Source organism: Salmo salar, chromosome ssa03, assembly GCF_905237065.1.
Source record: "Salmo salar chromosome ssa03, Ssal_v3.1, whole genome shotgun sequence".
Taxonomy (NCBI): Eukaryota; Metazoa; Chordata; class Actinopteri; order Salmoniformes; family Salmonidae; genus Salmo; species Salmo salar.
Genome location: NC_059444.1, coordinates 65979011 through 66029804, shown reverse-complemented (window position 1 = coordinate 66029804; position 50794 = coordinate 65979011). Strand labels below are relative to the sequence as shown.

Here is a 50794-nt window from a genome sequence, read left to right as displayed (position 1 = left end):
TAGCGGGATATACGCTGCACCGGCAGGACAGAACAGCACACTCCGGTAAGACGAGGGGGGCGGTCTGTGCATATTTGTAAACAACAGCTGGTGCACGAAATCTAAGGAAGTCTCTAGATTTTGCTCGCCTGAAGTAGAGTATATTGTGATAAATTGCAGGCCACACTACTTGCCTAGAGAGTTCTCAGCTATACTTTTCGTGGCTGTTTATTTACCACCACAAACAGATGCTGGCACTAAGACCGCACTCAGTCAGCTGTATAAGGAAATAAGCAAACAGGAAACCACTCACCCAGAGGCGGCGTTCCTAGTGGCCGGAGACTTTAATGCTGGGAAACTTAAATCAGTTCTACCAAATCTCTATCAACATGTTAAATGTCCAACCAGAGGGAAAAAAATTCTAGATCACCTGTACTCCACACACAGAGATGCATACAAAGCTCTCCCTCGCTCTCCATTTGGTAAATCCAACCACAACTCTATCCTCCTGATTCCTGCTTACAAGCAAAAATTAAAGCAGGAAGCACCAGTGATTCGATCTATAAAAAAGTGGTCAGATGAAGCAGATGCTAAACTACAGGACTGTTTTGCTATCACAGACTGGAACATGTTCCGGGATTCTTCCGATGACATTGAGGAATACACCACATCAGTCACTGGCTTTATCAATAAGTGCATTGAGGACGTCGTCCCCACAGTAACTGTACGTGGGGACGACGTACAACCAGAAGCCATGGATTACAAGCAACATTCGCACTGAGCTAAAGGGTAGAGCTGCCGCTTTCAAGGTGCGGGACTCTAACCCGGAAGCTTACAAGAAATCCCGCTATGCCCTGCGACGAACCATCAAACAGGCAAAGCGTCAATACAGGGCTAAGATTGAATCATACTACACCAGCTCCGACGCTTGTCGGATGTGGCAGGGCTTGCAAACTATTACAGGCTACAAAGGGAAGCACAGCTGCGAGCTGCACAGTGACACGAGCCTACCAGATGAGCTAAATCACTTCTATGCTCGCTTCGAGGCAAGCAACACTGAGGCATGCATGAGAGCATCAGCTGTTCCGGATGACTGTGTGATCACGCTCTCCGTAGCCGACGTGAGTAAGACCTTTAAACAGGTCAACATACACAAGGCTGCCGGGCCAGACGGATTACCAGGACGTGTGCTCCGGGTATGTGCTGACTAACTGGCAGGTGTCTTCACGGACATTTTCAACATGTCCCTGATTGAGTCTGTAATACCAACATGTTTTAAGCAAACCACCATAGTCCCTGTGCCCAAGAACACAAAGACAACCTGCCTAAAGGACTACAGACCCGTAGCACTCACGTCCGTAGCCATGAAGTGCTTTAAAAGGCTGGTAATGGCTCACATCAACACCATTATCCCAGAAACCCTAGACCCACTCCAATTTGCATACCGGCCAAACAGATCCACAGATGATGCAATCTCTATTGCACTCCACACTGCCCTTTCCCACCTGGACAAAAGGAACACCTATGTGAGAATGCTATTCATTGACTACAGCTCAGCGTTCAACAACATAGTACCCTCAAAGCTCATCCCTAAGCTAAGGAACCTGGGACTAAACACCTCCCTCTGCAACTGGATCCTGGACTTCCTGACAGGCCGCCCCCAGGTGGTGAGGGTAGGTAGCAACACATATACCATGCTGATCCTCAACACTGGAGCTCCCCAGGGGTGCGTGCTCAGTCCCCTCCTGTACTCCCTGTTCACCTACGACTGCATGGCCAGGTACGACTCCAACACCATTAAGTTTGTAGACGACACAACAGTGGTAGGCCTGATCACCGACAACGACGAGACAGCCTATAGGGAGGAGGTCAGAGACCTGGCCGGGTGGTGCCAGAATAACAACCTATCCCTCAACGTAACCAAGACTAAGGAGATGATTGTGTACTACAGGAAAAGGAGGAACGAGCACGCCCCCATTCTCATCGACGAGGCTGTAGTGGAGCAGGTTGAGTGCTTCAAGTTCCTTGGTGTCCACATCAACAACAAACTAGAATGGTCCAAAAACACCAAGACAGTCGTGAAGAGGGCACGACAAAGCCTATTCCCCCTCAGGAAACTAACAAGATTTGGTATGGGTCCTGAGATCCTCAAAAGGTTCTACAGCTGCAACATCGAGAGCATCCTGACTGGTTGCATCACTGCCTGGTATGGCAATTGCTCGGCCTCCGACCGCAAGGTACTTCAGAGAGTAGTGCGTACAGCCCAGTACATCACTGGGGCAAAGCTGCCTGCCATCGAGGAACTCTACACCAGGCGGTGTCAGAGGAAGGCCCTAAAAATTGTCAAAGACCCCAGCCACCCCAGTCATAGACTGTTCTCTCTACTACAGCGGTACCGGAGTGCCAAGTCTAAGACAAAAAGGCTTCTCAACAGTTTTTACCCCCAAGCCATAAGACTCCTGAACAGGTAACCAAATGGTTACCCAGACTATTTGCATTGTGTGTGTGTGTGTGTGTGTGTGTGTGTGTGTGTGTGTGTGTGTGTGTGTGTGTGTGTGTGTGTGTGCCAACTCCTCTTTTACACTGCTGCTACTCTCTGTTTATCTTATATGCATAGTCACTTTAACTATACATTCATGTACATACTACCTCAATTGGCCCGACCAACCAGTGCTCCCGCACATTGGCTAACCGGGCTATCTGCATTGTGTCCCTCCACCCGCCAACTCCTCTTTTTACGCTACTGCTACTCTCTGTTCATCATATATGCATAGACACTTTAACCATACCTACCTGTACATACTACCTCAATAAGCCTGACTAACCGGTGTCTGTATATAGCCTTGCTACTCTTATTTTCAAATGTCTTTTTACTGTTGTTTTATTTCTTTACTTACACACACACACACACACACACACACACACACACACACCTTTTTTCACACTATTGGTTAGAGCCTGTAAGTAAGCATTTCACTGTAAGGTCTACTACACCTGTTGTATTCGGCGCACGTGACAAATAAACTTTGATTTGATGCCAGATACTCAACTAGTCTAAAGACCAGTTTTATTGCTTCTTTAAATCAGGACAACAATTTTCAGCTGTGCTAATATAATTGCAAAATGGTTTTCTAATGATCAATTAGCCTTTTAAAATGATAAACTTGGATTAACTAACACAACATGCCATTGGAACACAGGAGTGATGGTTGCTGATAATGGGCCTCTGTACGCCTATGTAGATATTCCATAAAAAATCCAGCTACAATAGTCATTTACAACATTAACAATGTCTACACTGTATTTCTGATCAATTTGATGTTATTTTAATGGACAAAAAATGTGCTTTTCTTTCAAAAACACAGACATTACTAAGTGACCCCTAAATGAGGCTGGATGAACTGTTTCGCTGCCAGACAAGGCTCTGCTGATAGCCAGGTGTAGCAGTGGTAAGGTGTTGGGACTGCTGTTGGTACAGCTTTATGTAGGCCCTAACAGTTTGTGGGCACTGTTTGTCACCATTATAGTCCAATTAATGTATTGTTTAGTGTTGTGTTGTTTAGTGGCTTTGCTGGCATGCATCTAAAAAATTGTTTGGTTTGTTTATCCCACCAAGATGTATATGTTAAAATCGCCACTGATAACACAGATAACATACACAGTAGTACTATTGGGTATAGAAGCCAATATCCACAAGCTGCCAATCCACAAGGCCCCAGTTCAGCTATAATAGACCAACGCAAATGCAATGAACAGTAAACAAATGCATACACACATGCACGGATGCAGTGTTTACCTTTGGTTGACATGGCTTAAATGCCAGAGTTACGATGATTGGCTGATTGACTGTGAAGTCTGTAATTTGTATGTGGGCCTCTGGGAGACGTCACTCACCTCTAGTAGATGTCCTCACAGCTCCCATCCTGCCCTGAAAAGTGTTATGTCCACTGACAAGGAGTAGTGACGCTGCTCAGTGACCCAAGCCTACCAGACAAGCTCACGTTGAGGCAAGCAACACTGAACCATGCATGAGAGTACCAGCTATTCCGGACGACTGTGTAATCTCGCTCTCCGTAGCCGATGTGAGTAAAAACAGATGAACAGATTAACATTCAAAAGGCTGCGTGGCCAGACGAAATACCAGGACTCGTACTCAGAGCATGCGCTGACCAGCTGGCAAGTGTCTTCAGTGACATTTTCAACCTATCCCTGACCCAGTCTGTAATACCAACTTGTTTCAAGCAGACCACCATATTCATGTGCCTAAGAATGTTAATGTAACCGGCCTAAGTCACTATCGCCCCCGTAGCAATCACATCTATAGCTATGAAATTCTTTGAAATGCTAGTCATGGCTCACATCAACACCATCATCCCAGCCACCCTGGACCAACTCCAATTCGCATTCTGCCGCAATAGATCCACAGATGACGCAATCTCTATTGCACTCCACACTGCCCTCACCCACCTATGCAAAAGGAATACCTATCTAAGAATGTTGTTCCTTGACTACAGCTCAGCATTCAACACCATAGTCCCCTCCAAGCTCATCACCAAGCTCAGGACCCTGGGACTGAACACCTTCCTCTGCAACTGGATCCTGGACTTCCTGACGGGCCAGCCCCAGGCGGTGAGGGTAGGCAACAACACATCCGCCACGCTGACCATCAAATCAAATTTGCACCGAATACAACTCTTATAGACTTTACAGTGAAATGCTTGCTTACAAACATTTCCCAATGATGCAGAGTAAACTAAATAAATAATATTAACCAACACAAGACAAATAAAATAAAATACACAAGAATGGAGCTATATACAGGGAGTACCAGTACCAGATCAATGTGGAGCTATATACAGGGAGTACCAGTACCAGATCAATGTGGAGCTATATACAGAGAGTACCAGTACCAGATCAATGTGGAGCTATATACAGGGAGTACCAGTACCAGATCAATGTGGAGCTATATACAGGGAGTACCAGTACCAGATCAATGTGGAGCTATATACAGAGAGTACCAGTACCAGATCAATGTGGAGCTATATACAGAGAGTACCAGTACCAGATCAATGTGGAGCTATATACAGGGAGTACCAGTAGCAGATCAATGTGGAGCTATATACAGGGAGTACCAGTTCCAGATCAATGTGGAGCTATATACAGGGAGTACCAGTACCAGATCAATGTGGAGCTATATACAGGGAGTACCAGTAGCAGATCAATGTGGAGCTATATACAGGGAGTACCAGTACCAGATCAATGTGGAGCTATATACAGGGATAAGTTCAATCAATGTGGAGCTATATACAGGGAGTACCAGTACCAGATCAATGTGGAGCTATATACAGGGAGTACCAGTTCCAGATCAATGTGCAGAGATACGAGGTACTTGCGGTAGATATGTATATGAAGGCAGGGTAAAGTGACTAGGCAACCGAATAGATAATAATACGAGTAAAATAAAGAACCTAGTAGCAGCAGCAAATGATGAGTGCAAAAGTGTGTGTACGTATGTATGTTTGTTTGTGTTGTGTCGTCATGCGTGTGTGTTATTTCTATTTGAGTGTGTGCGTATGTAGTGTTTGAATGTGTGAGCATAGCCACGGGAAGTAGGGGTGCTGCACCTTTTTTGTTGTTGTACAAAAGTAGGGCACTGGGCCTTTACTAGTTCTGTATTAGCGGACCAATATAACCATCTGTAGCGCAGGCAATTCACAGCACCCTCCACCACCAAACATCTTCCTGCGGCTATGCATATGGGAGATTTGTGTGGGAGTGACAGTGTAGTGTGTGTGAGTGTGTATATGATGTGTATATAAAGTCCAGTGAATGTGCGTAGGGTCAGTGCAAGATAGTCAGCCAACAACACAGGGGCCCCTCAGGGTTGCGTACCTAGTCCCCTCCTGTACTCCCTTTTCACCCATGACTGTGAGGCCCCACACAACTCCAACACCCTCATCAAGTTTGCTGACAACAGGATGGTGGTAGGACTGATAGAAGATGACGATGAGGCAGCCTATAGGGAGGAGGTCAGAGACCTGGCAGTGTGGTGCCAGGACAACAACCTCTACCTCATTGTCAGCAAGACAAATGAGCTGATCGTAGACTACAGGAAACGGAAGGGCGAGCACGTCCCCATCCACATTGATGGGTCTGAAGTGGAGCGGGTCGAGAGCTTCAACTTCCTCTGTGTCCACATCACTAAGGAATTAACATGGTCCACACACACCCACACAGTTGTGAAGTGGTCACGACATTGCCTCTTCCCCTTCAGGAGGCTGAAAAGATTTGGCATGGGCCCTGAAATCCTCAAAAAGCTCAACAGCTGCACCTTTGAAAGCATCTTGACTGGCTGCATCACCGCTTGTTACGGCAACTGCAAGGCAGCCGACCGCAAGGCGCTACAGAGGGTGGTGAGTAAGGCCCAGTACATCACTGGAGCCAAGCTCCCTGCAATCTAGGACTTCTATACCAGGCGGTGTCAGAGGAAGGCCCAAAAAATTGTAAATAACTCCCAAGCAATAGACTGTTGTCTCAGCTACCGCATGGCAAGCGGTACCAGTGCACCAAGTCTGGAACCAGCAGGATCCTAAACAGCTTCTACCCCAAGCCATAAGAATGCTCAACAAGACTGATAAATAGCTAATCAAATGGATAACCAGAGTACTGCATTGACCATTTTTTACACTAACTCTCTTGCACTGACTATGCATACACACGGGACTCTACCCACACATTCACATATACTTACACTGACACCCCAACATACACACACTACATATGCCCAGACATGCTTCCACATGCATACTGACTCCACACACACACACACACACACACACACACACACACACACACACACACACACACACACACACACACACACACACACACACACACACACACACACACACACACACTACTGTCCTATCTATCCTGTTGCCTAGTCACTTTACCCCTACCTATATCTACATTACATAGCTACCTCAATTACCTTGTTCCCCTGCACATCAACTCGGTAGCGGTACTTATTTTTTTAAACTGCATTGTTGGAAAAGGACCAGTATGTAAGCATTTCACTGTTAGTCTAAACCTGTTGTTTATGAAGCATGTGACAAATACAATTAGATGTTAGATTTGAATCTCTATTGGGGAAGCCCCAAGCTGTATTTCACTTTTGTCCCAGGCTTTGCCCCATTGTTGAAACGCCTACATACCCCTTCCACAGCCTCCTCTCTGCACCTGGGTCTCTTGCATAATCGACAATCTCCAGATGTCATGGTAACTGTTTCCAAGGTGACCAATAAAAAGCAAAAGGAGGTGTTGGTAGATCAACCTCTCTACTTTAACCGTTGACCTTTGCTAGAGCATAACAAAACTACTGTTTTTATCGTTCCAAAATTGATAATACATGATACATTAATTGTTGCGTTGATTGCTCTACTGGACTGAACATGTAAATGAAAACAGGCAGGACACACATACGCATGACTCATGCAAGCAAAAGCAAATGTGTGCACACACACAAACACAGAGCTGTATTGGCACTCCTATTAAAATCTATAAGTATCTTGTAAATCAAAATATTCATTTTGTGATATAGTATAAAACTGATATACAGCATTGTTCAATCACAGGTTCCAATATGACTTATGGGCTGGCTGTGGTCTCTTTTCAAGAGTGAGTAAATTTACATTGCAAATCTTTAAGTGGTCTAAACAGTCCACGTAAACAGAGCCGACGGAGTCCTTTTGTGTCACTCTCTACGTAGTCTGTGTACATTTATGTGTCTGCATTTTTGGAACGCGATGCAAGCGGACCTTGGTCGGATCCGTTTGCGTAGACTGTGTAGAGCCCTTTACAGTGGGTATCATAAGTATTCACTTAAGAGACTGTCCCTAGTCTATCTGGTTGTGCTGCTGCTCCAGTTTCAACTGTTCTGCCTGCGGCTATGGAACCCTGACCTGTTCAGCGGACGTGCTACCTTGTCCCGGACCTGCTGTTTTTGACTTTCTCTCTCTCTACCGCACCTGCTGTCTCTAACTCTGAATGATCGGCTATGAAAAGCCAACTGACATTTACTCCTGAGGTGCTGACCTGTGGCACCCTCTACAACCACTGTGATTATTATTATTTGACCCTGCTGGTCATCTATGAACGTTTGAACATCTTAGCCATGTACAGTCGTGGCCAAAAGTTTTGAGAATGACACAAATATTAATTTCCACAAAGTTTGCTGCTTCAGTGTCTTGAAATATTTTTGTCAGATGTTACTATGGAATACTGAAGTATAATTACAAGCATTTCATAAGTGTCAAAGGCTTTTATTGACAATTACATGAAGTTGATATTTGCAGTGTTGACCCTTCTTTTTCAAGACCTCTGCAATCCGCCCTGGCATGCTGTCAATTAACTTCTGGGCCACATCCTGACTGATGGCAGCCCATTCTTGCATAATCAATGCTTGGAGTTTGTCAGAATTTGTGGGTTTTTGTTTGTCTACCCATCTCTTGAGGATTGACCACAAGTTCTCAATGGGGTTAAGGTCTGGGGAGTTTCCTGGCCATGGACCCAAAATATCAAAGTTTTGTTCCCCGAGCCACTTAGTTATCATTTTTGCCTTATGGCAAGGTGCTCCATCATGCTGGAAAAGGCATGGTTTGTCAAGAAAACTGTTCCTGGGTGGTTGGGAGAAGTTGCTCTCGGAGGATGTGTTGGTACCATTCTTTATTCATGGCTGTGTTCTTAGGCAAAATTGTGAGTGAGCCCACTCCCTTGGCTGAGAAGCAACCCCACACATGAATGGTCTCAGGATGCTTTACTGTTGGCATGACAAAGGACTGATGGTAGAGCTCACCTTGTCTTCTCCAGACAAGCTTTTTTTCCGAATGCCCCAAACAATAGGAAAGGGGATTCATCAGAGAAAACGACTTTACCCCAGTCCTCAGCAGTCCAATCCCTGTACCTTTTGCAGAATATCAGTATGTCCCTGATGTTTTTCCTGGAGAGAAGTGGCTTCTTTGCTGCCCTTCTTGACACCAGGCCATCCTCCAAAAGTCTTCGCCTCACTGTGAGTGCAGATGCACTCACACCTGCCTGCTGCCATTCCTGAACAAGCTCTGTACTGGTGGTGCCCCGATCCCGCAGCTGAATCAATTTTAAGAGACGGTCCTGGCGCTTGCTGGACTTTCTTGGGAGCCCTGAAGCCTTCTTCACAACAATTGAACCGCTCTCCTTGAAGTTCTTGATGATCCGATAAATGGTTGATTTAGGTGCAATCTTACTGGCAGCAATATCCTTGCCTGTGAAGCCCTTTTTGAGCAAAGCAATGATGACGGCACGTGTTTCCTTGCAGGTAACCATGGTTGACAGAGGAAGAACAATGATTCCAAGCACCACCCTCCTTTTGAAGCTTCCAGTCTGTTATTCGAACTCAATCAGCATGACAGAGTGATCTCCAGCCTTGTCCTCGTCAACACTCACACCTGTGTTAACAAGAGAATCACTGACATGATGTCAGCTGGTCATTTTGTGGCAGGGCTGAAATGCAGTGGAAATGTTTTTTGGGGATTCAGTTCATTTGCATGGCAAAGAGGGACTTTGCAGTTAATTGCAATTCATCTGATCACTCTTCATAACATTCTGGAGTATATGCAAATTGCCATCAGGCAGCAGACTTTGTGAAAATTAATATTTGTTTCATCCTCAAAACTTTTGGCCACGACTGTACTGTTATAATCTCCACCCGGCACAGCCAGAAGAGGACTGGCCACCCCTCAGAGCCTGGTTCCTCTCTAGGTTTCTTCTTAGTTTCCTGCCTTTCTAGGGAGTTTTTCCTAGCCACCGTGCTTCTACATCTGCATTGCTTGCTGTTTGGGGTTTTAGGCTGGGTTTCTGTATAGCACTTTGTGACATCGGCTGATGTAAAAAGGGCTTTATAAATAAATTTGATTGATTGATTCACCTTCCTTGTTTTTTTTTCAGTTTGTTGCGTTACAAATTTTGATTGAAATATATTTCATTGTGTGATGTTTTTTTTTTTGTCATTGGTCTATACAAAATACTTGATCATTTCAAAGTGAAAAGAAAATTAAAATGTACAACAATTAAATAACTAAAATATAGTCGTTGCATAAGTATTCCCCCCCTTTGTTTAGGCAAGCCTAAATTAGTTCAGGAGTAAAATGTAGATGGACTCATGAAATAATAGGGGTTGACGTGATTTTTTAATGACTAACCCTTTCTCTGTCCCCCATACTGTACATAAAACATCTGTAACTTCCCTCAGTCAAGTATTGAATTTCAAGCACAGACTCAACTACAAAGACCAGGGAGCTTTTCGAAAGCCTCATAAAGAAGGGCAGTGATTGGTAGATGGGTAACAACAACAATAACAACAACAAATCAGACATTGACTCTCTCTTTAACCACGCTGTGGATTATATATTAAACCCCCCAGATACAGTCGTCCTTCTGAACTGAGCTGCAGGACAGCAAGGAAACTGATCAGGGATGTTACCATGAGGCCATTGGTAATTTTAAAACAGCTACAGAGTTCAATGTCTGTGATGGGAGAGAACTGAAGATGGATCAACAACATTGTAGTAACTTCACAAAAATGACCTAAATGACAGAGTGAAAAGAAGAATACAAATATACAGAATATAAATGTTCCAAAACATCCATCCTGTAAGCATTGCTAAAGTACGGCAAAGGAATACCATTTTGGCCTAAATGCAAAGTCTTATGTTTGTGGCAAATCCAACACATCACTGAGTAACTGCCTCCTTATTTCCAAGCATGGTGGTGGCTGCATCATGGTATGGGTATGCTTGACATAGGCAAAGACTGGGTAGTAGCTTCAGTCTGCTTTACACCAGACACTGGGAGAGTAATGTACCTTTCAACAGGACAATAGCCTAAAACACAAGGCCAAATCTACACTAGAGTTGCTTACCAAGAAGACAGTGGCCAAGTTACAGTTTTGACTTAAATCTGTTTGAAAATCTATGGCACAGCTTGAACAATTTAGAAAATAATGGGCAAATGTTGCACAATTCAAGTGTGCAAAGTTCTTAGAGACTTACCCATTAAGACTCACAGCTGTGATCACTGCCAGAGGTGTTTCTATCATGTATGGACTCAGGGGGTGAATACTTATCTAATCAAGATACAGTAAATTAGTGTTTTATTTTTCATTAATAAAAAATTGATTTTTCTTCCACTTTGACATTACAGAGTATTTTGTGTAGATCGTTGACAAACAAATTACAATTAAATCCATTTTTATTCCAATTTGTTAACACAATAAAATGTGAAGAAATCCAAGGGGGTGAATACTTATGATAGGCACTGTATGTGACAACAACCTTCAGACACTTAGTTAGTGAGTAAACCTGTGGGTGAACAAAGTGGGAGTGAACTACAAGCTCCTGATGGATCCATAACTGAATATTTAGAGGGTTTTGTTATGCCAACCAAAAGTATACAAATGTAAAAATAGTTTTATATGAGACACTTGTTAGAACCCTTAACTCACCTGTCAAACCTTGTGAAGTCTCGAAATGCAATCAGTGTTGATTTTGCTGTCCAATTCCATGATTGATGGCCACAAAACTACAATCACTATGCCCTTGGATCTAAAGCTTGAAGACTCAAGTGCAACAATAATACACACAGAAATATTGGTGTATTATATTTCCTTGCTTTAGACTTGGTGGAGGACAATCACATCACCCCCAACTAACTTTTGCACTATGTGGACACATGAAGATGCTGATGCACTTTCACCTCATAATAGCTAGCCCATTACTAAAGGCTGCCTTGATTTTGGTTGGGGTAAGTCTTACATGTTGATGGTGTTTGAAGATAGGGCTAAGTCTTCGTGAACTTTGTCATGAGTGTAGAAAGGAACGATGTTGTTCAAGTAAACAAACAGGCTAAAAGCAGCAAAATTAGATTCAGCACCATGGACAGCCGCGGGAATTGGAAATCCGAAATCTAGCACCTGGACAGTAGAGAGCGACTGTCTCGCGCAATAGTCACTCCCAAGTCCACACTGGGTGAATCCTATTTAATAGGCTAGAAAGACTATTGATAATGTTCAGATGCGAGGAGCTGTAGTTGGGGATTTGATAGAGAATATCATGGCAATGCTTTTTTTTTAATAACAGAGACATTCTACCACAGAACCTCTACAGTGCTATATGGACGCATGGAGGCGCTGATGCACTACCATGCCCATGGGATGCCAATCTGCAATTTTATGGGGGACAACTGTCTCTGGCAGCCAGGGTACTTGTAGATTGTAATCAGACATCTAAATATCTAACGTCATAAGTACAACGTTCAGGTAATTAGCTGATAATATAATCTCGTGACATTTTTCAGTAGACAGCAACCTTGCAAAACCAGCAGTCTGTAGAAAGGCAAGTTAACCGCAAGATAGCTAACGTTACTGATAGCTTAGCTAGCTAACAAACACAAACACATATTTGGGGGTTTAACGTAATGGATAAAAATGACACAACAACATACAGTGTACAACTGTATATATACGACCTGTCAAGAGGAATGGCTCGCAATCTCAGCCCAATCATGTTAGGTAAGTGAAGCTCAGTCTCGACAACTTCCCCAGATAATGAAGCTGTGTAGCTATAGTAGCTAGCTGCCGGTTGAGATTGATTGAGCACGTCGGCAAGCCTTTGATCCAGTTGATGGCTAGCTAGCTACTTTTGCAATGCAGCATTTTTTGTTTGTTATTAACTTGCTAGCTAGTTCGCCACAACCTGCCAATTGAAGTAAGTTTGAGCTTGGTTTATACAGTATAGCCTAGCTATTCAAAGGCTTATTCTTCAGAATTTCAGCTCAACAATATTGCAACGTTTACGTTAGCTAAAATGCTAGCTACACACAAGACAAGAGGTTTGTGCGAGCTTGATTGACATGCACGCTCATCAGCAGCGTCAAGCCTCGTTCACACACACACATATATATATATATATTTTAATGTGTTACAGGAAAACAACTTGATGGCATTTGGTAAGAATTCTCCCACCTATAATTTTGTGACAATACAATTAATCCACACAACTTTGTCTTTACTGTCACTGCAATTCTTCGAAGGATTATTTTCATGTCCATATTGTAACCATCCATTACTGTACACTCAGTCTTGTGTTTCAATTCTCACAGGCACTCAGCCATTGTGGTTTATGGAGACGAGTTCTACTTTGGAGGAGTGGGTATTTCCAGCTGCTCACCGGTAAGCCTAAAATTATGTATTGGCTAATATCCTTCTAATATTTGCTAAGACCTACTTCAGTGTGCCCTCTACTCTTTATCATAGGTTTGCACTAGCTGACAGTAAGACTAGGCCGACATTGGTATGACCTTCAAAGAGGAGGGAAGTTTAACACATCGGATATACAGAGAAGTTTTGGGGGTTGGTGTTTTGTAGGATAATATGGACTTTATGTGTTTTAGGGGGGAACAATGCTTGGTTCCCCAGACACTGTGGTGGAATTGGGAAACACAGAGGTGACAGAGGAGATCTTCATGGACTACCTGTCCTCGCTAGGAGAGAACACATACAGGTGTGTGTCACAAAGAAAGTGTTGTTTTTGGGTAACTCACCTCATACACCACCACCTTGGTGGACACATCAGCCACGAACACAACATAGCAGTGATAGCTGATTTAGATCTGAGATTGCTTTCTGTTCTTATTCTTCTATAGAGGCGACAAGTATAGGTTGTTTGAGCACAACTGTAACACCTTCACTAATGAGGTGGCCCAGTTTTTAACAGGCCGGACGATCCCTTCTTACATCACAGACCTACCCTCCGAAGTGCTCTCCACGTGAGTCTACATACTTAGTAGCTGAGCGACAGATACTAGTAATGCATTACTGACTTGTGTACCTCTCTGACCCTCTGCCCTGTTCCTCTGTCTAACCATTTAGACCCTTTGGTCAGATACTCCGGCCTATACTGGACTCCATCCACATCGCTCCTCCTGGGGGGAACATCATCAACGGTCGCCACAGCTAAACTGCCTGAACTGCACACAGTAATATTTAGATATGTTCTAATTGACATTTTCAAAACGGAGGTGGGTTATTGATGAAACCGTGGAGGGTGAATCTCAGTGAGTCTAGTCAGTCACATTGCTTTTGTACTGCGTATGCTTGGTTTTAGAATGATTGTTTTGTAACTCCCCACCAGCACTGCTCTCGCCTTTTGTATGTTTAAAAAAATGTCGATTCAGTTTCCAGTTTTTGTTTACGGACCTTCCTTATTGCCTCTAATGGTATGATCCTGATCTGAGGGAAAGTTGCGCAACATTAACTTTCTCACAAATCTTCCAATATCATCAATATGATTTATAAGAAGGTTAGCGTGTATCTCAAGTCAGGGTTTCAGCATGACTTCCAATGAACTACTCCACCTTCCACCAGATGGTGTGTGCTATATACACCTCTATGCCTTCACCTCTCTCACCTTAGTGTTAATGTTGCTGATAGTGTGATATGAAGGATGAATGCTGAAGTGTACAAAATCTGCATTAGTTCTCTGGATGAAGAAACAGACCATGCGTATCTTGTATGTGTTTGAAATAATATCAGAAATGTAATTTATTATGAAAAAGTTTCTACAATTTTGGGGTCAAGTTTGGGATCAAATCATACATATTCTTGTATAATTTTCATTGGGCCATCAGTGGGAGCAATAACACTTCACATATCTGTACTTATTAGACTAGGCATGAAATGTGTAAAGTCCTCTTATTAAATGCACGTATTCACTGCAACTCCTAGCACTGGTTAACTATAGCATCATTCAGTAGAACAGTACAGTAAACTATATGTTCTGTAAAAGACAGCACCTCTGGTATCGCATCAGACAGGTAATGACAGCATAGCATGTCTCAAATGCCATGGTGACACTATCTCTTCATAAAAAGAATGACTCCACAAATATGTGCTTATATGTTTTAGTGAAAGAGACAAGGCCCTTCACCTTGGTATGTTGCTCACGTAACCACCTTCAACAATCAACCTGACCAATGAAATACTCCTTATTTGTAGTTTTATTTATTTCAGGATCAGTTGCTGGCTGCGAAATGTAATGATACATTTCAGTAGATATTTATGAATACTATATTAGTTATGTATGGTTATTTATGTATGGATGATATTGTTTTTGCACATTGTTTGCTTGTTGTTTTGTAATTGTATCTATAAATAAAGCCATTCACTGCAAATTTTACTATTTGCGCAGTTCTGCAAAAGTGTCTGTGTTACTCTTCCAGTGTTAGGCATGCAAAGTATTGGTCCCTCAAGCTGGATTTGAAACATGTTTTTGATCCATTAAAGGAACTACAGTTCATTAGATAAATGTCTCCATATTCTATCTAAAGCACAATTTTAGACTGACTTCTTCCTGTTTTGATGTTGATTAGACGTTGCCGTTCACACGGCTGTTGTCAGCAGGACCAACCCCATCACTAGTAATCATGTGAAGGATAAATTGTCCAAACAAACTTCAGCGTACTTGCAGTGACCTTGACTGAAGCATAATTTGCTCAGGCTACTGTCACAGTGTGTTAGAGGACAAAGTCTTCAGTCATACTTTTTGCATGCTTGTTATGTTTGTGTCATAACATAGTAGTTGTTCTGTTGTCACGGCCCTGTCTCTAAGTGTTAGTAAAACTTTATATGAAAGTACAGCTGTCAACAAGATTGCGTTTATATCTGCTTCTTATCTGAACCTAGAAATCCACAGTTCAGTGGAATGACAAAGCATTAATGGTTTTTATTTTCATGCAGAATATGGATGATATTATGTAGAAAATGTTGTTGGGGAAACTACAAGTCATGATCTAATAGTCCTTGTTTTATTACCTCATTGCTCCATCCTTGTAAGAGCTGAAGACACACAATGCACCCATAGATAATTCAAGCGCATGTGAAGAGAGAGCACTTGGGCTGTGCTTTGGTGACAGACCTGTCAAGACAAATAACACCATGTTTGCATTTTGGGAACACAAAAGTAGGTATGAGGCTTGGTGCTGTTCTGGGGAAGGCTACCTTGAGGTACTATGGCTATTTATCTTAACCTCAATCCCCCCATCTCTGCTCTCTACACCAACTTCTTAGACTGGTGGTGGAAATGGTGGGGGGGCAAAGTTGTTAACATGGCACGACCTCCGTGAGAGAGACTCTGAGTCACACTCACCCTCCCCAGTGACAAACCGTTATATGACAGACTTTTTTTTATTTATTTCCTTTAATGTGACTCAAAGGGGTCTTGGACGAGTATCCAAAGGGATGGAAGGTGGTGACGAAGAGGCAACTCTAGGTAAACACCACCGACAGTGGTTGGAGTTGGAGTTCTGGTCATGAATCTATCCTATAGGAGGAGCCACTGTAATAGGAACTTGACTTGGACTGCTACATTTGCATAAGTACATGTAGGTGTTGCTAGTTAATATTCTGTGTGTGAGAACAGACGCTGGCAGACAAGAAGCAAGTACAGGGAGTGAATATTTAATAAATGACAGGCATGCAACAAAACACGGACAGCGTCTGGACAAGGGAAACATAACGGCATTAATGCTGAGGAATAGACAGATATAGAGGAGGCAATCAATAAGTGTTAGACTACAGGTGAGTTCAATGAAGCGCTGATGTGCGTAAAGATGGTGACAGGTGTGCGTAATGATAGGCAGCCTGGCCCCCTCGAGCGCCAGAGAGGGGGAGCGGGAGCAGGTGTGACACTGTGTGGTAATAGTTAATACAAAATAAGGATTCATAATTAAAACCTCAGGTCAAGTAATTTGAGTTTGCAGATTGCCCTAATATGTTTAGGATTAATTAACTCAAACCCAAGGTTAGGATTTTAATTAAAAGTAACACACACACACACTACTCCTAAAATACTGCTTGTTCCTGCAGCTATGAATTTCCCATTGAAGGATTAAAAAACGGATAAAATTACACTGTTGCACAATACTACAGTATAGTACAGAGTACATGGCACTCTCTCCTGTAATACTTTGAATTTATACAAATTTTAATTGGCCAAGTCCAAGCACCCCATCACGCAAGTGCTCCACCATGTAGCAATCACATTTAGTTTGATGTAATGTTTATACTGTCCAATCAAGCTTGTTTAAACATCTCTTCATCTATCTTAGGTGTCAGTTTGCATGACTGCCAATCACTCCGTCCTCTCTCCAACATCCAGGGATTTCTGTTTGGTTTCCCTTCTCTCTTATCCCCACTTCACCAGTCCCCCTCCCCCCTCAGCGACATTGAGATTCCTTATGTAATGAAACGCACTATATAAAATACATATACAGTATTATTATTATTATTACCCATTTGTGTCCTCTGAAATCCAACATTCAATTTACGCTTTGTCTGAATGTGTGAGAGTTAAATTTAGTCTCAAAGAAATGTTGCTTTTATCATGACAAAACAAATGCTAATTGTTTAAATAGGAAGAACCTTGACTCTCCACTTCCTCTCTCTAACTTTCCACCTCAGGAAGCGCCCAGCTGTCAGGGTCACCATATGGGAGATCCCATGAGAAACAGACCTGCCTGACCTCAGAGTCTGAGTCACGGCAGATACTCTAAACTCCCATGCACCTGCATACATACATAAATATAGGCATCTTTGTCCTCTCCTCCTTCTGGTGGGTCCATCACTGTGCCATTTCCTGAAATGCCCTTGGGTTGTCCCATCCGGAGAATGTGTGTGTGTGTGTGTGTGTGTGTGTGTGTGTGTGTGTGTGTGTGTGTGTGTGTGTGTGTGCATGTTTGTGTGCGTGTATATGAGAGTGAATGAATGCTCTGTAATGGGAACTCTGTGCAACCTCGCTGATGCCTTTAATAGTTTTGCTCATCAGATCATAAACGTTCTACCCTCTCGCAGCTACCTGCCAGTATAAATACTGTACAATGACTGTAATGGCTTGCTGCACATTGCGCACATATACCCATGCACGAGTGTATGCACACAGGCGATCAAGCACACACACTACAAATGTACTAGCACTTTGAGATTTGTGCTGTTACTCTTTTTTTCTTGGACAACATCCTGCTCTGATGACACGATTGGAAAGCATTGCATCAAAATGAGCTGGATTCAGGAAATGTCATCTTAAATCAGCAATAAATCCTCTTGTGACAGGGGGAATGGAAGCTTGTAACATGGAGGGGCAACTGACAAAAATAATAATTGTGAAAACATTTCTAGTCTGTCTTTATATGGGTAACAGGTTTGTCGTGTTATGCTCATTTTCCACCACAAAACACAAAAACAATCCCCCAAAAAGTAGAACCAGCTCACTTGCTTTTACAGTATTACTTGACTATTAGATGTTCAATGTTTCTTTAGAAACAATTATTTAAAAAGCAATAGTTTCACCATATTAAAACAAGAGGGTTGACCTTGAATAGTTTCACCATATTAAAACAACAGGGTTGGTTGACCTTGAAATGAGGGAAATTATTATAAATTTTTTTAACAAAAAATTGGAAACATAATTATAATAAATAAATAATAATCTTCAGAAATTACTTTGTCAAAGCAATAAAATTACTACGGCTTTACAATAATGGTGAAAACTTTGAGAAATCTTGGGGTTATGTGTGTTAAAATCTTTCCTAAAGTCAGAGGATACATAGAGGGACATGTTCAAATGCTGACTTTTGGCACTTTAGCAAGTCTTTATTCAAATAAAAAAATCGTTCAGATTTATTGAAGTTTCCATGTGGTCTATATTAACAGGCTTTTAAAATGCAATATTTGAGCACAATTTCAACTTAAAATATAAAAGGTACGCAAAAGGTACTCATTTCGTGGAACGACCCAACAGCTGCTCTGGTCCCCAAAATCCCACTTTCCTCTGGACTGGAGGCACCGCTTAGAGGGCAGCTCTAATTACCCATGGGGCCCTGGGGCAGAGAGAGGGAAACCAAGAGCTCCATCATCAGCACTCTGGATTTTTCCTAGTGTTTTAGTATTTATTCATATTTCATCAGGCATTAGTGAAACACCAGCTTTCCTTTCCCTCCTGAGCTGCCTTACAAGTGACTCTATGACCTGCACTCAAGGACACCGCCAATCTCCACTCCATTACAGAACCAGCTAGTTGAAATATGTCTGTTTAAAATTCCACTATGACACGCCATTTAGATCATACAATGAGTATGCTTGGCTGCCACTGGGTGGCGCTAGCTGAGAGCAGTTGTAATGGGGGAGCCACTGATGAGGCTCTATAATGGAGTGATCTCAAGACTATTGGATCTGAGCTTGATACAAGTAGTCCAGAATCACATAACACTTTTTATGGTTGCTATAGTGTTACTAAAGTTCATGCTTTCCATTGCATCTCTTACTGTAATTTGAATGGAGGGAGAAGTGGTATACTTTATGAAGTGATTACATTCACCCTTGTTTAAATGGGTTGTGAGAGACACACAGGTTACAGAATATATTGATGCACACAGTACATCGTGGATCCGACATCAATTCATGTTCTCAACTTAGCGAATGGGGGCATCTGTAATAATCTTCCCTTTGTTCTGTTTTTGGGCAGATTTATGATGAGAGTTCCCTCAATGTCGCTCAAACGTTTCCTCCTGCATTGAATGTGAAGGGTATCAACACTGTGTTGCAGAACTGGTTCCTGACATGTCCTTCTCTCCCTGCATGACGGCGACACGGGAACCCAAGGGCAGCTGCTGACCTCTAAATCAACAACATTGTGCTTTCAGACACAAGAAACACCACAGCTGAAAATGATTTAATTAATTCAACACCCTCTCTCTCAACTTTAAAAAACATATGCATCCGACACAGTCACTCCATAGCGGTACCAATATCATTCCTGCTTTCTCTGTGGAGCGCGACAGGGTTTAACCACGCCCACAATCTGTGAGAATTGTTGATGAACTCGTTGACTGCAGTTCTCTATGACCTGAAGGACTTACTTGCAGAGGAGTTCTTTCTGATGAAGAAGGGAACTTCTGGCGGATCCAGCTGTGGCCAGGTCAGAGTGTGTCCTCAGCAGGGTCGTTGGGTCAGCATTTGTATGGGCTGATGGGTAGAGGAGCAGCGCGGTGCGTCTCAGTTTGGGAGAGGGGCATGACCCATAAAGGGAGGCTGACAGATGCCCGCTGTAAATAGGATATTAACTGGGGTGACCTGAGAGAATGGGGGAGAAAGAAATGCTTAGTGGGCATTTTCATGGAGCTTAAAACTGAGGGGAAGCAATCTCATAGTCTCTGCGCAAAAAGGCAACCAAAATATTTATTAGCTATCTGTGTGTCAACGGACACCTGCAGGCTTTCCATAGTCAAACATTGTCTCTATTCTCGATGAAAGGCTTTTGGCAGAGGACATAGATCTGAATGAATCCAGGATTTTTTATAAACTGTGAATTAAAAAATATATATTAGTAAGATATTTAATCTCCACCATTATTTAGCTCATAATCATAGCTTGTATGTGCTGAAACAAAACAGAGGAATGAGAAGGCCGGGGGAGAGAATGACATATCGGTTCAGTCAATAACTGAACTAGAAAAGCAAGGCAGGGGTATTGTCATGATACAACATGTTTAACTATTTTGATTACTCCAAATGAGTAGCCTTGAGCCAAAACGTGACAACAAAGAGAAAAAGAGAGTGAGAGAGAGAGAGAGAGGAGATAGAAAGAGAGAGAGGGAGAGAGCAATAGATAGAGATGAGATGAGGAATAAATAGTGGGCCTATGGCTCTGACTTCAGGACGTCACTACCACTGAAGATATTACCGTTGTCAAATGTTGTTGTTTAATTGGATCCAACCATTAAAAGAAAACCTGACCCAAAAAGACTAACATGCTGGCAGGGAGTGAGAGAGAGAAAGAGAGAGAGAGAGAGAGAGAGAGACTAAATGAGAAATCGAAACCAGGAGAAAGAGAGGGTGAGAGGAAGAAAAAAGGGACAGTCAGTCAGAGTTAGATGCTCCACTTTTCATTGGAGCATGAGCCACTGTGTGTGGCCCTCGTTAGCTCTCCAGGGCCCCGGCAGCAGTGCTGGAATGGATGGTTATATGGAGGGATGGATGGCGATGGGCTTGTTTTGTTGCTCTGTGCCCAGAGCTCTGTGGGTGCTCTGAGTGAACGGGAGGGCCCCCGAGCGAAGTGTACCAGAGACAGATCGCAATGCATGGCCTCGCACTCATCAGCCTCACCACAACATCAACCCTTCATTCTCCACTCCCAACCACCAAACATCTCAGCTCATCTCTACTAAAATACCATTTCACATCTCAGCCCTGACATTATACTGGATCTTATTCACTAATTAGACACTTATCTACACTAAAGCCACTTCTAGTACTGTAGCCTTTTCCTACAGTTAATGACCAAAAGAGCCCTCTTTGATCTCATGGGCGGAATGTTGTTAATAGTTTTCAAAAATGTCATCATTCATTGAGATACATTTTTTTACGATGAAAATCCGGTGTTTCTATGTCAAAAGGTTTTGTTATAAACTCAGCAAAAAAAGAAACGTCCTCTCACTGTCAACTGCGTTTATTTTCAGCAAACTTAACATGTGTAAATATTTGTATGAACATAACAAGATGCAACAACTGAGACATAAACTGAACAAGTTCCACACACATGTGACTAACAGAAATGTAATAATGTGTCCCTGGACAAAGGGGGGTCAAAATCAAAAGTAACAGTCAGTATCTGGTGTGGCTACCAGCCACATTAAGTACTGCAGTGCATCTCCTCCTCATGGACTGCACCAGATTTGCCAGTTCTTGCTGTGAGATGTGACCCCACTCTTCCACCAAGGCACCTGCAAGTTGTCGGACATTTCTGGGGGGAATGGCCCTAGCCCTCACCCTCCGATTCAACAGGTCCCAGACATGCTCAATGGGATTGAGATCCGGGCTCTTCGTTGGCCATAGCAGAACACTGACATTCCTGTCTTGCAGGAAATCACGCACAGAACGAGCAGTATGGCTGGTGGCATTGTCATGCTGGAGGGTCATGTCAGGATGAGCCTGTAGGAAGGCTACCACATGAGGGAGGAGGATGTCTTACCTGAAACGCACAGCGTTGAGATTGCCTGCAATGACAACAAGCTCAGTCCGATGATGCTGTGACACACCCCCCCAGACCATGACGGACCCTCCACCTCCAAATCGATCACGCTCCAGAGTACAGGCCTATAGACTGATCCTTTCTTTGTCAGTCGGCAAACTTCAAATACTTTTTTCCCCCACTGTATGTAAAGTAATATATTGGGATGCAAACTCAAAATTGAGTACATTTTAACTCTACAGCTGAAGTCGGAAGTTTACATGCCAAATATATTTAAACTCCTGACATTTAATCTAAGTAAAAATTCCCTGTCCTAGGTCAGTTAGGATCACCACCTTATTTTAAGAATGTGAAATGTCAGAATAATAGATTTAATTCAGCTTTTATTTTTTTCATCACATTCCCAGTGGGTCAGAAGTTTACATACACTCAATTAGTATTTGGTAGCATTGCCTTTAAATTGTTTAACTTGGATCAAAAAGTACAATCTTTGTCCCCATGTGCAGTTGCAAACCGTAGTCTGGCTTTTTTATGGCGGTTTTGGAGCAGTGGCTTCTTCCTTGCTGAGCGGCCTTTCAGGTTATGTCGATATAGGACTCGTTTTACTGGGGATATAGATACTTTTGTACCTGTTTCCTCCAGCATCTTTACAAGGTCCTTTGCTGTTGTTCTGGGATTGATTTGCACTTTTCGCACCAAAGTGCGTTCATCTCTAGGAGACAGAACGTGTCTCCTTCCTGAGCTGTATGACGGCTGCGTGGTCCCATGGTGTTTATATTTGCGTACTATTGTTTGTACAGATGAACGTGGTACCTTCAGGCGTTTGGAAATGGCTCGAAGGATGAACCAGACTTGTGGAGGTCTACAATTTTTTTTCGGAGGTCTTTCGATTTTCCCATGATGTCAAGCAAAAAGGCACTGAGTTTGAAAGTAGGCCTTGAATACATCCACAGGTACACCTCCAATTGACTCAAATTATGTCAATTATCCTATCAGAAGCTTCTAAATCCATTACATCATTTTCTGGAATTTTCCAAGCTGTTTAAATGCGCAAACTTATGACCCACTGGAATTGTGATGCAGTGAATTATAAGTGAAATAATCTGTCTGTAAACAATAGATGGAAAATGTACTTTTGTCATGCACAAAGTAGATGTCCTAACCGACTTGCCAAAACTATAGTTTATTAACAAGAAATTTGTGGAGTGGTTGAAAAACTAGTTTTAATGACTCCAACCTAAGTGTATGTAAACTTCTGACTTCAACTGTTTATCTGACATATTACAGTTGTCTTCTTTTTTAAGCCCCTAACCATGTGTGTGGGGTGTATACTTTTGTTTCAACGTAGACTTATTTAAGACTACGAAGAATCCCTCTGTGTGACCGTGTTTCAGCCCACTGCAGTAATTAACTATATGGTGCATTCAAATCAGTGACACTACTACCACCTAACTCCCCAGTCTAAATGTTTTACGTTACATTTGACATTACAGTCAGCTACAATGCAGTGTCCTTGGTTTGTCATCCTCTCTGTTTCTCCTATCCCAAGTTACTTACAGCTACTTACATAACAGCAGATGCTGTATCCTGCCGGAGGGCAAAGCGGCGGGTGAGCGACTGTTCCATCTGAGACAGGAGATGAGGAGTGCCCAGGACCTCGCCCTGGAGTTCCGGACCCTAGCCGCTGGAGCTGGGTGGAATGAAAGGGCCCTGATTGATCACTACCGTTGTAGCCTGAGAGAGGACGTCCACCGGGAGCTGGCATGTCGGGACACTACCATCACCCTGGACCAGCTCATCGATATGTCCATCAGACTGGACAACCTGCTGGCTGCCCGTGGGCGTTCCAATCGGGCCCTTTTCATTCCACCTCCCAGCCCTCCTGCTCCAACGCCCATGGAGATAGGGGGGGCTGCAGCTAGGAAGACCGGAGGGGCAGTCTTCTCCTGCGCCCACTGTAGTCGCAAAGGGCACACTGCCGACCAGTGCTGGAGAGGCTCGCCCGGGAGTTCAGAGGGCAGTCTGAGCACCACTTTGATGCCTCAGGTGAGTCAGCACCAGCCTCACCCAGAGCCCCCTGTCGGCCACATGCATGCCTTAGTTTCTTTTCCTGAGTTTTCCCCTCACTCCCAGCATAAGGCGCTAGTCGATTCAGGCGCAGCTGGAAGTTTTATGGACCGTGGGGTCGCCAATAAGTTAGGGATTCCCCTGGTTCAGTTAGACCAACACTTCCCCGTGCAAGCCCTAGACAGTCGACCACTTGGGTCAGGCCTGGTTAGGGAAGTCACTGTGCCACTGGTTATGGTGATGCGGGGGGTCATGAGGAGCGTATCAGCCTCTTCCTCATTGATTCCCCAGCATTTCCTGGTGGTACTGGGAATTCCCTGGCTGGCCACTCACAATCCTAAAATTTCGTGGAGACAGAGGGCTCTTAAGGGGTGGTCGAGGGAGTGCTCGGGCAGGTGTATAGGGGTTTCCATCAGTGCGACTACGGTGGAGAGTCCAGACCAAGTCTCTATCATGCACATTCCCTCAGAATATGCCGATTTGGCTATCGCCTTCAGTAAAACGAAGGCGACTCAATTACCACCTCATCGACGAGGAGATTGTGCGATAAACCTCCAGGCTAACGCCGCACTTCCCAGGAGTCACGTGTCTCAGGAGGAGACAGTGGCTATGGAGACATACGTCACTGAGTCCTTGAGGCAGGGATACATTCGGCCATCCAAATCACCCGTCTCCTCGAGCTTCCTTTTTGTGAAGAAGAAGGGAGGTTTGTGTCCGTGCATTGACTATAGAGGTCTAAATTCCATCACGGTGGGTTTCAGTTACCCGCTACCTCTCATCGCATCGGCGGTGGAGTCATTTCACGGGGCACGCTTCTTCACAAAACTGGATCTCAGGAGCACGAACAATTTGGTGCGTATCCGAGATGGGGACAAGTGGAAAACCGCATTTAGTACCACATCTGGCCATTATGAGTATCTCGTCATGCCGTATGGGTTGAAGAATGCTCCAGCCATCTTCCAATCCTTTGTAGATGAGATTCTCCGGGACTTGCTCGGTCAGGGTGTGGTGGTGTACATCGATGACATTCTGATCTACTCCGCCACACGCGCCGCGCATGTGTCTCTAGTGCGTAAAGTGCTTGGGCGACTGTTGGAGCATGACCTGTACGTCAAGGCCGAGAAATGTGAGTTCTCCAAACAAGCCGTCTCTTTTCTGGGGTATCGCATTGCGGCCGTGCGTAATTGGCCGACTCCGACCACGGTTAAGGAGGTGCAGCGGTTTTTAGGGTTTGCCAATTACTACCGGAGGTTTATCCGGGGCTTTGGGCAGGTGGCGGCACCCATTTCCTCACTGATGAAGGGGGGCCCGGTGCGGCTGCGGTGGTCGGCGGAGGCAGACGGAGCCTTTTGTCGGCTGAAAACCCTGTTTACCGAAGCCCCAGTACTGGCGCATCCGGACCCCTCTTTGCCATTCATAGTGGAGGTGGACGTGTCCGAGGCTGGGGTTGGAGCTGTGCTGTCACAGCGTTCGGGCGTGCCCCCGAAGCTTCGCCCCTGTGCTTTCTTTTCTAAGAAGCTGAGTCCGGCGGAGCGTAACTATGATGTGGGGGACAGGGAGTTGCTAGCTGTGGTCAGGGCCCTGAAGGTGTGGAGACATTGGCTTGAGGGGGCGCAACACCCTTTTCTCATCTGGACTGATCACCGTAATCTGGAGTACATCTGGACGGCGAGGAGACTGAACCCTCGCCAAGCCAGGTGGGCTATGTTTTTCATGAGATTTCAGTTCACGATCTCGTACATACCAGGTTCCCGGAACACCAAGGCCGACGCACTGTCTCGTCTCCACGACTCCGAGGAGCGGTCCATCGACCCTACTCCCATACTTCCAGCCTCCTGTCTGGTGGCACCGGTGGTCTGGGAGGTAGATGCGGACATCGAGCGGGCGTTGCAGTCCGAACCTACTCCACCTCAGTGTCCCGCGGGTCGGAAGTACGTCCCGCTCGGTGTCCGTGATCGACTGATCCGGTGGTCGCACACGCTACCCTCCTCAGGTCATCCAGGGATTGAGCGGACAGTGCGGGCTCTTAGAGGGAAGTACTGGTGGCCCACTTTGGTGAAGGACGTGAGGCTCTATGTCTCCTCCTGTTCGTGTGCGCCCAGTGTAAGGCCCCTAGACACCTGCCTAGAGGGAAACTACAGCCCCTCCCCGTTCCACAGCGGCCATGGTCCCACCTGTCGGTGGATTTCCTCACGGATCTCCCGCCGTCTCAGGGGAACACCACGATCCTGGTCGTTGTGGATCGGTTCTCTAAGTCCTGCCGTCTACTCCCTTTGCCCGGTCTTTCTACAGCCCTACAGACTGCGGAGGCCCTGTTTTCTCATGTCTTCCGGCACTACGGGGTGCCTGAGGACATCGTCTCGGATTGAGGTCCCAGTTTACGTCCCGGGTGTGGAGGGCGTTTATGGAGCGACTGGGGTCTCGGTCAGTTTGACCTCAGGTTTTCACCTTGAGAGTAATGGGCAGGTGGAGAGAATTAACCAGGATGTGGGCAGGTTTCTGCGGTCCTATTGCCAGGACCGGCTGGGAGAATGGGCGAGGTTCATGCCATGGGGCGAGACGGCGCAGAACTCTCTCCGCCACTCCTCTACTAACCTGTTGCCCTTTCAGATGGTGTTGGGTTACCAGCCGGTCCTGGTGCCCTGGCATCAGAGCCAGACTGAGGCTCCTGCGGTGGAGGATTGGGTACAGTGCTCTAAGGAGACCTGGAGCGCCGTCCAGGAATCCCTTAAACGGGCTGTGGGACGGCACAAGGAGATCGCTGACCGCCGCCGCAGTAAGGCCCCCGTGTTTACCCCAGGGGACAGGGTTCTCAACCCGGAACCTGCCCCTCCGCCTGCCCTGCCGGAACTTGGGTCTGTGATTTGTGGGGCCGTTTAAAGTCCTGAGGAGAATAAACAAGGTGTGTTATATGTTGCAGCGCCCTTCGTATTACCGTATTAACCCCTCGTTTCATGTGTCTCTCCTCAGGCCGGTGGTAGCTGGTCCACTGCAGGACGCTGAGGTGCGGGAGATCCCTCCGCCCCCCCCTGGACATCGGGGGGTCCCCGGCGTACACAGTCCGGTCCATCTTGGACTCCAGGCGTCGGGTAGGGGGCCTGCAGTACCTCGTGGACTGGGAGGGGTACGGTCCGGAGGAGAGGTGCTGGGTACCAGTGGAGGACATCTTGGATCCATCACTGTTGCGGGAATTCCACAGCCTCCATCTGGATTGCCCTGCGCCTCGCCCTCCGGGTCGTCCTCGAGGCCGGCGTCGGCGCGCTGCGGGAGCTGCGCATCAGGGGAGGGGGGGTACTGTCACAACGTCCACAGAAGGTGGTGCCTCTCCCCGTTCTGGCGGCGCTCGGCGGTCGTCGTCGCCGGCCTACTAGCTGCCACCGATCTCCTTTTCTTTTTCATTTGGTGATGTCTGTTTTTGTTAGCACCTGTTTTGAGTTAGTTCATTTGTGAGGGTATTTAGTCTGTCTGTTTTGGTTTGGGATTGTGCGGGATTGTTTCGTGTCATTTTATTGGATGTTGGGGATTTGATTTTCCTCTGCCGTTTCGTATTAGGTATTAGGGTTTGCTGGGCTGCGTCCCGACTCGATTTAGGGCTGTTACCTATCGTTTGAGTTCTGTACCCTGCCTTGTTTTTTCGGCACTTTGGACTGTATTCATTAAAACGTGTTTTCCCACGTACCTTAGTCTCCTGCGCCTGACTGCGCCTCCTGCGCCTCCTGCGCCTGCGGGTCAACCCCTCCTGCATGATCGAATCTTATGACATATCCTTCCTTTAACCTGATGTTGTGTCTCACCCACAGCTACGTAGCTTGGCGTGTAGGGAGTTGTTAAAGGGAGATAATTGTCAATATTTATTTACCCCTATTTTGTGGGGCACATACAGGTAATAAAGGAAACACTGTAAATGAGGGATACAAAGTATATTGAAAGCAGATACTTACATACAGGTGTGGTTCCTGAGATAATTAAGTAATTACAACATCCCATCATGCTTAGGGTCATGTATAAAAATGCCCAATTGCCCATTATTTTGGCTACCATGGCTAGAAGAGATCTCAGTGATTTTGAAAGAGGGGTCTCAAAGAAGCATAAAGGATGTGTATGTGTGTGTGTCACCAGATCTCAACCCAATTGAACACTTTTGGGAGATTCTGGAGCGGCGCCTGAGACAGCGTTTTCCACCACCACCATCAAAACACCATATTATGGAATTTCTCGTGGAAGAAGGGTGTCGTATCCCTCCAATAGAGCTCCAGACACTTGTAGAATCTATGCCAAGGAGCATTGAAGCTGTTCTGGTGGCCCTATTAGGACACTTTATGTTGGTGTTTCCTTTATTAAGGGCTCCCGAGTGGCGCAGCGGTCTAAGGCACTGCATCTCAGTGCTAGAGGCATCACTACAGACCCTGGTTTGATTCCAGGCTGTATCACAACTGAGAGTCACATTTGAGAGTCCCATAGGGCGGCACACATTTAGTCCAGTGTCGTTAGGGTTTGGCCGGTGTAGGCCATCATTGTAAATAAGAATTTGTTCTTAATTGACTTGCCTTTTTAAATAAAAAAGATTAATCTGTGGGATGTATTTTCAATAACCCAGGTGTGACGAGAAAAAAATGATTTACTAAAATTGGTGCTTTACTGGCATAGGTTTATATTTAATCCCACTGGGGACACACTGGTTGAATCATTGTTGTTTCAACTTCATTTGTCAAAATATTGTGTCGTGGAAAATACACTACATGGCCAAAAGTATGTGAACACCCTTTCAAATTAGTGGATTTGGCTATTTCAGTCACACCCATTGCTGACAGTGTATAAAATCGAGCGCACAGCCATGCAATCTCCATAGACAAACATTGGCAGTAGAATGGCTCGTATTGAAGAGCTCAGTGACTTTCAACGTGGCACCGTCATAGGATACCACCTTTCCAACAAGTCAATTCGTCAAATTTCTGGTATGCTAGAGCTTCCCTGGTCAACTGTAAGTCCTGTTATTGTGAAGTGGAAACGGCTAGGAGGAACAACGGCTCAGCCGCGAAGTGGTAGGCCACACAAGCTCACAGAACAGGACCGACGAGTGCTGAAGCAAGGAGTGCGTAACAATTGCCTGTCTTTGGTTGCAACACTCACTACCTAGTTCCAAACTGCCTCTGGAAGCAACGTCAACACAAAAACTGTTCGTGGGGAGTGGATTTATGAAATGGGTTTCCATGGCCGAGCAGTCGCACACAAGCCTAAGATCACCATGTGCAATGTCAAAGGGTCGGCTGGAGTGGTGTAAAGCGCGCCGCCATTGGACCAGTGGAAACGCGTTCTCTGGAGTGATGAATCACAGTTCATCATCTGGCAGTCCAACGGATGAATCTGGGTTTGGCAGATGCCAGGAGAATGCTGCCACCCCGAAAGCATCGTGCCAAACTGTAACGTTTGGTGGAGGAGGAATAATGGTCTCATGGTTCATTAGTTCCAGTGAAGGGAAATCGTAATGCTACAGCATACAATGACATTCTAGACAATTCTGTGCTTCCAACTTTGTGGAAACAATTTGGGGAAGGTCCTTTCCTGTTTCCGCATGACAATGTCCCCTTGCACAAAGCGAGGTCCATACGGAAATGGTTTGTTGAGACCGGTGTGGAAGAACTTGACTGGCCTGCACAGAGCCCTGACCTCAACCCCATCGAACACCTTTGGATGAATTGGAATGCCAACTGCGAGCCAGGGCTAATTGCCCAACGTCAGTGCCTGACCTCACTAATGCTCTTGTGGCTGAATGGAAGCAAGTCCCAACAGCAATGTTCCAACTTCTAGTGGAAAGCCTTCCCAGAAGAGTGGAGGCTGTTATAGTAGCAAAGGGGGGACCAACTCAATATTAATGCCCATGATTTTGGAATGAGATGGTTGAGGAGCAGGTGTCCACATACTTTTGGTCATGTAATGTATGTGGGTTTCTGGTAACAGAATTACAAGGCACAAGGCAATACTCCTTAAACTACAAATATTAATAGCTAAATATGGAAAATAAGAAACAGGATTTTTAAAATATATATGTATATATATTTATTTTGATGGCTATCTATAATACAAATCGAGGTGAGGGCGATGGAAATGCATTTGGCGGTTGATCTACTTCTGTTCTGTAAATAGCACTGTGTGCTCTTTTCGAAGGATGGATCCCAGTCTTTTCAGGGCTATGGAATACGGGGGGTCGGGGGTGGTCTGCCGGGCATTGGGATGACAACCCAACTCGGGATGAGGAGGGCATTTAGCGGGTGGAATAGTGGGGACCAATTGGAGGTTTACTTAGTAGCAATGAAAATAGCATGGTACAGCTATATAGACACTCAATCATCATGTTACTTTTTAATGGTACGTTTACAAACATATATTTTGATAAATATAATTGAAAGTTGTGTCTCATGGTAAGTGGTGAAATAAGTATAGCCAGTTACAATTGTAATGGCCTAGCAGATAATAAGAAAATACTATCAGTATTTACCTGGCTAAGGAGAAGGAATACAATATCTATTGTTTACAGGAAACTCATTCAATAATTTTAGATGAAGTTTTGTGGAAAAAGGACTGGGGGCGGAATATATTTCTCCCATGGGCAAAGAAATTCAAAAGGGGTGATGTTTTTAATTAACAGTAATTTTGATCCAAATGTGCAAATTGTCCAAACAGATCATCAAGGTAGATGGATTATTTTAAATATGTTATTGGACAATAAACAGATATGGCTTATTAACCTATACGGTCCAAATAATGATGATCCAAGTTTCTTTGAAAATATATATAAGAATTTATCAACTCTACAAGCAACACTAGACTCTATTATTATGGTGGGAGATTTTTATACGGTCTTAAATACCTCTATGGACCGGAAAGGAAATCACACTACAAACTATCACCCTCAGGCACTTAAGGAAATCATGAATGTCATGGAAATATTGGAATTTGTGGATATATGGAGACTTAAATACCCTGACCTAGTGAGATATACATGGCGGAGGCTTAATCAAGCTAGTTGTCTTGACTACTTTCTTATGCCATTCTCTCTTGCACCAAAAGTTTAAAAAGTGTTGATAGGGGACAGAATGCGGTCGGATCATCACATAATTGGCATATATATTACTCTTACAGAATTTCCACGTGGGCGAGGATATTGGAAATTTAATCAAAGCCGACTAGATGATAAATAGTTTAGAACTAGGAGAGAAGAATTTATAACTGACTTTTTCAGACATAACATAGGTACAGCAGATCCTCCTATTGTATGGGACACTTTTAAATGTGCCTTTAGAGGCCATGCAATTCAGTACTCATCTATAAAACAAAAGCAATTTAGATCAAAAGAGTCCATATTAACAAAGGAAATTGAAGGACTAACAGTACAGTTAGATAGCAATAAAAACTGTACCATAGAGGCACAGAATGGTTAGAGGAAAAACTAAAAGAAACGGAGGAACTTATTCAAGAAAGATCCAGTGTAATATTTTTTTTAAATAAAGCGAACTGGATGGAATATGGGGAAAAATGCACCAAATTCTTTTTCAATCTTCAATATAGAAATGCTATCAAAACAAATGTATTGCAACTTGTTACAAATGATGGAGTCACGCATGATTCACCAAATTATATTTTGAAAGAGGGAGTAAAGTACTTTAAGAATATATTTTTGTTTCAGTCTCCTCCATCTCCACTAACTGAAACTAATTGTATGGATTTTTTTTCCTAATAATAATGTAAAATTAACATCTGTTCAGAAAGACTCATGTGAAGGCCAAATTACAGAGGAGGAACTTCTTGATGCAATTGGGGCCTTTAAGGCTGGGAAATCTCCAGGGCTGGATGGCATACCAGTGGACGTATACAAAACTTTTTTTGATTTACTCAGAGGACCTTTATTAGCATGTTTTAACCACTCCTATATAAATGGTAGATTATCAGACACGCAACAAGAAAGTCTGATATCATTATTACTGAAACAGGACCCAAGTGGTATATATAAAGATCCAGTCCATTTAAAAAAATTGGAGACCTCTTACACTTCAGTGTTGTGATGCAAAAATCCTAGCAAAATGCTTGGCGCATAGAATTAAATAAGTATTGTCAGATATTATTCATCCTAATCAGACAGGTTTTTACATGGACGATACATTGGAGATAATATAAGACAAGAACTGGAAACAATAGAATACCAAGAAATATCGGGGACACCAGGCCTGGTTTTCATAGCTGTTTTTGAAAAGGCTTTTGATAAAGTACGACTGGAGTTTATATATAAATACCTAAAATATTTCAATTTTAGGGAATCTTTTATAAAATGGGTTAAAGTTATGTATAGTAACCCTAGGTGTAAAATAGTAAATAATGGCTACATCTCAGAAAGTTTTAAACTATCTAGAGGAGTAAAACAAGGTTGTCCACTATCGGCATATCTATTTATTATTGCCATCGAAATGTTAGCTGTTAAAATTAGATCAATCAATAATATTAAGGGATTAGAAATCCGTGGCTTAAAAACTAAGGTGTCATTGTACCCTGATGATTCATGTTTTCTTCTAAAACCACAATTAGAATCTCTCCACAGCCTCATAGAGGATCTAGATACTTTTGCTATCCTCTCTGTGTTAAAACCAAATTATGATAAGTGTACTTATTAATCACAAAAAAATTCAAATTTTACATTACCGTGTAGTTTACTAATTAAATGGTCTGACGGAGATGTATACTTACTCGGTATACAAATCCCAAAAGAAAGAAATGATCTCACTCAAATATATTTTTATAGAAAGTTAGCAAAAATAGATAAGATCTTGCTACCATGGAAAGGAAAATACCTGTCTATTTGTGGAAAAATCACCCTGATTAACTCTTTAGTCATATCACATTTTACCTATTTGCTTATGGTTTTGCCTACATCTAGTGACCTGTTCTTTAAATTATATGAACAAAAAATATTCAATTTTATTTGGAACGGCAAGCCAGACAAAATTAAAATATAACGAATTTGATTTCGTTGGCAGAAATTATTAACATTTACATTTACATTTAAGTAATTTAGCGACTTACAAATTGGTGCATTCACCTTATGATATCCAGTGGAACAACCACTTTACAATAGTGCATCTAAATCTTTTTAGGGGGGGGGTTAGAAGGATTACTTTATCCTATCCCAGGTATTCCTTAAAGAGGTGGGGTTTCAGGTGTCTCCGGAAGGTGGTGATTGACTCCGCTGTCCTGGCGTCGTGAGGGAGCTTGTTCCACCATAGGGGTGCCAGAGCAGCGAACAGTTTTCACTGGGCTGAGCGGGAACTGTGCTTCCTCAGAGGTAGGGGCGCCAGCAGGCCAGAGGTGGATGAGCGCAGTGCCCTCGTTTGGGTGTAGGGACTGATCAGAGCCTGAAGGTACGGAGGTGCCGTTCCCCTCACGGCTCCGTAGGCAAGCACCACGGTCTTGTAGCGGATGCGAGCTTCAACTGGAAGCCAGTGGAGAGAGCGGAGGAGCGGGGTGACGTGAGAGAACTTGGGAAGGTTGAACACCAGACGGGCTGCGGCGTTCTGGATGAGTTGTAGGGGTTTAAATATTAAAGCATTAGACCTCTCACTAAAGGCATCAGTCATACAAAAGTTATACTTAAATCCAAACTGGTTCTCTAGTAAATTGGTAGGAATGTCTCATCCTATGTTCAAGAATGACCTTTTTCCCTTTATTCAGATTACACCTGCTCACTTTCGGTTGTTTGAAAAGGAAATAATCTCCGAAATATAGTTATTTTTTAAACAAGCCTTAGAAAGGTGGTTGCAATTTCAGTTTAATCCACCTGAAAAGACAGAATAAATAATACAACAAATATTGTGATTAAACTCAAAAATACAAATTGATTAAAAAAAAATACGTATTTTTCTAAGAAATGTTAAAAAAGTATAATTTTAGTGAATGATATCATAAATAGGACTGGTGGAGTTATGTCACACATGCAGCTAACACAGACATATGGAAATGTCTGCTCTACCCAAAATTACAACAAATTAATTGCAGCATTACCACAAAAATGGAAGAGGCAAGTAGAAGGGGAAAAAGTAAGGAACTTGTATGCTGGCCTCGGTATTAAAGAACATAAATGGTTAAAGAAAAGTGTGATAAATAAAAACATATACCAAATTCATTCAAGGACCAAAAAATGACAGCTGTGCCATATAAATTGCAAAATAGTTGTGAAGAGATTTTCGATGTACCCATTCCTTGGCACATGGTTTATGAATAGACACGCAAAACAACGCCGGATTTAAAACTTCAAATTTTTCAATTTAAATTACTATACACAATTCTTGCAACCAATAGAATGTTATATATACGGGGTATACAACCTTCTCAGCTCTGCAGATTTTGCTGTGAGGAGGCAGAGTCATTAGATAATTTATTTTGGTATTGTCCATATGTAGCTCATTTTTGGTCACAGGTCCAGGAATGACTGAAGAATTGCAACATTTGCCTAGAACTAACGCTGCAGATAGCAATACTGGGTGATTTGAAAAACCATAGTCAGTCAATCAATAATATAATAATTATTTTAGCAAAAATGTTTATTTTTAATTTACAATCTGTAGAAGCTATGAGAATAGAAAGGCTCAGTACTTTTGTGAAGCATCACAGCACAGTTGAAAAATATATGGCAAATAGAAATCCAAAATGGATGATGTTGAGAGATAGATGGGAGGGGTTGAATGGAGCTGAAGGATGGGACTAATAACAAGAGGTCTGTAAAATGTATATAGGTTCAGAAATGTTGTGAAATAGCACAGTTACAAATAGAAATAAAACTGGATGGACATCAGAAATAGAGGAAGGACTAAAAACAAACAAAATATAACTATTGTAAAATAGATTGTGTCTGTAAAATGTGTATAAGATGTATAAACTGAAGGTAGAAGCCTAAGTGTTTATTAGTTTACTCCAATTGGGGGAAGGGTGGTAGGGTTTGCGGGGAATAATAAAGGTATATTCTTAAAAAAGTATGTATATCTATATATTTTTTTACATTATAGTCCTTTAGCAGACGCTCTTATCCAGAGCGACTTAGTGCATACATTAAATACATATTATTATTTTTTGTACTAGGCCCCCTGTGGGAATCAAACCCACAACCCTGGCGTTGCACACACCATGCTCTACCAACTGAGCCACAGGGAAGGCCTGTATATGTATGCATACGTGTATGTATATGGATATATATATTTTCCACAAAAATATATGGGGGATTGGAAATGATGCAGACAATTACATTGATGGAAGCAACAATCTTTCCGCAGTATTAAGCTGATCCATTTTCTTTTTCTTTTTTTTTTCTTTTAAAGGGGTGGATCATTTCCAATCCCCCATATATTTTGGAGCAGCTTCCAGCAGGATGTACAACCACCAGCTATGGTTTGCATGCCCTGGCGAAGGACCCTGTCATGCAAATTAGGTGATTGGAGTTCGATGGTCCTCGGTGGTAAGTATACAGGTAGCTAGACCATACAGTGCTGGTTTTGTACAGTGCATTCGGAAAGTGTTCAGACCCCTTCCCTTTTCAACATTTTGTTACGTTACAGCCTTATTCTAAAATTGATTAATTAATGTTTTCCCTCATCAATCTATAGCCCATTATGACAAAGTGATTTTTTTTGCAAATGTATAAAAAATACAAAACAGAAATACCATATTTACATAAGTATTCAGATCCTTTGCCATGAGACTCGAAATTTAACTCAACTGCATCCTGTTTCCATTGATCATCCTTGAGATGTTTCTACAACTTGATTGGAGTCCACCTGTAGTATATTAAATTGATTGGACATGATTTGGAAAGGCACACACCTGTCTGTATAAGGTCCCACAGTTGACAGTGCATGTCAGAGCAAACACCAAGCCATGAGATCGAAGGAATTGTCCATAGAGCTCAGAGACAGGATTGTGTCGAGGCACAGTTCTTGGGAAGGGTACCAAAACATTTCTGCAGCATTGAAGGTCCCCAAGAACATAGTGGCATCCATCATTCTTAAATGGAAGAAGTTTGGAACCACCAAGACTCTTCCTAGAACTGTCCGCCCTGCCAAACTGATCAATCTGGGGGAGAAGGGCCTTGGTCAGGAAGGTGACCAAGAACCCGAAGGTCACTCTGACAGAGCTCTAGAGTTCCTCTGTGGAGATGGGAGAACCTTCCAGAAGAACAACCATCTCTGCAACACTCCACCAATCAGGCCTTTATGGTAGAGTAGCCAGACGGAAGCCATTCCTCAGTAAAAGGCACATGACAGCCCGCTTGGAGATTGCCAAAAGGCACCTAAAGGACTCTCCGAGCATGAGAAACAAGATTCTCTGGTCTGATGAAACCAAAATTGAATTCTTTGGCCTGAATGCCAAGCATCATGTCTGGAGGAAACCTGGCCCCATCCCTATGGTGAAGCATGGTGGTGTCTGCATCATGCTGTGGGGATGTTTTTCAGCGGCAGGGACTGGGAGACTAGTCAGGATCGAGGGAAAGATGAACAGAGAAAAGTACAGAGATCCTTGATGATGACCTGCTCCAGAGCACTCAGGACCTCAGACTGGGGCGAAGATTCACCTTCCAACAGGACAACGACCCTAAGCACACAGCCAAGACAACGCAGGAGTGGCTTTGTGACAAGTTGCTGAATGTCCTTGAGTGGCCCAGCCAGAGCCAAGACTTGAACCTGATCGAACATCTCTGGAGAAACCTGAAAATAGCTGTGTAGCGACTCTCCCCATCCAACCTGACAGAGCTTGAGAGGATATGCAGGGAAGCATGGGAGAAACTGTTATGTCTTCCCCCATGTTACATCCATGTTTGGATGGTGGTACTAGCTAACTCATGTCTGACTACAACAGTGTACTAACTAGCAGCAACAAACTCAAACCAACCCAGTGCCATAGCAAAACATGTCACAGTTGGTTGCATAGTGTAACGGTGTCACCGGCCTGAATCTAATCCAATCTGGAGCCAGTCAGTCTACATATGTAAAGCATAACATTAGCTTCCAACGAGGTGACGTTATTTCTCAAGCTATGTTTATAATTGAGGGATGATGACAAATGTTGTTGCTGTTTTTCTGTTAGACAAAGTGCACAGCTGGGTGCCAAACTAATCCCCTGGTCATGAACGGATGACTGGACCTACCAGAAGGAGCAAAGGTGGGTGTCATAACATGTCCAGCAATATGGTTACAATGGTTTAGCGACCTCAAAAAATAATTGTATTCACTGTTCACTTGATACTTTCACAGCTTGTCAGGCAAGACCTCGGAATAAAACCGTGTCATGCGACACACGTACCATTGTGACACCTCCTAAATTGTTGCCAGTGCCTCCCTTGACTCCCATGAAAAGGACACGCCATCATGACGCTTCTGATAGTGACCCGAGTTACTGCCCTGATGACACAGACGGCTTCATCAGCAACGACAGGTAATGTCTGTTATGTAAAAAGTTGTATTAAAAAATACCCAGCTTGATAATATATTAGGTTAATTCCTTGACCAAGCAGAGTCATTTGTGCATTAGCCAAAAGCTTTGTCCTTTCTTTAGAACAAAATGCAATTTACCACTTGGATGTTTATTATATCAGCCTTTCTCAAACTTTTTGTGCCAGGGACCAGCAAGACACGGCCTTCTTGTTCTGGGGACTGCTTTGGTAAAAAAAAAAATGTTGGCAATCGCTTTTTCTTATAAAAAAGACTGATTTAATTTCTTTCTTTACACAAAATGTATGAATTATGTATTTTCTTGGCTGGCTTCATGGTTTGTTTCTGCCGTCTTCATGGGCAATGTCTCTCTCTATGCTTTCTTCAGGGGCTGTCTGTTTCCCTGTCTATTTGATGGGCTGTCTTCAGGGGCTGTCTGTTTCCCTGTCTATTTGATGGGCTGTCTTCAGGGGATGTCTGTTTCCCTGTCTATTTGATGGGCTGTCTTCAGGGGCTGTCTGTTTCCCTGTCTATTTGATGGGCTGTCTTCAGGGGCTGTCTGTTTCCCTGTCTATTTGATGGGCTGTCTTCAGGGGATGTCTGTTTGCCTGTCTATTTGATGGGCTGTCTGTTTGCCTGTCTATTTGATGGGCTGTCTTCAGGGGATGTCTATTTGATGGGCTGTCTTCAGGGGCTGTCTGTTTGCCTGTCTATTTGATGGGCTGTTTTCATGGGATGTCTATTTGATGGGCTGTCTTCAGGTGATGTCTGTCTGTAAATGACATAAACAATAAAAACATGATTTAGTCATTATACACAATCACATTACCTGTGCTGTCAATAAAAACAATGTAACAACAACTGAATCTCTATAATTATTTCTATATACGTTGTTAAAAATGTTTAATAGTACAAGATGTTTGACTCACCCGTGTGGCGCAGCAGTCTAAGGCACTGCATCTCTGTGCTAGAGGCGTCACTACCGACCCTGGTTCCATCCTGGGCTGTATGATCAGGAGTCCCATAGGGTGGTGCACAATTAGCCCAGTGTCGTCTGGGTTTGGCCGGGGTAGGCAGTCATTGTAAATAAGAATTTGTTCTTAACTGGTGTGCCTGTCTTTTGGACACCAACACGTCAGAGGGATGGAGGAGAGGGACGCTCAAGGTGTTTCAACAGCCAGTCTGCTGCAACATTTAGATTTTGTTGCAGCAAGAGGAGAAGCTGGTACATCTTAAGTACGTAGAATGAAAGGGGATGAATGTCTTCACTGCCATCTCGCTGAGTTGCGGGTATTCTCCATTGCTGAAAAGCCAGAATATGGACAGGCGCATCTCATTAAAACAAGCGCCCAGGTCTTGGTCACAGGACAGTTCCAATAGTTTATCCTCAAGAACCGGTGACAAGCTGTGAGTCTCTTCAGTGCTGGTGAACGGATTACGCATCCACTGCTTTCCTGGGAGTGGATCAGATTGCGAGGGACAGTAATCCTAGAATTTGAGCTGAGTTTGGCTCAGATGTGATCCCATCAATTTATACATGTGATCCATTTCTACATCACTCTCGTCAGCCAGAGTTGAGAATAGGGGGAACATATCAAAAATGCCTCTCTCTCCAGACACCCAAACACCTTGAGTGTCCCTCTCCTCCATCCCTCTGACCACTTTGACCACTGGTGTCCAAAAGACAGGCACACCAGTTAAGAACAAATTCTTATTTACAATAACATCCTACCCTGGCCAAACCCTCCCCTATCCCAGATGACACTGGGCCAATTGTGCACTGCCCTATGGTAATCCCGATCATACAGCCTGGGATTGAACCAGGGTCTGTAGTGACGCCTCTAGCACTGAGATGCAGTGCCTTAGACTGCTGCGCCACTCTGGTGTGTCAAACATCTTGTACTATTTAATGTTTTTAATAACGTATATAGAAATAATTATAAAGATTCAGTTGTTACATTGTTTTATTGACAGCACAGGTCATGTGATTGTGTATAATGAATAAATACTGTTTTTATTGTTTTGTCAATGAAATCAATTTTATCGTTTGTTTGGAAAATGACGTGTGCATCCCTGCATGGATAGGTTGAGCAGCAGTCTCATCCGTACAGATCCAGATACAACAGTGCCACTGTATTCCAAGTCCCGTTACGTACTCGTTCGGAAGACAGAATATTTCACCTGCGGTTGTATTCTGAGGCAACACTTTGCAACAAATAAATTCTTCATATACTGTATGTATCGAATATATACAAGAAGCGGGCATTTATAATGTCAGTCGTCTTACCTAATAGGATTGCAAACAAATTTGATGTGCGAGTTCTTTTTAAAACCTGTGATTTAATATCATCTGCCATAACCTGGATCCTACGTGTCATTAGAAAGTGTGATGATGCTGATCTTTGTAGCTGCAGTTGGGCCTAAAACCTCTCGGCAAGCATCCACGACTGAGGCTATGACCAGCTTTTCAACTATGGTGAAAGGAGCCTGGCACTTGGAAAATGCTATGCGAGAGTATGAAGCCTTCAGTAAATTCTCATAGTCTTTGAAATGATTGTGCAGCATTTTTGTTTGGTATGGTCCTCTCTTTTTTGTAAAAAAAAAAAAGAGGTCTGGTTTATCCTTGAGACGTGGATGGTTTGTTTATAAATTCATGCGTATTTTCAATGGCTTCATAGCATCATTGCTGAGGCAAGTCTGACATATCACACAGAGCGGTTTTGGCAGGCAGCTGTCATTTGAAACAAATCCAGGGAGACTGAGAGCGTGCAGCCTGCGCAGCAGGGCTAGCTTGTATGTGTGTTTGGTGTAGCTATACTTAGTCATGGCAACACAATTTGTTTACTGCAGCATGCATAGTTCAGTGCATTGCGCAAGTAGGCCTACAGCAAGTATTTATTTGATGTAAATACATGTATTTATTTATGACGTGGACCAAAACACTCCCCAATCATATTCAAGACAAATATGCTGCGGACCAACAAGCATACCGCCACAGACCGGCACCGGTCCACAGACCATGGTTTGAGAAAGGCTTTATTATATCACCCTGTCACAGGCCCTCCCAGTCAACATCACCTCATACGATTGCCTGCTTTACTTGTTCAAGAGATGTCCAGCTTGCAGCCGAACATGCAGCATAGAGAAGACCAGCAAACAGGGCCCTCATCAGCATCATGCAGACATGCCCTCGCTGTGAGCATTCCTATGAATGTAACAGTCAGCCACATGTTGGCAAGTATCCAGCCAGCAACCTACACCTCGCAGTGGCAACAGCGTTCACGGGATAATCATTTGTACAAATACAGAAGGTAACCCATTTCATTACTTTGATACATTTGATAGCCCAATTGTAAAACATAATATGTAAACTGACATTATTTGTTGCTTATTTTCTACTTATTAGATGCATATAATAATAGCCGGATCAACTCTATTTCAAAGGAGATGTTGTGCTGCATGAAGAAGCTCATGCAGCATGACACATCTCCTTTGCATAGAGTTCATCCGGCTGGTGGAATGTTGTCCCACTCCTCAGCTTCCTCACACCAGATACTGACAGTTTTTTTGATCCACGCCCCAGCCATTACTTTTTTTTAAGGTACAGTATCTGTGACCAACAGATGCATATCTGTATTCTCAGTCATGTGCAATCCATTAGAGCATAATTCAATTACTGTATTTCAATTGACTGATTTCCTTATATGAACTGTTAACTCCGTAAAATCTTTGAAACTGTTGCATGTTGCGTTTATATTTTTGTTCAGTGTATATATACAGTGCCTTTGGAAAGTATTCAGACCCCTTGACTGTTTCCACATTTTGTTAGGTTACAAGCTTATTCTAAAATTGATTAAATTGTTTTTTCCCCTCATCAATCTACACACAATACCCCATAAAGCAAAAAAAAATAATGTTGCTAATTTATTACAAATGAAACTGAAATATCACATTTACATAAGTACTTTGTTGACGCACCTTTGGCAGTGATTACATCACTCAATTTTCATATCAGGTGACTCCACATGGGGTCACAACCCCTAGTTTAGGAACCGCTGCCCTAGAGGCCTCAATTAGGTCAAGAGAAAGCAGCTGGATCTCCCCAAATAATTCAGGGCCATGGTGAGGAAGTCTGTCCACAATGATATGGGACATTTAGGCTATTTAGGACTCTTGATCTAGCCCGTGCTTGGTTCTACTGGCCCTTCAGGTCCAGAGACATTGAGTTTCACTGCAAGTCATGTGCATGGTGTGTGCAGCGGAAGACACTGCCCACTAGATTAGCAGGTTTAGTGAACATCACCACTATGGTCCCACTAGAGTTGGTGTGTATAGACTTCCTCTCTCTGGAAAATGACACAAAGAACATCAGTAACATTCTCGTAGTGACAGATCACTTCACTCGCTATGCCCAAGCTTACACCACTAAAGACTAGAAAGCCAGCACAGTGGCCAGGGTGCTTTGTGAGAAGTTCTTTGTCCATTATGGCCTGCCTTCCTGCATAAACTCAAAGTAGACTTATCCAGGAGGTCCTTCAGCTGGCTGGGCTGAAGAAGTCACATACATCGCCATACCATCCTCAAGGGAACCCACAGTTAGAGAGATTCAAACACACACTGCTCAATATACTTGGAACTCTTGGATCCAATCAAAACTCCACATGGAGCCAGCAATTGGGGTACCTTGTCCATGCCTACAACTGCACCCGAAACAACTCACCCCCTCTACCTGATGTTTGGGAGGGAGGTTAGACTGCCCATTGATTTGTGCTTCTATGATGGCAGCTCCAACCAAGACTACCTGAAGTACACATCCACATTAACGGAACAGCTAAATGAAGCCTATCAACTAGCCTACACAGCAGCTTCAGGCAGAAATAGGGTGAATAAAACAAGATATGACAAACGGGTGAGACATCAAGAGCAAAAGCCTGGCCTGCCTTCCTGCATAAACTCAAAGTAGACTCATCCAGGAGGTCCTTCAGCTGGCCAGGGTGAAGAAGTCACATACATCGCCATACTATCCTCAAGGGAACCCACAGCCGGAGAGATTCAATCGCACACTGCTCAATATGCTTGGAACTCTTGTATCAAAAAAAAAGTCCACATGGAGTCAGTAGTTGGGAGACTATAGAACCTAAAAAGAGGATGGAGACACATAATCAAAAGCATCAATGATCCATCTCAGTTTCTGCCCCGCCATCTGATGAAGATAAGGAGACAGTTCTGGAACTCGCTAAGGGAGCTCGAATGAGGAAATGGGATTCTCTGAACCTCCAGTGTTGGATTTTTTGGACACAGTTGTCCCAGGACCAAGTGCTAGTACAAAAGCCCTCCTTCGGAGCAAGTTGAGCTAGACTGCCCCTCTGAAGAGGAAAGTGAATAAGTTCCTGAACTGGCAGCAGAAGCTCCAGTTGTCACACCCTGACCATAGAGAGCCCTTGGTTCTCTATGGTGTTTAGGTCAGAGCGTGACTAGGGGGGTGTTCTAGTCATTCTATTTCTATGTTGGTGAGTTGTATGGTTCCCAATTAGAGGCAGCTGGTAATCATTGCCTCTAAATGGGGATCATATTTAGGAAGCCCTTTCTCCCACCTGCTTTGTTGGATATTGTTTCAGTTAGTGCCTATGTGCGCGATGTACTTCATGTTCGTTGGATCTTTTCTCGTTTTTGTTGTTTCACTGTGAATTAAAATTAACTCAACTCATGCTGCGCCTTGGTCCGCTCAGTACGACGATCGTGACACCAGTGACCTCTGAAGAACAATTTAATGGCCCTAGTGTGCAATAGTGTCTTGTGTTAAGCCCTAGTTCAAGCCTTAGTTCAGAGGTGTCACTAGCCCCAGGCCCTAGCTCTGAAGTGTCAGTAGTCCCTTGCCTCAGTTAGCCTTTGGCCCTAGTTCAGATGAGTTTTTAGTCCCTGCTCCCTCAGAGAACAGACAGTCTAAGCCAGTCGTTAGACTCACTTATGACCAGCTAGGAATGTCTCAATACACTCAGCTATCAGTCATTCACAGAGGAGTCTTAGTCTTTTGCAACACATTTCCCCTCATTACATAGTGTTTTCTTGCACCACACACATCTCATACTTCTGAAAGTTTTTTGGTTTGAGGGTGTGTTTTTATATGCCTGTGCTTTACTGCATGGTTTTAATTCAGAAGTTCCCAAACTAGGGGTCCCTGATATGAAAGTGGGGTCGCGGGAGAATTTCCAACCCCCCCCTCAAAATATATCTATTATAATAATGTCTTTGTCTCTCAAAATCATTGTAATGTGGTTGACCTTAAAAATCAAAATGAAAATTATTCAAATCTAAAAGTAAAAATTCAACCAGAGAGTGCCCTTAGATAGTGGGAAAAGGCCGCACTTGACCGTTGCACTTTAATCATTCCCACGGTGAATGGCTAGCCCGCTATGCTATGAAACCACACACTATTACAGAGACTTTGATATTACCGGCTACAATTGATATGGTTAAAACAATGTGAGGGGAGGCAGAAGCACAGAAACTCACATCAATACCTTTGTCAGAAACACTGTGAAACTAAGAATTGATGCTATAGCTAGCAATCATGAGGACACTGACTGAAAAACTCATAAACTCCCCAGCTTATGCTCTCCAAATGGACGTGAGACGTGAGGGCCGCGATGCCCATGTATTGACTTTTGTTAGCTACATGTTGGGTGATACTATTCACGAGGACATATTGTTCTGTCTCACGATTCCCGAGCATGAAACGGCACAGGGGCTGTTCAGTGTGCTGCATGGCTATATTTACGAAAATACAGATTCCATGGGATCGAATGGTGGGCTTATCCACAGATTGGACTCCATCTATCACGGGACAGCGGGCAGGCCTCTGCACTATAGTTATGAATGTGTCTCCCTCTGCCATATGAACACATTGTATGACACCCCCACTGAGCTATAATGGATACACCGGAAGCAACTGGTGGCAAAAGAGCTGAGCGCAGAACTTTGATTGTGAACTACATTGCGCACTCCTGTTCGCAAAACTATGTGGAGATATGGGATCAGAGCATGACAATGTTCTATTTCACACCGAGGCTTGGTGGTTTTTGTGAGAGGAACTGTTGTCATTTGCTGTCATTCGCTATGGATGTAAAAAACGGACTGTTGACTTTCTGTGTAATTAAAAGAAAATGTGTCTTCTTGCCTATGTAACAGACATAAGGTATTTGGAAAACTGAATAAACTGAATTCAAGCATGCAGGGGAAATACAAAAAAAATCTACAGGTGAGTGACTGATTTAGCAAAATCCGTTTGACTGTGTTCCTGCCTCAGTTGACATGCAGGTAAGTGAAATTGAACAGCTGATCGAGCTATCATGTGACCGAATGCTGCAGACAACCCATACACAGGTCACTATGGAGGAGTTCTGGTTCCTGACTCAAAGGGAATACTGTGCCCTCTCCCACCGAGCATTTAAACTCATGGTGCACTGATTCAGTGCTCTCGTCTGCATTAAAAACAATTATCGATCCAGGATTATTGAACTCAACCTGCAGGAGGTTTGTTTGTTGGGATTGAGTGGGGGGAACAGCTGCGACCAAAGTCCTGACAGATGGGTGTGTCTTGGTGGTGGAAAGGCGACACCCAAGAAACACCCACATCAAACCACACCCCCAAGACCAACTCACGTTTGACTTCTGTCATGACCGCCAGCATTTCTTGAGGAGCAAGGCAAAAAACAAGGCCAAATCAGCGGGTGCAGCTCCCCTTTAAGTCAATGCTTACCCTAATTTCAATGCTTAGATGAAAACAGTACCGGATGATTACTTTTTCATATCCAAAGTATTTTCCACGTTGATTCCATGTCACAATACATTGACAAACTACACTGAAACAACATTGATTCTACCAGTATGTGCCCATGGAATATAATGTACATGATGACATAAAGACATGGTATGTTGATCCATTAAAATTCATGTTATGTTGAATTGTATTTTAAAAGGACACATGCTGAGGGTGTTGCAAGCTGAACATGTCCATTGTGTGAGATTGTTTGGACATTTCTTATGAAAAAAATAATGAAATCAACGAAACCCCAGAAAGTGCTGACCTTTAAAAAAAGTATGTATTTCCACTATGGGATCCCTGCTTGAAGCATCTTTTTAAGTATTGTTTACTGAAGAAAATACATTATGAGTTAATGCCCAATCCATGTCACGGATCCCTGCGGAACTGTGTCATTACGCACACCTGGTCCCCATTTCCTTGATTAGTATTGTATAAGTGTGCCCTTTGTTCACCATGGTCTTGTCAATTATTGTTACAATGTCCATTGGTTGTGTGAGTACCTATGCTTTGTTGTTTTGGATTTCGTGTCGCTTGTATTGCGCAGATGATTACGGGTCTCATCACGTGTGGTATCATTGTGCGCTTGTGCATTTATTCGAGGTACTCCACACTCTTTTGTTTGGGTCTCAACCCTGTGTTTTGTATACGTGTTTGTATGGTCTTCATCCCCATGCCTTTACGTGGCACGCCGTAATTTGGGTAAAATTGTAAAAACTATTACGCATTCCTGCGCCTGTCTCTCGACCCTTTATACCAACGTGACAATCCACCCCCATTGATCATAACATATGTTAGACTTTACCAAATGATGGACATTGCAATGCAGAATGAAATAACTCACTGGTCACAGACATAACCCGACATGCCCTCCAGTGTCAATGACTAAAAACCAAACCTAAAAAAGTGCAGGATAACTCACCATCTAGAGGGCTCTGCCATCTTTGGCAGCCATTGACTGGTTATGTTAGAAAACCCTTTTATAGTATAGCTCCTAGGTTACATTAAGGTTATGCAACGCTTATTATACCCAACTGTGGATGTGGTACAACATTGTCAACAAGTGGTTGATGTGAAAAAAACTGAATCAAGAATTCACCTACCCACATGCATACACACAATGGGTAAGCAAATGTCGCAGTGAGATGATGGATGATTAATTTGTAGCGCTCTGAAAGTGAGTCACTGGAGGGTGACGATGTTTGGGAGACAACTGTGGGGTACAGCACAAAGCAGAGCAGAGCATACACACACGCCGGCAGTGTACACACACAGACATATGTATGGGCCTATTAGAGGGGCCTTCAAGACTAGCTGACAGGCACATGGGGGTGTATGGATATCAAGATAAAAATATATACTGTGTAGGCATTTAAGGCCAATATTCATTCATTGTGAATAGATATCACAGCTATAGCATCGGAGAGATGACACCCTCACAAGTATTACACAATCACCATTGACTAAAGCTATCGAAGCCCACGCTGAACCTCAGAGTCCTGTACGACTACATTATTCTTAAAGTATACCAGTGCTCACTAGTGTAAGTGTATTCATACAGACACACATACAGTAGAGTGGAAGGTGTGGCGGTAGTCTGGTTGGTTTTGAAATCCGTGTTGCCTGAGCCCTGTGAATAAAACTCTCAGAGGACTAACCTGCTAGAGGAGACACCTGATTAACTCCGTGACATGAAACATGAAAAATAGGGCTGAGCTGTCAGCTTCTTTAGCCCTCTCCGTCTCTACAGTATCTCCCCCTCCATCCCTCCCATCACACTATCTTGCTAACTCTTCTCTCTTCCCTCCCATTTCCTCTCAGTTCCTCAACTACCCTCTCCCATTCTATTGCTCTACTTTCCATCTCTCACCTCCCTCTCTCACAACTCCTTCAATCTTTCACTCTCTCTCTAACAGCTCCTTACCACTTCAGGTGACATGCTCACACACACTGCATGCACAAGTTCTTACACGACCACTGTGTCTCCCTGTATGCAAATTCACACTCGCATACAAACACTTACTAAATCCAGCCCCAGATCTTCTCAGCACCACGAGGCTGGGCCGAGACAACACTCCATGAAGCAGCCAAAAGTGAATCTCCAGGAGCTTTGATGCGATTGGGTTGAATCAGTGGGGGGCCTCATAGCCCCTCTGAGAGTGACGTCAATGCGCGCCAGTGTGTCTACAACATATGCACACGCACACACAGGGAGGAGCTGGGAGGCTGCAGCAGGAGTTGACGTGTGGGCCTTCATGTTCCTTATGGGGGTGACATTGACAGCGTTGATGTTCTGCTTTGTTATAGCGTGTGCAAGCTGTCGTTATTTCTGACAAGAAATATGCCACCTCCGCTGATGATGATGAGAGTGTGAAATGTAATCTGGGTGAGAAAGGGGTTTAAGATTATTCTTGTTGTGCTGAATCAGTTCAAGTCCCTTTTGGGAGAATGACAAGCAGACAGCCTCAGGGTCAATATCATCTGGCTTAAAATGACAGAAACAGTTTAAAGTGGCAAATATCATGCTGAAATATCCCTGCAATGCCGGAGCGAGGCCTACTCTGTTCGAAAGCTTATACCTAATTCTCATATCCAGCTTGAGATGTATGGATTGATATGAACTGAAGAAGGCACTGCATGCTGAAACATTGGTTAGGTGTACCCATTGAATTGTTGGGAGCATATTTAGAGTGTGCTACTTTATTTTTATTGATATGAACTGATTAAAATGTGCTGCTACAGACTGGTTAAAGTCTGCCCCCTACACCAGTTGAGAGAACAACTCTACTATCCCCACCACAGATAGAAATTCGCCATCATCGTGCCTCCTCTAACCTACTAGAGTGCATCATGTTACTGTCTTCAAAGATACTGACAGTACATACAACGTAAATGCTGACGCCATGTCATTTCAATTCCACGCAGAGGGAGAAAGAGAGAGAGAGAGAACGAGGGGACAGTGGTAGAAGAAAGAAGGAAGAGGGATAACGTGTGAGGTGGGGGGTAAGGATAGATGGTTTGGGAGAGGAAGGTGGAATGGGGAAGACGGGGGCAGGAACATTATAATTCCACCTCGACCTGACTGCAGTGCTTGACGGGCTGACGGCATTGTTAACGTGACAGACAGAGGAAACGAAAATAGCCCCGGCCCATTATAACCTCCACTACCTGGCTGTCTCCCTGGCTTCTAATTACTGCTGAGAGTCGGCAGGAATGACACATTCATAGGTGGGCTGTGTGTTTATGTTTCTGCTGGTCTCTACAGATGTAGGATCTTAACTTGAGTCAGTTTGCTACAGCAGGGAAATAATCCTGCAGCAACAGGAAATGTGAATTATTATGTGGATTATAATTAACGGGCATTTTTGTAGAGGTTGATACAAGGGAAAATCAAGTTTGACATTTCAATGTGGAAATTACAAACTTCAGAAGACTTTTCAAACCTCAAATACACAGCAAGTTTTACATTTCCTGCATTGCAGGAATGTTCTCTTGCAACAGAGTGATCAAATTAAGATCCTACATCTGTGTTTGTATGTATGTGTGTGTCTCTCTGTATATGTGTGTATGTGTGCTGAGATTATAACTCATACATTAAACCACCCAAAAGATCAGGAGCCTGGTGAGAGGGCTTACAGAGCATCTAATCCACAGTCTTAATACGACGGGTGGATTTCTCTGAAACTGGCATCATTATTAAACTGTTGAGCATGTCTGAGATTTGCAAGTGTGTACTTGAATGTGTGTGTGTGTCTGCTTAAGCAGCTACTGAGAGCAATGTAGGTCAGGTGCTCTGCAATTTGTGAGTCTGTTCTCTTACTTTTGCCTGAAACACAATGTTAAACAAGATTATACAGACACACATGCAAGTTGCACGCACACGCACATGCACATGCACACACACACACACACACACACACACACACACACACACACACACACACACACACACACACACACACACACACACACACACACACACACACACACACACACACACACACACACACACGCGCGCGCAAGGTCCAATCGTATCTAGGTCAGCCTTACGGTGGAGACAGCACTGACCTTTAGACACACAAATAGGATCAGTCTGAGTGCCGTCTGGGGGCGTGTGGCTATCAGGGCGTGTGACAAACAGCAGCTATGCCCAGGTCTGTCTGTCTACCTGTGACTCTGCCAGGATGAGTATGACTTCTCTCGTATTCATGATTAACTACTGCTTTACTACTGTCTTATTCCTTCCTATAAAGATCCTCGAAATCATCAATAACATCAACTTCCCAACCATCTAAATGACCTTCATCATCTCTGATGACATTACATATATCTTGTTATTCCCTGTAACAAACTAGAGTGATGCTCTAGGATGAAGTTGTGTGTGAGAGCTTACTTAAGGGCATATTTCCAGTTTGTTTTTCTTTCAGTGCTTTGTCTCTAGTGCTTTGTAATATGACTGTGTTCTGCTAAGCCTGTAAGCTAAGTTAATGTGAGAGTATATGACCCCTAACGAACAGGGTGCTACGATCCACAACAAATATCACATGTGGTGGTGGACACAAACCTACAACTCTGCTTCATCTTCATCCTTTCCTTTCAAACATCGGATTTAACTTATTTTGCTTAATATTGCTCTTTGTATACTTTGACATTTTGAACTTGGTGTCTTTTGAATTTTTTAACTGTACTTTCTTATTTTAGCCTTTGTTACTATAATCTTACTTGTGATGTTTGTGTTATGATGTTGTTTCACATCCCTTGGTTGAATGCTCTTATTGTCAGTCGCTCTGGATAAGAGTGCCTGCTGCAGTAAATAACTAAAATGTAAAATGTGAATGTACAGTACATGGAAATACACTCACAAGTACGATACAGAGAGTTGTTAGCTATCAAGTGGGTGTGACACAGAAAATAACCAACTTGACCTGAAACCCTCAACCTACCTATTCTAACAATACACAGAGTGATATAAAGGAACGAGATGGAGGAAGAGAAAGATAATGATTTAGAGAGAGAGAGAGAGGGAGAGAGAGGGAGAGAGAGGGAGAGAGCGAGAGAATGCCTTAATGTCCTCACCATCAATCTCTCCCCATCCTTGGTAAACAGCAGAGGCAGCATCATATGCTGGGTGACAGCTCCCATTTGTTTCTGGGTGTCTCCCTGAATTCCCTCACCTCAGCAAAAAGACACAGCCCCGCCCCCTCTACAGCCCCGCCCCCCATAGAGACACACACACACACACACAATGCTCCACATTTAGCCTCTCTGATATCTATGTTTGTTGGTCTCAATCTATCTTTCTATCTCTCTCTACACAGATCATTTCCTCTGAAAAACACACATTTATGCTCA

The 50794-nt window shown here is 43.5% G+C and overlaps 1 protein-coding gene and 1 long non-coding RNA gene across 2 annotated transcripts; one reads left to right on the top strand and one right to left on the bottom strand.

Moving 5' to 3' along the window:
* Positions 1–11538: 11538 nt before the first annotated feature.
* On the top strand, positions 11539–15245 carry LOC106601247 (desumoylating isopeptidase 1). The gene is made up of 6 exons (XM_014193304.2): positions 11539–12580; positions 12996–13017; positions 13171–13240; positions 13462–13571; positions 13714–13836; positions 13940–15245. The coding sequence occupies exons 1-6, from the start codon at positions 12487–12489 to the stop codon at positions 14025–14027; spliced, it is 507 nt and encodes a 168-aa protein (XP_014048779.1). The 5' UTR covers positions 11539–12486; the 3' UTR covers positions 14028–15245.
* Positions 15246–19561: 4316 nt separating this feature from the next.
* LOC123741691 (uncharacterized) lies at positions 19562–50584 on the bottom strand. Its single transcript, XR_006769196.1, has 3 exons — positions 50519–50584; positions 19981–20194; positions 19562–19738 (listed from the first exon to the last, which is right to left on the bottom strand). It is a non-coding gene; the product is annotated as an uncharacterized lncRNA (long non-coding RNA).
* Between the last annotated feature and the right edge of the window lie 210 nt (positions 50585–50794).

What these genes read in the sequence shown, in the direction of transcription:
- LOC106601247 (XM_014193304.2), top strand. Translation starts at nt 12,487, where the DNA reads ATGGATAAAAATGACACAACAACATACAGTGTACAACTGTATATATAC. An exon ending in TCTCAGCCCAATCATGTTAG is followed by an intron (nt 12,581 to 12,995) that starts GTAAGTGAAGCT and finishes AATGTGTTACAG; the next exon opens with GAAAACAACTTGATGGCATT. An exon ending in GTATTTCCAGCTGCTCACCG is followed by an intron (nt 13,241 to 13,461) that starts GTAAGCCTAAAA and finishes TATGTGTTTTAG; the next exon opens with GGGGGAACAATGCTTGGTTC.